This window comes from Lissotriton vulgaris, chromosome 1_1 (genome assembly GCF_964263255.1).
Source record: "Lissotriton vulgaris chromosome 1_1, aLisVul1.2, whole genome shotgun sequence".
Classification (NCBI taxonomy): Eukaryota; Metazoa; Chordata; class Amphibia; order Caudata; family Salamandridae; genus Lissotriton; species Lissotriton vulgaris.
In genome coordinates, this window is record NC_141685.1 from 246,653,643 (window position 1) to 246,725,731 (window position 72,089).

Below are 72,089 nucleotides of genomic sequence, written 5' to 3' on the forward strand. Positions count from 1 at the left end.
GTTTTTTGAGTAGGGCGTTGATCTCTGCGTTTTTCCAGCTCTTTGGGAAGATCGCGGTCTCAAGGGAGAGATTGATGACATTGCGTTGGTGGGGTGCGATGGAGCTGCTTGCTTTGTTGAAGACGTGGTGCGGCAATGGGTCTGAGGGAGAGCCGGAGTGGATTGTGCTCATGGTCTTGATGGTGTCATCGACGCTCACACAGGTCCAGGCTAGCATGGGGACGTGGTCGATGGTTTGCAGAGGGTCTGTTGTGTTGCTGTCTGTTGGGGCGGTCTGGGTGTTGAAGCTGTCGTGGATGTCTGCTATCTTGCGATGGAAGAAGGTGGCGAGGGAGTCGCACAGGGCTTTCGACGGGGGGATGTCGTTGGTGTTGGAGCTGGGGTTGGAGAGTTCCTTCACGATGTTGAAGAGCTCCTTGCTGTCGTGTGCATTGTTGTCGAGGCAGTCTTTGAAGGAGGTCCTCTTGGCAGACCTGATGAGGTGGTGGTGGTTGCGGACGGCGTCCTTGTGTGCTGCGTGGCTTTCCGGAGTTTGTTCACTGTGCCATTTCTTCTCTAGTTTCCGGCAGGCTTGCTTGGAATCTAGGAGTTCTGGGGTGAACCAGCTGGCCCTCTTGCTGGTGTCTCTGTGGGGGAGTTTCTTCAGTGGGATGAGGCTGTTGGCGCAGTTCTCGATCCAGCGTCTGAGGTTGTGGGCAGCGACGTTGGTGTTTGAGGGTTCGGTGGGTGGGCCGAGAGCGAGGTTTGCATGTAGTTGGTCTTCTGTGATTTTGCTCCAGCAGCGGCGGGCATTCTGTTGGGTGCAGTGGTGTGTGGTGGGTTTCTGGAAGGTGAAGTGGATGCAGCGGTGGTTGGTCCAGAGGAGTTTGATGGTGTGGCTGACGGAGACGTGCTGGCTTGAGGAGAAGACGAGGTCGAGCGTGTGGCCAACAGAGTGGGTGGGCGTTGTGACAACTTCTCTCAGTCTGAGGTTGGAGAGGTTATCGATCAGGGTTGTGGAGTTGTTGTTGTTGTTGTTCTCAAGGTGAAAGTTCAGGTCTCCGAGGAGGATGTAGTTGGTGGAGGTCAGGGCGTACGTGCTGATGAAGTTGGCTATAGAGTCGCTGAACTGGGGGCAGGGTCCGGGGGGTCTGTAGACGAGGGTGCCTCTGAGGGTGGAGTTGGGGTCTGTGTGGATCTGGAAATGCTTGTGTTCGGTGGTGCTGAGAGCGTCGTCGGAGCTATTCGAGACCCTGATGCTGTTATTGTGGACGATGGCGATTCCTCCTCCGACTCCGTTAGTGGGGTCTCTGCGGGTGATCTTGTAGCCGTCTGGGATGGCTATGGCGATGTCGGGCGCGGAAGAGTTGTTCAACCAGGTCTCTGTTGAGCAGGTCCAAGAGCTCGACGGCGTGTTTGCGTGTGGAGCGGATGTTCAGTAGTATGCATCGGAGCATGGTTGAGGTCTTTGTTGGCGGTTGGTTTCTCGGCTCTGTGACTGGTGTAGCTGCAGTTCCGGCAAGTGAAGGGACAGTGTGTGCGTTTCGGGCGACCTTGAAGCAGTTGTTTGTCCGTCTGGGGTTAAGAGCATGCAGAGTGCTGGTGTCGTAGTGGCGGAGGTCGTCGTAATGGGTGCGGAGGCCAGGGGTTCTGGCGCTGGGCACGGTCTAGGCGCGGGTGGGTGCAGAGGGGCTTGATGCGCGCCAGCGGTGCGACCGTGCAGCGGCCGGCATGTGTGGGGAGGTGGGAGTGAGGAGCAGCTGGGAGGCGGGGGCAGCGAATGGGCAGTCAGGGGGGTGGAGCCACAGGGGACGCAGCGGCGGGGGCGGTGAGGGGCGACGAAGGAAACAGAAGGCAATAGGGCACAACAATGGAGGGGGAAACGAGTGGCACAGTGGGCAGAAAGGTCACAAAAAGGGCAAAAGGTCACAAGAATACAGGGGGAAACGAGTGGCACAGAAGGCAAAAAGGTCATAAGAAGGGCAAAAAGGTCACAGAAAATGGGGGAAATGAGTGGCACAGAGGGCAAAAGGTCACAAGAAAGGGCAAAAAGGTCACCAAAAATGGAGGGAAACGAGTGGCACAGAAGGCAGAGAGGTCACAGAAATGCAGGGGCAGCTAAGCAACAGAAGGAAAAAACGGGCAGAGAGACACGGGGCCGCGAGGGGAGCAGAAGGGAAACCGGGCATAGAGACACGGGCAGTGAGGGAGAGGATGGGCACAGGCGGTGCTGTGCGGAGGGGGAGCGACCTACCTGGAAGGGTCAAGGGTCGCTCTCCTCACCGCGCAGCGGCCGGCCTATATGGAGAGGTGGGAGGGAGGATCAGCTGGGGGGCAGGAGGTGGGGGCAGCAAATGGGCAGTCATGGGGGTGGTGCTGCAGGGGACGCAGCGGCGAGGGGCGATAAATGAAACAGAAGGCAAAAGGGCACAACAATTGAGGGGGAAACGAGTGGCACAGAGGCAGATAGGTCCCAGGGAAGGGCAGACAAAGTCACCAAAAACCTGGGGAAACGAGTGGCACACAGGCAGAAAGGTCACAAGAAAGGGCAGAAAAGGTCACAAAAAACGGGGGAAGCGAGTGGCACAGAGGCAGATAGGTCGCAGGTAAGGGCAGATAAGGTCACAAAAACTTTGGGGAAACGAGTGGCACAGAGGCAGAAAGGTCCCAATAAAGGGCAGAAAAGGTCACAAAAAATGGGGGGAACAAGTGGCACAGAGGCACAAAGGTCACAAGAAAGGGCAGAAAGGTCACAGAAATGCAGGGGGAAATGAGTGGCACAGAAGGCAGAAAGGTCACAGAAATGCAGGGGCAGCTAAGCAACAGAAGGCAAAGACGTAGTGAGGCAAGTGACAAACAATACTAGTGGGTATCACAATCAAATTGTTGGGCATGCTATTCAATGCTATACATTCCTAACACAGCCCATATCAGATAAATTGCAATCAATTACATAGCCATGTAAAGTAGAAAGTCACAGTGCAACATGCGCTGTTGGTGATACTGGCATCAGTAACGTGTTGACGTTTCGACCCCTGTAACTATGTAGGTTTCTTCGAATCCTTACTGGTGGGGTCTTCCTCAGGATAGATATGAGAGTAAAAGGGGAGGGGCACCTAAGGGTACAATGAAAGGATGGATTGTCAGGTCCAAAATTATTTAAGGCAATGACATGAGCAGGTATGAATCACTATATTTACCGTATCTGATTAAAGGAGAGGCCTTGTAGGCGCAACGTGTCGTCAAGGATGATCGGGCTTCAGGGGCACTGAGAAATGTAGGATAGGGGAGAGAGTGATGAACACCTGTAGAAATAAGACGGCTGTCAGTAAGCCTTAAATGAATCATGGGTCACTATAATTGGGGGCCTATATATGTTGATAGGTAAACTTACTCAAAAAAAGGAAGATGAACTCCATACTCCGAGAGGCCAACAGCCCGCCAGTGCAAACTGAGACAGAGGCAGGGGTGCTGTTTCCAAGCAGGTCCGGTTCCAGCCGGAGAACCACGGAGAAATTTCAACGCGATGCAAGGTGTACAGATGGTAGAATCTAACAACAATCCAGTGTCCAATCATCAAGTGGTGAACATCTCTTCTTACACCTTGAAGGAATAAGAACAGAAAATACTATCTAAAGGCCTGTCCTTCGTACCCACAGCCTATCCCAACACCTTCAACATTAAAACAGAATTACACCGATTTTTTTGAAAAATACGCCTCAGGTACTTCTTTAAACACTCTGAAGCAAGGCCATCAAAATCATAGACAGGACTATGGGTTCCGTCCACTTCGTCCCACCCACCAATGCCATGACCAGTAGGATTTTGGTGTACGAAAGTATGGTATTGAATGACGTGACAAAATTGCTCTCCGCATATGAACATACCACTCCAAATACCAGCAAGTTGGAGAAAGCTGCCCTACTAAACCTGAAGAACAATAGGGAAATCTGCGGACAAGGGCGCAGCGATCGTAATACAGGACACAACAGCGTACAAATCGGAGATCTTGAGACAACTCCAAGATGGTGTTAGCTACTCTCCGCTGAGATTGCACCCTCCAAAGGAGCTGGCTGAAGGAATCCTTAAGATCACATCGGAAGCCCAAGAACAAGGGTTTTTGAGCAAACTTGAATTTGAATACCTCAACCAGAAACACCCACGTCTGCCCACCATCTATACGTTGCCAAAAAATCCATAAGGACATGCTGAACCCACCTGGTCGCCCAATCGTATGTGGTTGTGGATCATTACTTGAACCCATATATAAACACATAGACTTTTTCTTGAAACCAATTGCTGAGAAGACTGAAGCATACTTAAGAGACACTATGCAAACTATCACTCTGATAGACCAACAGCCTTTCAACCCGAACAACCAATTGCTTGTGACATGTGATATTGTATCCTTATATACAAGCATCCCACAAGAACCAGCATTGGAGGTAATGAAAGATGTCTTGAACAAGCGACCAGCACCAATGGCAGTCCCTACGGAATTTATCATCACCTTACTAACCATAGCGATGAAAAAAACATTTTTCTTCTTCCAAGGGTGCCAGTACGTACAAACAAAGGGTGTGGCAATGGGAGCAGCCTTCTCCCCAGATCTAGCTATTATCTATATGGACAATTTTGACAGATTGTATGTATTTAACAACAATCCCTTCCACCACCGGGTGAATTTGTGGAAACGGTATATTGATGATATACTGATTATCTGGAATGGGGGTACAACTGAGGTGGGCCTCTTCCACAAATGGCTGAATCATTGCGACCAGCATATAAAATTCACTATACAATCAGATGCCAACGAGATAGCCTTCCTAGACATTAAAATTTGCTCTAAACCACGCTATACCGGAAATCTGCAGAACGCAACTCCCTCCTAAGATACAATAGCCACAACCCACATGGCTTGAGGGACAACCTTCCGGTGGGGCAGTTTCTAGGGATTCGCAGGAACTGCACAAAGAGGGCAGACATCATGTCCGAGTCTGAAGACTTGAGCATCGGCTTGATGACGAGAGTATATCCAAGAAGATTGAAACCTTACTGACCCTAGGGAGAAGAATGACACATCGACACAAAGAATAAACTGCGTCACAACATTTTCCACCAGAAACAATGCCATAAAAAAGGTAATCAATAAACATTGGAACCTAGTGTTGGATGACAGTTACCAACCAATCTACCCAGGCACTCCTTCAAAAAAGCGATGAGTGTCAAAAATAATGTGGTTCGTTCCTTGCTGGAAAGCGTGACACAACCTACAATCCAATCACTCTGAAACCTACCACCGGTAAAAGGACACTACAAATATGGACACTGCAAAGCGTGCAATACCACAATTCCAACTAAGAACTTTATCTACAAACAACACACGATTACACTGCATTCTTTCACCATTTGTAACTCCACAAATGTAATCTACGGCATAACCTGCCAATGTGGGTTGCTCTATGTAGGTCAGACACAACAGAAGATCAAGGTCAGGATACTGCAACATCAGAGTAGGATTCAGTGCTCCGTCGTAGGGGCACCACTAGTCGAACACTTTGTAAAGATGGCACACAATCCGGACCAATTGCAGTGGCTGGCGATAGAGAAAGCGGAACTGGGACCAAGAGGGGGCAACATTGCCTCGATCTTGAATATCCGAAAATCAAAATGGATGTTACGTCTGGACACTATTGCTAACGGGCTGAATGAACTGGATCCCAGCAATGCTCAACTGGCATTCCTCATTACTTAATCATACCAATAAGAACCATGAGGGCTTTATTACTGCACATAATTCACCCTACTGGTTGAAATGTGGTCTTGTGTTCACTTTCCTTGCAGAGAATGGTCCTTACTTCCAATATGATTTTGAAATATGACTTTGTAGGAGTGTCTATTGAGACGTTGTTTCATGGACAATCATTTCTACAACACGGACCAGTCTCTTTGTAAGAATCGCTATATAATCCATGGGCTTACATATATGCATATTTGCTCGAATCAATTTTACATATTCAATGCTGACCTTGTCATTACATTTACCATGTTTTGTTAGTAATTGTTTATGTACTTAAGGGCGCATGTTCAATTGTTCTATTGTGTGCATTTAGTGCTAAACCTTTTAACGCGATTATTTTGTTGCGTACATCTCATGATCTAGTTTAGTTGTGCAGAAGACTAGAATTGAATTCATCTCTGTACCAGAAAAAGACTTTATATCCCTAGACTAGAGATATCGAGTCTTTCTTCAGTTTCCCGCGAGTTCAGACTCAAAGGCATACCGGCATCTAGCGGCTGCACCACGCTGGACGTCACGCGTCCCCCGGCGTCTCCCGCTTAAATATGGCACACGCACAGGCGGCGCTCTCTCTTCATTCTATGCAGCATGATTGATAAACAAGGGTGAGTGATGTCTTTTCAATCGTGATACTCCCTTTCTGCATGCACACAATATTTTCATGCGTTGAAGCACCGTTTTTCCCAGATGTAGTTTAATCACCAGACGTACCTTCAGCGCTCCTTGTAAGCGCGATTGTTCACTCTGGGGCACCGCGCTTTCTTCGCTATGACACATTACCATTTAGCGGGCTCTGCCGGGTATGCATCTTACCGTGATTGCCATACCTCGCACACCTTGTCCCTAGAAGTACGAGTATATCGTTTTTTAACTTGGTATCTTCACTAGCTTGCTTAATCTCCACAACGGCCCCTACAACGCTGGGATGCCTGGCTTCACCTTGGGGGTGCCCAGGAGGGGCATCTCACAGGGAGAGCCAGGAAGGGTTCCACAGCGCTATACAGTGCCGGGACTCCACGTTGCTGGGGCAGCTGTGAGCTTTACAAGTATACTACATTTACATTTACATTTACAAGTAACACCACGCGCTTGTTTCCCTAGTGTATACATTGTCATCTCACGAGAGCACTTCGCCTCTCCGGTGATGCACTACTGGATGTTGACACTGATGTTGTGTCTTTTAATTTGTCTGCCATAAATAGGCTTCTTTTACCGTGTACCTTGGTAGTGTCACCACGGGCGTCGCGCTTTTTAACTCCACAGTATTGGCTGATGAATACTCAACCAGAGTCCCTGCACTGATTGTGTTTCTCCTCCCCCTCTTTCTTTTTAGAATATTTGAATCTAATCTTTGAAGTAATCCGTGATTGTATTCACCTCTTGATCGATGGTTTGTTGGCCACGGTTTACCTAGCAGTATTCACACTGTTTTGGAAGAGTAGTATGGAGTTCATCTTCCTTATTTGAGTAATTGCCTATTGACATTTATAGGCCACCAAATATAGTGACCCTTGATTCATTTAAAGCTTACTGACAGATGCCTTATTTCTACAGGTGTTCATCACTCTCTCCCCCATCCTACATTTCTCGGAGCTCCTGAAGCTCGATCGTCCTTGACGACAAGTTGCGCCTACAAGGCCTCTCCTTTAATCAGATACAGTAAATATAGTGATAGCCCCTCCCCTTTCACTCTCACATCTGTCCTGAGGAAGACCCCGCCAGTAAGGATTCAAAGAAACCTACATAGTTTCAGGGGTCGACACGTTACTGATGCCAGTATCACCAACAGCGCATGTTGCACTGTGACTTTCTACTTTACATGGCTATGTAATTGATTGCAATTTATCTGATATGGACTGTGTTAGGAATTTGTGGCACTGAATAGCATGCCCAACCATTTGATTGTGATACCCACTAGTATTGTTTGTCACTTGCCTCACTACGTCACTTATGTCACTTTCCTCCCTTCCCTTCCACCCAGTCAGGAACACCAATGATGGTTTTCAATGTTTTCTGTAAATTGTTTCCTTGAAGAATTTGCATCATGTGTTCAGTGTGAATAAATAACACTTGAGCACCTTTTTTTAGTTTATTGATTTTGATTAAACTTTATTGTTTTCATTTACACTGTTTTGATGTAATAGTACTGGGGCCACTACGTTCTATACAGTGACCTAAAGTAAGCAAAGAAAATGGGCCCCTACTCCCTGGCTTGGTAGTAATAAGGATATTGATAGGGGGTTTACCCAGCTAAAGTCACCGGGACCTGGGCTATCTAAATAGTTATAGGGAGGGGTCCCAGTTGCATAGGAACAATAAGCAAGAAAGGTAAAAATATAAGTCAACCAAACAACAAATTAGTCCACACTGTTTTAATCACAATGGGAGCGTATATTAAATATACAGTATATTCGAACAATAAATTAGTGGTTTGACAGTGCCCCAAATTTGGGAGAGGAGGTAAAAAAGGGGGGTGGTGGGTGATCGTGTGAGGATGAAGTGAAGGGAAGAAGGAAAATTCTTAAGTGACAGTATAATCAACAAATATAGATCATTTGTCAATGTTACATAATATGTACAGAGACCAGGACCATCAGGTTAAAACAATCATTTCAAAGGAAAGCATACTCCACATAGTTCAATGAATGAAAACAATAGGGCGTGGAGTTGATATTCAAAGGCAGGTAGTTGTCGACGTTTCGACCCTCATATATGCAGGTACTAGTGCTATCCTTGCTGCGGGGTCTTCATCAGGACTGGAAAGTGGGACACATAACCTATTTCATATATAAATATATAATTTAGGCACGGGAAAGAGTATCCCTCGATATATCATAACATGGTGGCACATCGATCCCATGACAGATTGGTAGGGGTTGCAGGTTACAATGGTGCTCGAAATAATTTCAGGATCAATATCAATTAAATGCTATAATAGTATGAACAGAGTACAGTTACTTGGATTGCGCAAAATAGTCACAACGACTTGTTATACATTGAGGAATAAATGGATAAATGAGGACAGGAGCCGATGGAGATAAACCAGCCCGACGTGGGTGGATACGGCCAAAAATCCCTAGATCTTAGAGATAACTGCTCAGTGGGACGTGGTAATACACCTGGAGCCCGATGGGTCAGGACCATAGTGCAATCACCGATTCTAGTGATAATCGTACCAGAACATGTCTGGTATAAATGTGGGCTGTTGATTCAGGTCATAATGTCATAGGCTTATAAACTTACCACAGGGTGGTATGTACAGAACCCGAAGTTGACAGTGTTTTGGTGTTGTTCACGGTCAACCGGACCGAGATTGAGGTAGAATCTATCAGGTGAGAATAATACGGACATTAAGAAGGCAAGTTTACAAAGGAAGGGCGTCATAAAACTAAATTCCAGGAAAGTGTTGTAGACTCACCACTACGTAATTTAGATCGTTCGTTGATTTTGATGGCTCTGAAGCCGGTCGTAGTCCAATGTACCGACGATATTTTGAAATCTATCAGATATAATTAAAGCAGACATTTTTAGGAATAGAGTTAACATATAGAAAACTCGCGGCATCAAACACTGTGATGCAGTAAATGGGGAGGACACTCACCAATAGGCTGTGTAGGATACACGTTCAAACGGGAATCATGAAAATGTGTAATCCAATCGGGAACTTTCTCGAAGCATCTAAAAGAAAGGGCGAGGTGGAATTATAAACGGAGCCACCAATGGAGGATAGCCAGCAATGGCTAACTGATTGGCGCCGTGAGAGTGTTGGGATAGTACTTACCAGGCACGGAATGAATCTCGTCCTGAACAACGCTCGAATTCGCAATGGCGAAGTGAGGTTCCGGGTTTGATAATATCACCATGGAGATGTTATCACGTGGTGCGTTTCACCCGTATAGACATGGTGGAAAGACTAGTTATGTTGCCAGGTTACAGTAAACATAGAAGTTCAATCGTAGACTCGGGCTGAACTTCGTGTTGCACAGATAAGATATAGGTTGCGTGAAATATTAAGTGCGATTTCCAACTATAAAAACAGGTAAGTTTGGAACCACTTGTATCAAGGAGGTGGCCTAATTAGATAACAATAAGGACGTATCCCTTAAAAACGATAAATTGTTGAATACCATAACATGATTGGCATGAGAGTGACAGACAGCCATGACATTCAATGCAAAAACTTCCTAATAGATAACATCGCTTGAACAGGGAGTGGCGTACCTCTCACAAGAGGGTAAAGGCCACACATCATTGCCGTCAATTGAGTATCATACATGAGGTATTGACATCTAATTACCCAATGATTCGTGTATTTGGTAAGATCATACAAAATGTGGTGTACCCCTCATGGAGACGGAGAAAGTCATGTAGCATCATTAGAAATATGGCGTACCTCTCACATGAGGGTAAAGGCCACGTCGAGTATGACTCAGATTGTAATCAAGATAAAGTAGCTAATTGAGAAAAAGAGCTATCGTGCTCATTCAGACCCGTCTCAATAGAATCGAACACGAACGTCCATTTTAACTCACGAGTATTCAAAATATTGGCGATATTACCACCCCGGTGTCCTAATGTGGCTTTTTCAATAATTACCCATTTAAGACTTTCAGGTGGATGACCAGCCACAGAGAAATGCTCAACCATTGGTGCGCCCTGTGCCTGACATCTGATTCTACTCATGTGTTGAAGAATCCTCACTTTGGCTTTTTGCTGTGTTTGACCTATGTATATCATTTGACACGGACATAGGATGGCATATATGATGTTTTAGGAATTGCAGTTAGTATGTGTCTTGAGGGAAATTTTGTGGTGGCGATGTACAAATTCTTTGGTCTGAATTGCACTATCACATGCTTTACAATTGCCGCATCTGAAGTGGACCACCACCGGAGGCAAGTTCCAGAGAGTGGTGACGGTGGGGTCCTCAGGAGTCATTAAGAAGGAACGAACCACATGATCTTTGACACTTCTTGCTTTTTTGAAAGCATGTAAAGGCGGAGCAGGTTGCTTGATATCATCTGATATTAATTCCCAATGATGGTTAATTATGCGTTTTATTTTATTACTTTTGGTGTTAAAAGTGGTAACGCATACAATTCTGCTTTCTTGTGGATCCTTGTCAAGCTTTGGGGTGAGTAATTCATCACGGGGATAAAACCAAGCCCTCTTCCTAGCTCGCTTTATCAGTTTTCTAGGATATCCTCTGGTTAGAAGTCGATTTTTCAGTTCTTCCGACTCCGTGAAATAATGGTCCTTATTGGAACAGTTCATGCGGACTCGCAGGAACTGCCCAAATGGCAAATTGTCTCGCAGAGCTCTCGGATGGTGGCTATTGTAATGTAATAGCGAATTCCTCTCAGCAGGTTTGCGGTACAGCGTGGTGAGTAAGTGTCCCGAGTTCTCATAGATGGTAAGGTCCAAGAAGTTTATTGTGTGGTTGTCAGATTGAATGGTAAATTTGAGAAATTCAGATTGGTCATTAAGCCAACTGAAAAACAACATTAGTTCTTCCAAATCGCCGTTCCAAATCAGTAGAATGTCGTCTATGTATCTCATCAAGAGACCAAGGTGGTTTCTGAATGGATTAACTTGATTAAGCACAGTGTCCTGCTCGAAGGCTGCCATGTACAGGATGGCTACATCAGGAGCAAAGGGAACCCCCATGGCTACTCCTGATGTTTGGATGTAGAATTTGTCTTTGAATATAAAAAAATTTTTGGTCATGGCTATACGGAGTAAGGCCACAATTTTTTAATTCGGAACTTGGACTGGTGCCGGTCGCTGATGCAGGCAGCGTGTGATAACCGTTAATGCTTCTTGTTAGGGAATACATGTATACAATGATACTACGTCGCAGGTGGCCAATCGTTGGTGATGTGAGTCAAAGGCTGAATTCTCGATGATATTGATAGTGTGCATGGTGTCACGCAAATAAGCAGGAGTGGCCTCAGCCAACGGTTTTAGAAAGAAATCAATATATTTTCCGAGGGGCTCGAGAATGGAGCCACATCCCGAAACGATCGGATGACCAGGAGGGTCTGCCATGGATTTATGGATCTTTGGTATAGTGTAAATTGTTGCAAGTCGTGGATGCTTTTTATTCAAAAAATGAAACTCCAATTCCGATAGAAAACCTTGATCACAACCAGCTTGGGTTATCTCCAAGATTTCAAGAGCAATTGCTTTGGAGGGGTCCGATCGTAGTTGTTGGTAACTGGTTCCATCGTTTAGTTGACGGAGGATTTTGGCTCATAGGTCGTTACGTCCTGCACCACTATAGCACAGCCTTTGTCTGCGGGTTTGATAAGAGGTTGATCATTGCGGGCAAGCGATTGTAGAGCCATTTTTTCTTTTTTACTGGTGTTGTATTTGATAAATGACTTTGTTCCCAAGAGCTGTAGTACATCTCTCCAAACTACTGATTCATAGGCCAGAATTTTATGTGACATTGTACTGTTAAACGGGACAAAGGTGGAGGGGGGTCTCAACCCAGTAACAGATGATTGGATTGTGGGTTCAGAGTTACGAAAGAAGTATTTCAACCTTATTTTTCGAAAAAATTTAAACAATTCAGTGCGGATAATGAAAGTATCCGGGTTGTTTGTGGGGACGTATGATAGTCCTTTCCCTAATACTCTGATTTCGTCATCATTCAAAGTTTGTTTCGATATGTTGACAACAGGGCTGTCAGCCACAGGGGGAGCTCCTCCAAGTAGTCTTAGTCGGGGGTGATATTCCAGGTTGTCTACCATCTGTAGGTTTTGTTGCGAGTCACTCGTTCCCCGTGTTGTGGTTCCGTCTGGAAATGCACCTGTTTCTGCGGTTGTCCACGGCCTCCATTCCATGTGCTTGTACCTTGTTGAGATCCACGTTGTTGGCCGCGTTGCCAGTTGTTGCTTCTGCCGCGCGGAGGACGCCATGACCCTTGGCGTTGCCCTAAAAAAGGGTTGTATTGATATTGTTGATGATAACCGGAGTCCGGGTAGTTCTGCTGAAAACTGGGACCCGGTTGTTCCTGTTCACCCTCCGAGCTGTAAGAGGAATCAGAGAAAGTTTGGTAGTTCCGTCTGCCTCTGGAGGTTCCTCGCCCTCGATTTGTAAATCTTCCTTGATTATCTTGTCGGAAATAATCTTCTTGTAGATAAGGATAAGTTTTTTTGTTATCATATAACCTTATATCACGTGCCAATTTTTCAAGTTTACGATTTTGAGTTGTTAAATCGAAATCTTTGAGCGTGGCTTCAAGGTTTGTTAAAGTTTCCATTTGCACTGGCAAAGTTGGCATCTGCCGCTATTTCCGCTTTCAAAGTCTTGATTTCAGCCGTGATCAGTTGGATTTGTTCAGCAGCAGTTTCCACGCCAAGGACCATCCAATGACGGGAGCAGTTGTTCGCAGCGTGGCTGAACGCTTCTCTGAATTTGGGCACCTCCACAAAGATGGCCGGTTCGATCTTGATTTGTAGCCCGATTGGAATGATGTTTTCCTTGAGGTACCTCATTAAGAGATGGCCATGCCACCTGGTACAGACCAGTTTTTTCTCCAACCGCTCTAGACGGGAGATTTTGTCCTTCAATATGAAGTCAATAGTTGGAATATCAGACGAAATGAAAATATTATTTGGATTTTCCAGTAATTTATCTATGTAATCCTCAGAGAAAGATAGAAGTTCCCTTTCTACCATGATGTGCACAGATCAATTTAATTGAACATGAAATAGAACCTCGCAGACATGCGTCTGCTCGAAGTAGGATATTGATAGGGGGTTTACTCAGCTAAAGTCACCGGGACCTGGGCTATCTAAATAGTTATAGGGAGGGGTCCCAGTTGCATAGGAACAATAAGCAAGAAAGGTAAAAATATAAGTCAACCAAACAACAAATTAGTCCACACTGTTTTAATCACAATGGGAGCGTATATTAAATATACAGTATATTCGAACAATAAATTAGTGGTTTGACAGTGCCCCAAATTGGGAGAGGAGGTAAAAAAGGGGGGGTGGTGGGTGATCGTGTGAGGATGAAGTGAAGGAAAGAAGGAAAATTCTTAAGTGACAGTATAATCAACAAATATAGATCATTTGTCAATGTTACATAATATGTACAGAGACCAGGACCATCAGGTCAAAACAATCATTTCAAAGGAAAGCATACTCCACATAGTTCAATGAATGAAAACAATAGGGCGTGGAGTTGATATTCAAAGGCAGGTAGTTGTCGACGTTTCGACCCTCATATATGCAGGTACTAGTGCTATCCTTGCTGCGGGGTCTTCATCAGGACTGGAAAGTGGGACACATAACCTATTTGATATATAAATATATAATTTAGGCACGGGAAAGAGTATCCCTCGATATATCATAACATGGTGGCACATCGATCCCATGACAGGATTGGTAGGGGTTGAAGGTTACAATGGTGCTCGAAATAATTTCAGGATCAATATCAATTAAATGCTATAATAGTATGAACAGAGTACAGTTACTTGGATTGCGCTAAATAGTCACAACGACTTGTTATACATTGAAGAATAAATGGATAAATGAGGACAGGAGCCGTTGGAGATAAACCAGCCCGACGTGGGTGGATACGGCCAAAAATCCCTAGATCTTAGAGATAACTGCTCAGTGGGACGTGGTAATACACCTGGAGCCCGATGGGTCAGGACCATAGTGCAATCACCGAGTCTAGTGATAATCGTACCAGAACATGTCTGGTATAAATGTGGGCTGTTGATTCAGGTCATAATGTCATAGGCTTATAAACTTACCACAGGGTGGTATGTACAGAACCCGAAGTTGACAGTGTTTTGGTGTTGTTCACGGTCAACCGGACCGAGATTGAGGTAGAATCTATCAGATGAGAATAATACGGACATTAAGAAGGCAAGCTTACAAAGGAAGGGCGTCATAAAACTGAATTCCAGGAAAGTGTTGTAGACTCACCACTACGTATAGCCATGACCAAAAATTTCTTTATATTCAAAGACAAATTCTACATCCAAACATCAGGAGTAGCCATGGGGGCTCCCTTTGCTCCTGATGTAGCCATCCTGTACATGGCAGCCTTCGAGCAGGACACTGTGCTTAATCAAGTTAATCCATTCAGAAACCACCTTGGTCTCTGGATGAGACACATAGACGACATTCTACTGATTTGGAACGGCGATTTGGAAGAACTAATGTTGTTTTTCAGTTGGCTTAATGACCAATCTGAATTTCTCAAATTTACCATTCAATCTGACAACCACACAATAAACTTCTTGGACCTTACCATCTATGAGAACTCGGGACACTTACTTACCACGCTGTACCGCAAACCTGCTGAGAGGAATTCGCTATTACATTACAATAGCCACCATCCGAGAGCTCTGCGAGACAATTTGCCATTTGGGCAGTTCCTGCGAATCCGCAGGAACTGTTCCAATAAGGACCATTATTTCACGGAGTCGGAAGAACTGGAAAATCGACTTCTAACCAGAGGATATCCTAGAAAACTGATAAAGCGAGCTAGGAAGAGGGCTTGGTTTTATCCCGTGATGAATTACTCACCCCAAAGCTTGACAAGGATCCACAAGAAAGCAGAATTGTATGCGTTACCACTTTTAACACCAAAAGTAATAAAATAAAACGCATAATTAATCATCATTGGGAATTAATATCAGATGATATCAAGCAACCTACTCCGCCTTTCCATGCTTTCAAAAAAGCAAGAAGTGTCAAAGACCATGTGGTTCGTTCCTTCTTAATGACTCCTGAGGACCCCACCGTCACCACTCTCTGAAACTTGCCTCCGGTGGTGGGCCACTTCAGATGCAGCAATTGTAAAGCATGTGATAGTGCAATTCAGACCAAAGAATTTGTACATCGCCACCACAAAATTTCCCTCAAGACACATACCAACTGCAATTCCTCAAACATCATATATGCCATCCTATGTCCGTGTCAAATGATATAAGTAGGTCAAACACAGCAAAAAGCCAAAGTGAGGATTCTTCAACGCATGAGTAGAATCAGATGTCAGGCACAGGGCGCACCAATGGTTGAGCATTTCTCTGTGGCTGGTCAACCACCTGAAAGTCTTAAATGGGTAATTATTGAAAAAGCCACATTAGGACCCCGGGGTGGTAATATCGCCAATATTTTGAATACTCGTGAGTTAAAATGGATGTTCGTGTTCGATTCTATTGAGACGGGTCTGAATGAGCATGATAGCTCTTTTTCTCAATTAGCTACTTTATCTTGATTACAATCTGAGTCATACTCGACGTGGCCTTTACCCTCATGTGAGAGGTACGCCATATTTCTAATGATGCTACATGACTTTCTCCGTCTCCATGAGGGGTACACCACATTTTGTATGATCTTACCAAATACACGAATCATTGGGTAATTAGATGTCAATACCTCATGTATGATACTCAATTGACGGCAATGATGTGTGGCCTTTACCCTCTTGTGAGAGGTACGCCACTCCCTGTTCAAGCGATGTTATCTATTAGGAAGTTTTTGCATTGAATGTCATGGCTGTCTGTCACTCTCATGCCAATCATGTTATGGTATTCAACAATTTATCGTTTTTAAGGGATACGTCCTTATTGTTATCTAATTAGGCCACCTCCTTGATACAAGTGGTTCCAAACTTACCTGTTTTTATAATTGGAAATCGCACTTAATATTTCACGCAACCTATATCTTATCTGTGCAACACGAAGTTCAGCCCGAGTCTACGATTGAACTTCTATGTTTACTGTAACCTGGCAACCTAACTAGTCTTTCCACCATGTCTATACGGGTGAAACGCACCACGTGATAACATCTCCATGGTGATATTATCAAACCCGGAACCTCACTTCGCCATTGCGAATTCGAGCGTTGTTCAGGACGAGATTCATTCCGTGCCTGGTAAGTACTATCCCAACACTCTCACGGTGCCAATCAGTTAGCCATTGCTGGCTATCCTCCATTGGTGGCTCCGTTTATAATTCCACCTCGCCCTTTCTTTTAGATGTTTCGAGAAAGTTCCCGATTGGATTACACATTTTCATGATTCCCGTTTGAACGTGTATCCTACACAGCCTATTGGTGAGTGTCCTCCCCATTTACTGCATCACGGTGTTTGATGCCGTGAGTTTTCTATATGTTAACTCTATTCCTAAAAATGTCTGCTTTAATTATATCTTATAGATTTCAAAATATCGTCGGTACATTGGACTACGACCGGCTTCAGAGCCATCAAAATCAACGAACGATCTAAATTACGTAGTGGTGAGTCTACAGCACTTTCCTGGAATTTAGTTTTATGACGCCCTTCCTTTGTAAACTTGCCTTCTTAATGTCCGTATTATTCTCACCTGATAGATTCTACCTCAATCTCGGTCCGGTTGACCGTGAACAACACCAAAACACTGTCAACTTCGGGTTCTGTACATACCACCCTGTGGTAAGTTTATAAGCCTATGACATTATGACCTGAATCAACAGCCCACATTTATACCAGACATGTTCTGGTACGATTATCACTAGACTCGGTGATTGCACTATGGTCCTGACCCATTGGGCTCCAGGTGTATTACCACGTCCCACTGAGCAGTTATCTCTAAGATCTGGGGATTTTTGGCCGTATCCACACACGTCGGGCTGGTTTATCTCCAACGGCTCCTGTCCTCATTTATCCATTTATTCCTCAATGTATAACAAGTCATTGTGACTATTTAGCGCAATCCAAGTAACTGTACTCTGTTCATACTATTATAGCATTTAATTGATATTGATCCTGAAATTATTTCGAGCACCATTGTAACCTGCAACCCCTACCAATCCTGTCATGGGATCGATGTGCCACCATGTTATGATATATCGAGGGATACTCTTTCCCGTGCCTAAATTATATATTTATATATCAAATAGGTTATGTGTCCCACTTTCCAGTCTTGATGAAGACCCCGCAGCAAGGATAGCACTAGTACCTGCATATATGAGGGTCGAAACGTCGACAACTACCTGCCTTTGAATATCAACTCCACGCCCTATTGTTTTCATTCATTGAACTATATGGAGTATGCTTTCCTTTGAAATGATTGTTTTGACCTGATGGTCCTGGTCTCTGTACATATTATGTAACATTGACAAATGATCTATATTTGTTGATTATACTGTCACTTAAGAATTTTCCTTCTTTCCTTCACTTCATCCTCACACGATCACCCACCACCCCCCCTTTTTTACCTCCTCTCCCAATTTCGGGCACTGTCAAACCACTAATTTATTGTTCAAATATACTGTATATTTAATATACGCTCCCATTGTGATTAAAACAGTGTGGACTAATTTGTTGTTTGGTTGACTTATATTTTTACCTTTCTTGCTTATTGTTCCTATGCAACTGGGACCCCTCCCTATAACTATTTAGATAGCCCAGGTCCCTGTGACTTTAGCTGGGTAAACCCCCTATCAATATCCTACTTCGAGCAGACGCATGTCTGCGAGGTTCTATTTCATGTTCAATTAAATTGATCTGTGCACATCATGGTAGAAAGGGAACTTCTATCTTTCTCTGAGGATTACATAGATAAATTACTGGAAAATCCAAATAATATTTTCATTTCGTCTGATATTTCAACTATTGACTTCACATTGAAGGACAAAATCTCCCTTCTAGAGCGGTTGGAGAAAAAACTGGTCCGTACCAGGTGGCATGGCCATCTCTTAACGAGGTACCTCAAGGAAAACATCATTCCGATCGGGCTACAAATCAAGATCGAACCGGCTATCTTTGTGGAGGTGCCCAAATTCAGAGAAGGGTTCAGCCACGTCGCGAACAACTGCTCCCGTCATTGGATGGTCCTTGGCGTGGAAACTGTTGCTGAACAAATCCAACTGATCACGGCTGAAATCAAAACTTTGAAAGCGGAAATAGCGGCAGATGCCAACTTTGCCACTGCCAAGGAAACTTTAACAAACCTTGAAGCCACGCTCAAAGATTTCGATTTAACAACTCAAAATCGTAAACTTGAAAAATTGGCACGTGATATAAGGTTATATGATAAGAAAAAAACGTATCCTTATCTACAAGAAGATTATTTCCGACAAGATAATCAAGGAAGATTTACAAATCGAGGGCGAGGAACCTCCAGAGGCAGACGGAACTACCAAACTTTCTCTGATTCCTCTTACAGCTCGGAGGGTGAACAGGAACAACCGGGTCCCAGTTTTCAGCAGAACTACCCAGACTACGGTTATCATCAACAATATCAATACAACCCTTTTTTAGGGCAACGCCAAGGGTCATGGCGTCCTCCGCGCGGCAGAAGCAACAACTGGCAACGCGGCCAACAACGTGGATCTCAACAAGGTACAAGCACATGGAATGGAGGCCGTGGACAACCGCAGGAACAGGTGCATTTCCAGACGGAACCACAACACGGGGAACGAGTGACTCGCAACAAAACCTACAGATGGTAGACAACCTGGAAAATCACCCCCGACTAAGACTACTTGGAGGAGCTCCCCCTGTGGCTGACAGCCCTGTTGTCAACATATCGAAACAAACTTTGAATGATGACGAAATCAGAGTATTAGGGAAAGGACTATCATACGTCCCCACCAACAACCCGGATACTTTCATTATCCGCACTGAATTGTTTCAATTTTTTCGAAAAATAAGGTTGAAATACTTCTTTCGTAACTCTGAACCCACAATCCAATCATCTGTTACTGGGTTGAGACCCCCCTCCACCTTTGTCCCGTTCAACAGTACAATGTCACATAAAATTCTGGCCTATGAATCAGTAGTTTGGAGAGATGTACTACAGCTCTTGGGAACAAAGTCATTTATCAAATACAACACCAGTAAAAAAGAAAAAATGGCTCTACAATCGCTTGCCCGCAATGATCAACTTGTTATCAAACCCACAGACAAAGGCGGTGCTATAGTGGTGCAGGACATAACCACCTATGAGTCCGAAATCCTCCGTCAACTGAACGATGGAACCAGTTACCAACAACTACGATCGGACCCCTCCAAAGCAATTGCTCTCGAAATCTTGGAGATAACACAAGCTGGTCGTGATCAAGGTTTTCTATCGAAATTGGAGTTTTATTTTTTGAATGAAAAGCATCCACGACTTGCAACAATTTACACTATACCAAAGATCCATAAATCCATGGCAGACCCTCCTGGTCATCCGATCGTTTCGGGATGTGGCTCCATTCTCGAGCCCCTCGGAAAATATATTGATTTCTTTCTAAAACCGTTGGCTGAGGCCACTCCTGCTTATTTGCGTGACACCATGCACACTATCAATATCATCGAGAATTCAGCCTTTGACTCACATCACCAACGATTGGCCACCTGCGACGTAGTATCATTGTATACATGTATTCCCTAACAAGAAGCATTAACGGTTATCACACGCTGCCTGCATCAGCGACCGGCACCAGTCCAAGTTCCGAATTAAAAAATTGTGGCCTTACTCCGTATAGCCATGACCAAAATTTTTTTTATATTCAAAGACAAATTCTACATCCAAACATCAGGAGTAGCCATGGGGGTTCCCTTTGCTCCTGATGTAGCCATCCTGTACATGGCAGCCTTCGAGCAGGACACTGTGCTTAATCAAGTTAATCCATTCAGAAACCACCTTGGTCTCTTGATGAGATACATAGACGACATTCTACTGATTTGGAACGGCGATTTGGAAGAACTAATGTTGTTTTTCAGTTGGCTTAATGACCAATCTGAATTTCTCAAATTTACCATTCAATCTGACAACCACACAATAAACTTCTTGGACCTTACCATCTATGAGAACTCGGGACACTTACTCACCACGCTGTACCGCAAACCTGCTGAGAGGAATTCGCTATTACATTACAATAGCCACCATCCGAGAGCTCTGCGAGACAATTTGCCATTTGGGCAGTTCCTGCGAGTCCGCATGAACTGTTCCAATAAGGACCATTATTTCACGGAGTCGGAAGAACTGAAAAATCGACTTCTAACCAGAGGATATCCTAGAAAACTGATAAAGCGAGCTAGGAAGAGGGCTTGGTTTTATCCCCGTGATGAATTACTCACCCCAAAGCTTGACAAGGATCCACAAGAAAGCAGAATTGTATGCGTTACCACTTTTAACACCAAAAGTAATAAAATAAAACGCATAATTAACCATCATTGGGAATTAATATCAGATGATATCAAGCAACCTGCTCCGCCTTTACATGCTTTCAAAAAAGCAAGAAGTGTCAAAGATCATGTGGTTCGTTCCTTCTTAATGACTCCTGAGGACCCCACCGTCACCACTCTCTGGAACTTGCCTCCGGTGGTGGTCCACTTCAGATGCGGCAATTGTAAAGCATGTGATAGTGCAATTCAGACCAAAGAATTTGTACATCGCCACCACAAAATTTCCCTCAAGACACATACTAACTGCAATTCCTCAAACATCATATATGCCATCCTATGTCCGTGTCAAATGATATACATAGGTCAAACACAGCAAAAAGCCAAAGTGAGGATTCTTCAACACATGAGTAGAATCAGATGTCAGGCACAGGGCGCACCAATGGTTGAGCATTTCTCTGTGGCTGGTCATCCACCTGAAAGTCTTAAATGGGTAATTATTGAAAAAGCCACATTAGGACACCGGGGTGGTAATATCGCCAATATTTTGAATACTCGTGAGTTAAAATGGACGTTCGTGTTCGATTCTATTGAGACGGGTCTGAATGAGCACGATAGCTCTTTTTCTCAATTAGCTACTTTATCTTGATTACAATCTGAGTCATACTCGACGTGGCCTTTACCCTCATGTGAGAGGTACGCCATATTTCTAATGATGCTACATGACTTTCTCCGTCTCCATGAGGGGTACACCACATTTTGTATGATGTTACCAAATACACGAATCATTGGGTAATAAGATGTCAATACCTCATGTATAATACTCAATTGACGGCAATGATGTGTGGCCTTTACCCTCTTGTGAGAGGTACGCCACTCCCTGTTCAAGCGATGTTATCTATTAGAACGTTTTTGCATTGAATGTCATGGCTGTCTGTCACTCTCATGCCAATCATATTATGGTATTCAACAATTTATCGTTTTTAAGGGATACGTCCTTATTGTTATCTAATGAGGCCACCTCCTTGATACAAGTGGTTCCAAACTTACCTGTTTTTATAATTGGAAATCGCACTTAATATTTCACGCAACCTATATCTTATCTGTGCAACACGAAGTTCAGCCCGAGTCTACGATTGAACTTCTATGTTTACTGTAACCTAACTAGTCTTTCCACCATGTCTATGCGGGTGAAACGCACCACGTGATAACATCTCCATGGTGATATTATCAAACCCGGAACCTCACTTCGCCATTGCGAATTCGAGCGCTGTTCAGGACGAGATTCATTCCGTGCCTGGTAAGTACTATCCCAACACTCTCACAGCGCTAATCAGTTAGCCATTGCTGGTTATCCTCCATTGGTGGCTCCGTTTATAATTCCACCTCGCCCTTTCGTTTAGATGCTTCGAGAAAGTTCCCGATTGGATTACACATTTTCATGATTCCCGTTTGAACGTGTATCCTACACAGCCTATTGGTGAGTGTCCTCCCCATTTACTGCATCACAGTGTTTGATGCCGCGAGTTTTCTATATGTTAACTCTATTCCTAAATACGTTTGCTTTAATTATATCTGATAGATTTCAAAATATCGTCGGTACATTGGACTATGACCGGCTTCAGAGCCATCAAAATCAACGAACGATCTAAATTACGTAGTGGTGAGTCTACAACACTTTCCTGGAATTTAGTTTTATGACGCCCTTCCTTTGTAAACTTGCCTTCTTAATGTCCGTATCATTCTCACCTGATAGACTCTACCTCAATCTCGGTCCGGTTGACCGTGAACAACACCAAAACACTGTCAACTTCGGGTTCTGTACATACCACCCTGTGGTAAGTTGATAAGCCTATGACATTATGACCTGAATCAACAGCCCACATTTATACCAGACATGTTCTGGTACGATTATCACTAGACTCGGTGATTGCACTATGGTCCTGACCCATCGGGCTCCAGGTGTATTACCACGTCCCACTGAGATCTAGGGATTTTTGCCCGTATCCACCCCGTCGGGCTGGTTTATCTCCAACGGCTCCTGTCCTCATTTATCCATTTATTCCTCAATGTATAACAAGTCGTTGTGACTATTTAGCGCAATCCAAGTAACTGTACTCTGTTCATACTATCATAGCATTTAATTGATATTGATCCTGAAATTATTTCGAGCACCATTGTAACCTGCAACCCCTACCAATCCTGTCATGAGATTGATGTGCCACCATGTTATGATATATCGAGGGATACTCTTTCCCGTGCCTAAATTATATATTTATATATCAAATAGGTTATGTGTCCCACTTTCCAGTCCTGATGAAGACCCCGCAGCAAGGATAGCACTAGTACCTGCATATATGAGGGTCGAAACGTCGACAACTACCTGCCTTTGAATATCAACTCCACGCCGTATTGTTTTCATTCATTGAACTATGTGGAGTATGCTTTCCTTTGAAATGATTGTTTTGACCTGATGGTCCTGGTCTCTGTACATATTATGTAACATTGACAAATGATCTATATTTGTTGATTATACTGTCACTTAAGAATTTTCCTTCTTTCCTTCACTTCATCCTCACACGATCACCCACCACCCCCCCTTTTTTACCTCCTCTCCCAATTTGGGGCACTGTCAAACCACTAATTTATTGTTCGAATATACTGTATATTTAATATACACTCCCATTGTGATTAAAACAGTGTGGACTAATTTGTTGTTTGGTTGACTTATATTTTTACCTTTCTTGCTTATTGTTCCTATGCAACTGGGACCCCTCCCTATAACTATTTGGTAGTAATAAAGCAGCCATGTTTGAGATCTAAAAGGCCCTTCCGGCCCAAGGGCCCTGCTACCACTGCACCTGCTGCACCATTGAAAGCTGTGCCCCTGTCACGGCTTGGGAATTTTAAAGATGATATAGAAAGAGGAAGAAGAAGAAGAAGTGCCTGCTAGACATAACAGACCACCACAGCACATCACACATCAACCCAGACCTCCCCAACCACATAACACCTGGCTTCAATGAACACCCCACCTCCTACAACAATCACTTCATTCTTCCGCGAACACTACATCCAAGTCCATAAGCAACGCATACTCCATGCTGAAGGTAATACTGAGCAACACATCAAAGCAACAAAGTATAAGATAGGACACAACAACTAAAGAAGCGCACTGCAGTCCACCCCCAACAGCACTTACCTCTGCTACACAATATGTGTCCTTGTCTCAGGCAGTTGCCAAAATTCAGTCTGAGCTCCAGTGCAGCACTGCACCAAACCACTACAACACAGCGCACACTCCAGGCTGCACATAATACTGAACGACACCAAGCAACACATAAGAAACAAACAATAGGACAAGATACAACAACTAAAAGAGCGCACTAAAAAACTCCACCACATCTATACTACTTACCTCTGCTACACAGTGTGTGCCCTCGCCTCAGGGAGTTGCCAAATTCCAGGGCGAGCTAAAACGTAGCACTGCATCAAAATACTACAGAACACCTACTTGACCACCCAGAGCACCATCTACAACATGCAACTCACCACAGGACACCTACTATACCACACAAAGCACCATGTACAGCCCCTAACCCACCACTACACCACAGGACACCTACTATCCCACACAGAGCACCATCTACAACCCATAACCCACCACTACACCACAGGACACGACTATACCACATAGAGCACCATGTACAACTTGCAACCCACCACTACATCAAAGGACACCTACTATACCACAAAGAGCACCATGTACAACTCGCAACCCACCACTACATCACAGGACACCTGCTACACCACACAGAGCACCATGTATAACCCGCAACCCACCACTACACCACAGGACACCTACTATACCACACAGAGCACCATGTATAACCCGCAACCCACCACTACATCACAGGACACCTACTATACCACAAAGAGCACCATGTACATCTCGCAACCCACCACTACACCACAGGACACCTACTATCCCACACATAGCACCATCTACAACTCGCAACCCACCACTACACCTCAGAACACCGACTATACCACACAGACCACCATCTACAACTTGCAACTCACCACTACACCACAGGACACCTACTATACCACACAGAGCACCATGTACATCTCGCAACCCACCACTACACCACAGGACACCTACTACCCCACACAGAGCATGATCTACAATCAATAGCCAAAGTCCAGGGCTGGCTTGGCGCTCCCCCATGACCTCCTACCCCACGGATTCCCTCACTACTTCCCTCCATCCGGGCCCCTCATCCCTCCAATAGGATTACAAGTTGAAGGAGTCACATAACAACCATAGGCACATACCAACAATAGGCAGTATATTTTAAGAATGTTTGGTCTGGGGAAGCACAAATTCAGGATTTAAAACACTCCACAGTGGTTGACTTTATTATTAACAATGTATTTCTAGGAGGAGCTACAACATCAACCAAGATGGCTGCTTAGGTTCCCGTCTCCGCCGATCTCCGTATTCCGCCGCAAGATCCTGTACGATATCCTGATCTTACACCCAGCCTCTACCTGGATGAAGTGTTCCTCACTCCTGTGGTGAAATCCCCAAGCTTTTATCGTTTGATTTCACGAACTTACATCGAGTTAAAGATCGTGGCCTGTTCCGGGGGGGAAGCCGGGGCCTCGAGTAACTGTAAGGCTGCGTTGCAGTTCAACAACATCGGCTGAGAGACCCTGGCAGGGTCCGGTCTACCGACATGGAGACTTTGTCTAAGCCCGAATTTGATGGCTATTGTTTTCCGTGCCCAGCGTTGTGAGAGAAGTGACCTGCTGCTACTGATTGTGTGGGGGGATCCCTGTACCGCGGACCCGGTATAGATTCCTGCCGGGGTTCGGCAGGTCGGGACCCTGGACTGCGGTGCTGCGCCGGGCTCTCCCGGCTGTGGGTAACAGCGGGTCGCTGTCTACGCTTGCCCCCTCAGTCTCCTGCTCGTCACCCCCGAAAATGCCTGATTCACTCGGGGATTTGATTGTGACTGCCACTGATCGTGGCATAGTGGATCGAACGGTGTCTGGGCCAACGCTGGAAACAATAATGGCAGAACTTTGGGCGTTTCACTCGCAAGCGACAGTGCTCATGGCTAAAATGGATGTCAGTCTGACTGGGATCCTGTTCGACATGCCGGACCCTGCCCTACGGTCGTACCAGCAAACAACAACCCCTCAAGCTGCGGCCATTTTGACTTCGTGTGAGGACCCCGTGTGGGATCGTGAGTGGATGTCACTATCGGACTCAACGGATGGCGCCCAGGAAGACGATGTCCTCGGGACCACGAGTGTATCACAGTGCTTTTCATCATCATCGACTTCTGTGGTCCCGAAAGGTGTCCCCACCCCGGGAAACTGTGTTGTGAACTCTCCCCCCACCTTGTGGTTGTATCCCCCTTTTCTGGACATTCTACGATTACGGGGCAAGAACTATCGGGACATTCCAATTTGGAGAGGGGAATTTTCTTTGCGTGCAGACCTCTTGGAGTCACTAGCCACATGGGGTAATGGACTGCCTTTCGATACTTTCACTCTCGTCTATGACTTATTTGTGTCCTCTGGGGTTTCACTGGGGAGGGTTTGTGTGATGATTCGAAAGGGTCAAGGTTGAATCAACTGAACTGGGATGGCTTGGAACACTGGTTATGAAAGTTCAAATTGGTACTGTCTAATACCGGAAGCTGGGCGGTGGATCACGGTGCCCCCTCTTGATTTATGTACAAGTTGCTTCAACATCCATCTTTGGCTGTAGGGGGTGTCTGTGTTTTGGCGGGGGAGCCAAGGGGCCAGGAACACCGTATGATCAGGCCCTCCTCCATTCTTCTTCTTTCCCTTCTTTTAGGGGTTTAGGTTAGTAGGGTGACAGGCACGCTGCTAGTGGGGGGGAGTTATTTGACACTAGCAGCCCGTCCCGATGTTGTCCGGGTATGAATTGCTGCCGGCCAGTAGTATATTGTTTTGTAGGAATTCGTTTTGATAGCATTTCTTATCTGTGACAGGCCTGTGAAACGCTCCGGTTCACAGTGCACTGCTGATGCACTTAAGAGTGCGCGTTCAGTAGTGTGTAAACTCGAGTTTCCCTACTTTATTTTTCCTTGCAAAATTATATAGCGCAAACTCGACAACATGGCATGAGCACAATTTACATTACAGAAGAACACATTCATTTGTGGTAGGCACGGGGAGACAAAGCGATTTGGCTGGAATCACAGGATGTTGAGCTGATGCCGAGATTCGAACGTAGCTCCCCAGCTCTAAAGTTCGCAATTCTAGAACTTGTGGCGGGAGGTGTATCTAAAAGTTTATGTCGGTGCTGGCCATCAATGAAAGAGACCTGTGCATTTTTCAAATGGGTGGTGAAAAGTATGTTGCTGGAGATGTGGGCCGCTGTGCCATCAATGTACTTAACGGGGGAGGATAAACACCCATTATTCCGCAACTTTCTTTCTGCATACCATCACTCCGCATACTTTCATTACGAAAGTACCATGACTCCGCAATGCCATTATAACGCATGGCATTACATTTTATATGCTTTTACCACGCATACATTTACAACGAAATTCGTTGTAAATGCATGAATGGTAAAAGTATGTTTTTTTTTAAATGTTTGGATAAGGTAAGTATAGGTATAGGGGTATATGTTTTGGGGTACTGAGGTATATGTTTTGAGGTGTTTGGGTAGTTTAAGGGTTCAGATATAGTTTTGGGTTATGGGGTACAGGGGTAGTTTTAGGGTTTATGGATAGGTATGGGTTTTAGTGTACAGGGGTATTTTTAGCGTTCAGGGCTAGGTTTGGGTTTTGGGGCATAGGGGTATTTTTAGGGTTCAGGGGTAGGTTTGGGTTTTGGGGTACAGGGGTATTTTAAGGGTTCAGGGCTAGGTTTGGGTTTTGGGGTACAGGGGTATTTTTAGGGTTCGGGGCTAGGTTTGGGTTGTAGGGTACAGGGGTATTTTAGGGTTCAGGGATAGGTTTGGGTTTTGGGGTACAGAGTTATTTTTAGGGTTCAGGGCTAGGTTTGGGTTTTGGGGTACAGGGGTATTTTTAGGTTACAGGGGTAGGTTTGGGTTTTGGGGTACAGGGGTATTTTAAAGGTTCAGGGCTAGGTTTTGGTTTTGGGGTACAGGGGTATTTTAGGGTTCAGGGGTAGGTTTGGGCTTTGGGGGACAGTGGTATTTTTAGGATTCAGGGCTAGGTTTGGGTTTTGGGGGACAGGGGTATTTTTAGGGTTCAAGGATAGGTTTGGGTTTTGAGGTACAGGGGTATTTATAGGGTTCAGGGCTAGGTTTGGGTTTTAGGGTACAAGGGTATTTTTAGGGTTTAGGGATAGGTTTGGGTTTTGGGGTACAGGGTATATTTATAGGGTTAAGATGGGTTAGTGTTTAAGGGTATTGGGGTATTTTAAGGAGTAAGGGTGGGTTATGATTATGGGGTGCGGAGGTATTTAAGGGTAGCAGGGTGGGATTAGCAAACGATATGAGACATGGCATGAAGGGCGGAACGTACCACACGCCCCCAGCGTTTGTCACGCCCACAGCACGCTCCCACAGCACAACGCAGACAGGCCCACAAGGGACTACTTTGCTGGCACGGTTCTTTTACCTTTTAAATGTATATGGTGGGCGTCTGCGTAGCCTATGTCCTTCTGCTGCAACTTCCCTTTCCAACGCTGTATTGGGTGTTGTGATTGGTGCTGTGGTTCCTGAGATTACCCGCCTCAAAGGTTTGGGCTCTCTCTTTGTTATATTAGTATGGATTTTCATTGTTGCATGAAAACTGCTGCACTCACATCAGGGCCGGGTTTAACTCTGGCGGCACTCAGTGCAACAATCTTTTTTGGCCCCCTCCCCACATAACCTCCTCCTCAGATTCCCTCACTTCCAGCCCGCAAAAGTGTCCCTCTTCTCTCCATAGCTCCTTGTGGTATCTATGGTTTAGAGTTTTAGAGTCTTAAGTTTATCTATATTCCTTTCCTGTCTCTATTGTTTAGAATGCCCTTTGGTGTTCTATCCTAGATGTTCTCTCTAGTGTCAGTTACTGCCTGACTGCTGTTTCTAGCTGACGTGCTCCTTGCATGCTGTGAAGGAATCAACATTAAAGAACCTTCATTCTTTACCAGTCTTCTCTCCGCCTATCATTGAAGACAGGATTTAACATTTGGCGACGTTTGGGATTTCTCCTTCACATCTCCAGCATTCATCGAAGCACTGGGAGGCCTCTTTCAACTCTTTAACTCGGCGCCTGAACAATTACCCACGGAAGCGCGCTTCTATTCAAAAGGTCGTATGATACTTTCATTTTTGACTCTTCTTACCCTGTCAACGCGCTCCCAGCGCCACCAAATCCTTGTGGCGCATTTCAATTTCTCGAGCGATTTTCTCCTTGAGCGCCTCAGAGTCTCCACGTTCCCTTGCTCGAGCCAGTCAATGCTTGAGCGTTCCATCGAACGCACACCTCTGAGCCTTCTCACTGTGCCATCTTTGTCTCCTCCTCCCAGTAGCTTCCTTCGTCATACGCTCCATTCATGACGCAGTGACGCTTCTGACGTTGACTTCCCCGACGTGCCTCCATTTTGGTAGTTCACGCAAGTCAACCTAATTTGCATGCGCAATCAGTTCCTTGCGCTCTATTCTTCAGAAACATTGATTTCACATCGTCTTTTATTCCTCTTCGTTATTTTTCAGCGGATTCATCATTTTTACCTGTATTTTCACCGCGCTGTGCCGGATTTCATTCAAACAAGCTAATTTCTTTCCAGGTTTGACTCCGTTTATTTTAACTCTATGATTCTGCATTTTCCACGGCACATCTCTTTGCTTTCTACTCGATGATGTGCACATCTGACAGAGCACGTTAAAGTTATTCAAGAAAGTTATTTGTGAGAGACAATTTTTATTGTTATTGTTTTATTTCATTTTTTTTTTTTTTTTTTACACTTATTTCCTCTCTTGCATACATTTAATTTATTTTAAAGTGCTGGTAAAGGCTGGCTTTCCTAATCCACTCAGCTATCCATGTGAATACAGGTCTGTTCTTTGCGGCAGGCATATTAACCCTTTGCGTTACATTATGGCGAGTCAAAACTCTGATCTCTCTCTCTCTACCAGGAACATTATTTACAAGAGCTATCTTGACATTTTTATTGCTGCCTGAAAGTTGGACGCACAGGGAACTCTGCAGCAGGTGCGTTTAAATTGTAGGTTATTGCTAAACAAAGGTCACTGCTGCACCCCTCGCACAGCCCTAAAGCCGGCCCTGACCTGAAGGAATTACTCTGAGCAGGTAAAACACTTTAGTTATTTTTTTTAAAAGACGCCCGCCCTCTCCTCTCAGTGCCTGTCTCTATCGACGACACCGCACTGAATCCTGCCCTGCCCTAGGGTGACCAACCGTCCGTAAATTTCACGGACAGTCCGTAATTTCGGCCGTCTGTCCGTTGTCCATGAAGGAATCTTTAACGGACGCCATTTGTCCGTCATTTTAACAGGGCACCGGTTGCTCCACCCTAAAGCCGGCACAGCTTGCACCCACCTCTTTTCTTCACTCCAATGCTGCACCAAAGCTCCTCTGATGCCCCGCAGCATTGGAGAGGCACAGCGGGATGGCTACCCTCACACCTCCAGCCCTTGATGACCTGTTAAGAGGTGCTTCGAAGGTGACTGAGAGGGAGGGGCTGCAGGTTCAGGAGCAGCGACATCTATTCACATGCAAACAGCCCTGAATGTGTCATGTCTCTGCTATTTAGAGGGGGGCTCACACATTCCATTTCTACCCAGGGCCCCAAACATCCGAGACTCGGCCAGATTACACCCCTGATTACACGGAGGCAGCACGTGGTTCTCTTCACAGAGCTTAATTACTGTCACTAAATTGTAAGCTAACCTCGGTTCTTCAAACATGCACTCTATAATGTAAGAAAATAAAGAAATGGCACAATCGCACCCACACTGATTAACAAAGTATGGAGGACAATCAGTTAAATCAGTTCTCTTAGAGTATCTCCTGTAAGTACTGTACATCACAGTGGGGGATGGCATTTTGGACAGAGAGCCTGTCTTCTCGTTGTCTTGTGCAGAAGAGGAGCCCAAGATGATACTAGAATACTGCATGCCCACCCCTGTGTTCCCTCTCCTGTGATGGCTCCTGCCCTCCCCTCAGTAATGGCACCTGTCCCCCAATGTGGTGGCTCCAGTCCACCCCACGCCTGGGATGGCTCCTGTCCCCCCATGTTGTGGCTCCAGTCCACCTCCCCCCCCCTGTGGTGGATCCTGTCTCCTCTCTGGGTGGCTTCTGTCCCAGTCCTGGAACGGCCCCTGCAGCGAGGGTGAAGTTCTTGATGGGCCTCTTCTCAAAAGGGCTCAGCTCAAAATTAATATGGAAAGGTCGGCGAGTAAGTAAGTGAAGGGATGGGTGAATGGCTGGATGAATTAATGAAAGGGTGAATGGATGAATGAAATATTGAATAAATGGCTAATGAGAGAGGGTGGATGGATTGATGCGTGAGGGAAAGGATGGAGAGAAAATGTAAATAGCTGGATGTATGGGTGGAAGGGTAGCTGGATGATGGGAAAGATGGATGAGGGGAAGGATGATGGATGAGGAGAAGGATGGATGGAGGGGATGGATGGATGGATGGATGGATGGAGGGGAAGGATGGATGGATGTAGGGGAAGGATGATGGATGAGAAGGATGGATGGATGGAGGGGATGGATGGATGGATGGATGAGGGGAAGGATGGATGGATGGATGGAGTGGATGGATGGAGGGGAAAGATGGATGGATCGGGAGATGGATGGATGGATCAGGGGAAGGATAAATGGATGGGATGGATGGATGGATGGGTTAGGGGAAGGATGGATGGGTGAGGGGAAGGATGGATGGATGAGGGGATGGATGGGTGAGGGGATGGATGGGTGAGGGGATGGATGGATGGGTGGGGGGATGGATGGATGGATGAGGGGATGGATGGATGGATGGATGGATGGATGAGGGGATGGATGGATGGATGAGGGGATGGATAGAGGGGAAGGATGGATGGGTGGGCGATGAGGGGAAGGATGGATGATGAGGGGAAGGATGGATGGATGGATGGATGAGGGGATGGATGGATGATGAGGGGGTGGGTGAAAGGATGGATGATGAGGGGAAGGGTGGATGGATGGATGATGAGGGGAAGGGTGGATGGATGGATGATGAGGGGGTGCGTGAATGGATGGATGGATGATTAGGGAATGGATGGATGATGACGGGGTGGGTAAAAGGATGGATGGATGGATGATGAGGGGAAGGATGGATGGATGAAGAGGGGAAGGATGGATGGATGATGAGTGGGTGGGTAGAAGGATGGATGGATGGATGATGAGGGAAAAGGATGGATGGATGATGAGGGGAAGGATGGATGATGAGGGGAAGGACGGATGGATAGATAGATGGATGGATGATGGGTGGGTGAAAGGATGGATGGAGAGTCGGTGGGTGAAAGGATGGATGGATGATGAGTGGGTGGGTGAAAGGATGGATGTATGATGAGTGGGTGGGTGAAAGGATGGATGTATGATGAGTGGGTGGGTGAAAGGATGGATGGATGGATGAGTGGGTGGGTGAAACGATGGATGGATGGATGAGTGGGTGGGTGGATAGTGGGTGAGTGAAAGGATGGATCAGTGGATTGGATGGTGGGTGGGTGAAAGGATGGATGGATGAGTGGGTGGGTGGATGGTGGGTGGGTGGATGGTTGGGTGGATGATGGGTGGGTAGGTGGATGAGTGAAATGATGGATGGATTGATAAGTGCAAGGGTGAATGAATGGACGTATGAGTGAAAGGGTGGATGTAAGGATGGATGAGTGAGTGAAAGGGAGGGTAGATGGACAAAAGGATGAATAGATGTGTGAAGGAGTGAAATGATAGATGGATGAGTGATAGGATCAATGGATGGATTCATGAGTGGATGAGTAGATGGATGGGTGGGTGGATGGATGGAATGGCTAAGTGAAAGGGTCGATTGAGAGAGAAAGGGAGGATGGATGGATGACTAAAATAGTGGATGGGTGGAAGGATTAGTAAGTGAAAGGATGGCTGGATTGGTGAAAGGGTAAATGGCTGAATGGATGAGTGAATGGATGGATGGGATAAAGAGTGGATGGATAAGTGTACAGATGGATAGGGTGAAATGGTGAATGGATAATGGAGATGAGTGAAAGGATGGATGAGGGGATGGATGAAGGGATGGATGAGTGAAATGATAGATGGAAGAATACATGATGGATAGGTTTGCAAACGGTTGAATATGTTTGGAAATGGCTGGGCTTACTTATATACTATTGCGCGACCTCTGATGTGTCTGTAAAACGTACCTATTGTCCTGAAGTTTTGTCCTGAATTTTGACCTCCTGTCCTGAATTTGTGTCCTGAATTTTGACCCTTTGTCCTGAATTTTTACACTCACCGTCCTGAATTTGCACCAATGCCAGTTGGTCACCCTACCCTGCCCACGCCATTATTATGTGTGATCAACCCCCTGCACAGAGTAAATAAACTCACTCAGTTACACTGGTCAGTCCTCCCCGTACATTATGTTGTCCACCAGGGGATGTAGCTCAGTGGTAGAGCGCATGCTTTGCATGTATGAGGCCCCGGGTTCAATCCCCGGCATCTCCACTTCTTTTATGTCCATGTGGATATTTTATTACTTTGCAGCTAATCAGGTTTCCCGTTTACCCGAGTGGGTTCCTCCTCCGTGCCAGGTTCTTCCCTTTGCATTCTGGTACATGTAGTCTTGGGACCGCAGGCATCAGAATGAAAAACTGGTGAAACTACTCAGACTTGTGTCCGGGAAAGGTAAGTGCCGCGGAGATACCCCCTTCTCTCATTAGTTAGCTGATGTTGCCACCCCCTCCTTACATGTACCCCTCCCTCAGCATGCTGAAAGACTGCCAGAGACATTTCAGGGGCTTATAGCAAACTCACTCCTGCCCCCAAAACTCTTTCAGCCTCTTTGACTTTCAAGGAATCACCCGCAGCCAGCTCTGACGTCCCCCTCTAAGACTCCACAGAAGAGCAAAGGTCACGAGTTTTGTTCATTCGTTTGTTTGTCACTTTAAACATGGCTCTTTTTCAAGGCACCGCTGTCACTGGCGTTTGCATTGCCTCGGCTCAGCTGACATGTCATCATTAAGGGGGGCGGTGGCATCACCTGTTGTTTATACAGGGGCGTAGGAGACACTACATTTCTGGGGGGGACAGGGACAACCTTGTGGACTTTCCAGCGTCCCTATACAAATCGCCCATTGCATGAGACCGCCCGCCCCATAAACGAATATAATCGGATAGTTTTGAAGAAAAATATTGAGAAAGGCAGGAATATCGTCACATTATGCTTTATTGTTATTTGCATTTATAAAGTACTTAGACCAAATGTGGAAAATCATGTTTATTGTTTATAGTGCTACTCATAGTTCACTCAGTTTTGTGATCTGCATGGTACATGTTCTTTGCAGCAGGCACATTAACCCTCCGCACTACTTTACGATGAGCCAAAACTTTCCCTAGACAAAATTTCGAACTCTCACTAGTAGGAACATTAATCACTAGAGTTATCTTGACATTTTTTATTGTTGCCTGAAAACTGCCTGATGCACAAGGAAGTTCATTTGCTTTAAAAGCTAAAATTATTTTTAAACTCAGTGTCCCTCACCAAAGTCAACGAGGTGCGGCTGCAACAGGTCCCACCGCCCTAAAGCCGGTCAAGCTCCCAGCAATGAGCAGCACACACATTTCCTTAAATGGGGTCAGACCTAACCTTATAGCCATTATATGAGGAAAAACATCCATGTAATTGGTGGGTTGGGATACTTTCCCCAGATTGAAGCAAGCAAAACAATTTACGATATATTTCTTGAGAAAGATTTAAGGTGGAGTTGACTTCTTCCCTGACAATGTTTTGAAATTTGTGGGATCACATTTCTAAAATGTGGCAGACCCTTATGGGGCATTCATGAAATATTCCAGTACTTTCAAGGTGCGCCAAGGAGGCCTGGCTTTTTTAGGAGTAAATCTGATTTTTTTCAAATGTCTTATGTCAGAAATAACTTCCACTATGCCAAGATCCTAATTTTTTCATGGGCGAGCCCCATATGCCAATGAGTACATTCAATATGACAGTGCTAAAAAGTTACCATGGATACTGCAGCAATTGTCTTGGGTACCTCTAAAAAATCCCTCTTTAGGCATAGCATGCATGCACTCACACACACACATTCTCTCACACACTTTCTCACTATATCTCTTGCACTCTTGTACCTTTGTACTCTGTCACACTCACTCACTGCCACTCACACTTCAATTAGTACATTTGCTTTTATTGTGATTGAAAAGCTTGCCCTGCTGCTACTGCTTTACCTGCCTTACCCCTTAGGGAAACTTTATGAAAACAGATTCTCTATACATTATTCAAAATAGTAATATATTGCTTTGTCAATGTTTGTTACAAGTATGATATGAATGAAAAATGCACTTCCATGAAATAGCTCTGCAGGGCTTCAATGTGGTTTGACTTGTGGATCAAGCAGTTACAGTATTACCATGTAATATCACAGCATCCAACTGACCTAATGAAATGCTTGACTTCTTCGAAAACCATGGATTTCATCCAGTAACACTTTACATTTTTGTTTTTTTGAGACCCAACTAGCAATGTAAAAACAAACAGGCATGTGTCGGGATGGAGCGTTGTAGTAAATGGAAAGCCAGGAATGGCTACAGCTGTCATACTTTTTTCAATCCAGCACCATACCCCAAAGCCTCCGCCCTAGTCTCCCTCCTCATGCCATCCCACATTGTCAGTCCACTCTCTGCTCTTGCACCAGCCCCTTTGATGTAGATGGAATTAATTAGGCATGTAGTACCACGGAAAGAGCGGGTATTCTTAAGGGTGCCTTTGTAGAAATATTTGTAGATTCATGAGAGTTGTAAAATGTTGTATATGTGTAGAGTTAGAGGTGTGCTCTTGTCAGTGCTGGTTGATGGTGAATAGTGTGAGTGAATGTAGCATGAGTGGCGAGAGTGTAGGGTGAGTGTCAGGTGAGCTGCATGCATGCAATGTGAGAGGAGGGCCCAAGTGAGTGTCGGGTGGGAGGAGTGAGTGCAGTGATAGGAGCAAATGCAAGGTAGTGTGAGTACAGGATGAGTGGTGTGCCTATGTGTGGTATAGGGTGAGCGGCAAGGGTGAAGGGTGATTTGTGAGAGTGTCTGGTGAGTGCATGTGGAGTGTAGTTAGTGCAGAGTAAGTGATGTGTTCCGGCAGACTATTGTCCCTGTGTGCACGAAGGATGAACAGGGGGCCTAGATGAATGCAGGCTGAGAGATTTGTCTGTGTGAGTGCAGGGTGAGAGGAGGAAGTGCAGGGTAAGTGGTGTGACTCCAGGGTGAGTGCTCTGTTTGTTTGTGTAATATGAGTTCAGGGTGAGTGTTGTGCCCATGGGAGCCAAGATGTGAGTCAAGATGTCAGTGAAGATGTGTGTGAAGATGTGAGTGAGGGTGAGCTGCGTAAGTGACACGAATGCCTATGTGAGTGCACAGTGAGCGATGTGACAGTGGAAGAGTAGGGTGAGAGGAGTGACTGCAGTGTAAGGGTTGTGACATATGAGTTTGGGTGCGGGTGAAAGTGCAGAGTGGGAGAAATGAATGCTTAGTGAGAAATGTGCTTGCTTGAGTGAGACTGCAAATTTAGCAGTGAGACTGACAGGTGATTGAAGTGGCACATGATTGCAGGATGAGTGGTGTGCTCATGTAAGTGCAGGGTGAAAAGCGTGAGTGGTGTGAGTGCAGAACGATCACTGTAAGTGCAGGGTGAAAGGTGTGTTCATGTGACCACAGGGTAAGTGGAGGGAGAACAGCGTGAGGGACATGAGTGCAGTGTGGTCGCTATGAGTACAAGGTGAGTGGTGGTGAAAAGCGTGAGTGGTGTGAGTGCAGCGCAATCACTGTAAGTGCAGGGTGAAAGGTGTGTTCATGTGACCACAGGGTAAGTGGAGGGAGAACAATTAATCAAGGCTGGGGCTTTCAATTTCATTACTAATCATGAAAGGTAACATCCGGAACAGCGCAAATCTAGTACCCCCTGGAAATAACAATAACAAAAGAAAATAATAGTCGAATTGTGAAGAGGGACTCACTCGAAGTAGTGGAAAGAGAGAAAGTCTTCTCTACTCAATGAAGGAAGAAGTGGAAAGAGAGAAAGTCTTCTCTGCCCAATGAGGAAAGCAGTGGAAAGAGAGAAAGTCTCCTCTGCTAAATTGAAGAACCAGCTCGTCAGCAGCCATCTTACAATGTCTGTTTACTTTATTGCTCAACCCAGAGACATTACAACTAAGTGATAACGAGAGAACTAAGAAATCTCCAAGTGCTACCACCAGGAATTACAAAGATAATAAGATAATCGAAAGCAAACGGAGGTGAAAGTGGAAATGGCATCCACCACTACACAACAAAATTTCTATCCATACACGCCTAGATTCGGAAAGAGAGCACAAAACTGGAACAAAGCATCACCAGTAGCCACTATACCCGGAGACAAGCTGAGGAAAGAGACACTTGAAGACCTGCTACACAGTGCTAAGATGAGCGGGCGATACCTAGAGACGGTAGGCTCGAAAGCTCAGATTATAAAATACCCACCTAATCTATCCAAAAATGCAGCCAAAAAATTTAAACACGACACCTTGAGGAAAAATCACGACATACTATTTACGGACCTATATTTCAATATAACCAAAGGTACATCAATGAATGACCTCATATTCCACACGAACAAAACAACAACTTGGCGCAATGCCTTCTCAAGGATGCTTACCATAAAAACGACCACAAACATCCCACATGGCACAAAAATGATGACCTCACCATCACACAGATGTAGAGCAGAACTAAGTATCACCATATATAAATCGGGTATTGTGCTGATTCAAGCAGCAAACCGAGAACTGGAGAAATTTGCCAAGATATTCCAAATAATGAAAGATTCTTTAGAAGACCCAAGACACCAACTACTCCAGACCCCACCAGAAGACATCCCTGTCACTAATGATAACATCAGAGGAGACATTAGAATCAGGGAACACCATGCTCAAAGCTCTGAACGAGAAATTAGACCTGAGATGGTAATGTCCAAGCCTGAGAACACGACAGAAAGAACGGAGAGGTTTAGCAAACGCGCGAATAAGGACAAGGACCAGCCCCAAAGAGAAGAACAGCCCCCGCTCAGGAACGAAGAGACCCCCCAGGATGAGCATACATCGGACTCGAGAAGAATGCCCCAAGACGACCAGGAAGCGGACAAGGGAGAAGGAGTCTACCCCGCTACACCCCCCTCGAGTACAATTCCAACGTCATGCAGACTATCACCCTCAAACGCACTCACAACAACACAGGACGGAGCGAACAATGACGACATCTCTAACAGGAACGGAAGGGCCAATCAAACATGGGTTACAAAGGGAAAGGAGGTTGAACTAAGAACAGATCCAAAAAAGAGAAGAACAAAATACAAATCCCGGATAAACAGATCTGTCTACCCTAAGAAATCACATCAGAACAAGAAAGATATTAATATGCTCCAGAAACTAATAAACAAGATGGCACAAATCACTATAAATACCTCACAGGCAATTGAAAAAATCGAGGAGTTGACGACGAGCATTCACGCCAAGGTCACGCACATCCAAAACGTCGTAAATTGTTCACAGAAAAAGAATAATGAAACGGTCTGGCAGCGGAAACATAATGACAACCGACCGAATAGGGCAAAACCATTATCAAAAGAGGAAACTCTGGCCTTAACCCGATCGTATGAAATACTGGACCACGAGAGAGAGGAAAGAAACAAAACAGTTCCACTCGACCCTAACAGAACATCGAGAAAGAATGATAGAACATCTAACCCCCACAATCTACAACAGATACAGTTCACAGCAACAGAGAATAAGATTGGCGACCTTAGCAACAAAGAAAAACCTCTGACATGTCTACTACTCAACTGTCGGTCGGCAACCAAACATTTCTCGGACATAGCCGACCTCATCATTAACAAGGACATTGATATAGCAGTCCTTACTGAAACATGGCTTACGGAATCCTCATCCCCTTCCATGGATCTCCTAGTACCACCCCAATACAACATTTTGAGACTGGATAGACCCATAAAGTTAGGAGGAGGTATAGCCTGCATTCACAGATCTGATATTGAGGTCAAACAAATCCTAACCGACCCTCTAGAATCCAGCGAATACCTAGGTCTTAATATAAGAACAACTAACAACCAAAGATGCAACCTGCACTCTTTTTACCATCCACCAGGAGACAGCGCAAAGTTTACAGAGGAACTAATGGAGATCATAACGACCAACTCCAACGACGGCGCTAACAACATATTTCTTGGTGATTTCAACTTACATTGGGAGGACCACAACGACAAACTGGTCAAATCGCTGAAAGACTTCCTTGATGAACTGAACCTTACTCAACTATGCACACAACCCACTCACTCGAAAGGAGCGACGTTAGACTGGATTATCTCACGAAACAAAGAGACATCAATCCTCTCTATAACACCATGCGACTGGTCGGATCATCATGCCATAACATTCGTGATGCCTATAATGGTAAAAGGCATGACCAGACAACCCCTCAAGACCCAAAAATGGGTTAGAGACACAAGAGATGCAAACTTAAAGCTACTAGTTGTAAGCTGTGAAAGAGACCTAAAACCGCATAACAACCTGCATAATGTGAACGAGCTGACCGACCACTACATAACAACGGTCGAAAAGATTGTCAACAACACCATGCCCCTAAAACTGAAAAATATCTCGGAGAAGACAAAAAATCCATGGTTTAATGAATCACTAAATGAAGAAAGGCGCAAATTGAGAATGGCCGAAAGAAAATGGAGACAACACCCTTCATCCCCAGAGCTGAAAGCACTCAGAAAAATTAGAAGCCAATATAACAAAAAGATCATCAACTCAAAACAAGAATTCATACGGTCAGAACTGGACAGTGCCAAAAACAGACCACGGAAACTCTTTGAAATCCTAAAGCAACAATCAAACAAACTAGCCAAATCAGTCCATGAGAACTCCAAAACACCGCTAAACTGTGAAGAATTTTCTACATTTTTCACAGAGAAGGCGAAATCGCTAGAAGTAGAGCTCAAAAACGCCGTGGCAAACCTTCCCATAGATCCAATGCCTACGAGAGATACTGCTACGACAACGGAGAGTATCATGACAAAAAACGAGGCAAGGTGGGATACGTTCGAACTATATGACCAGCACAGTATCGCCAAAACGCTTTCCGAAATAAAGCCAAACAACCACTACCAAGACCCAGTACCTGCAAAATGTGTAAAAGAAATCAATCACGTTTTGGTTCCAATATGGACTGAAATTATAAATGCTTCACTATCACAAGGGGTCCTCCCAGACTGCCTGAAAACAGGTCAAGTTGCTCCCATAATCAAAAAACCCTCAGCAGATAGATCAGACCCAAACAACTTTCGCCCAGTGACCAACATCCCGCTACTGGCCAAACTAATTGAGAAATGCGTTCAGAACCAACTAAGCCGACACATCACCAAGTTCTCATTGCTCGATGAATGCCAATCAGGATTCAGAGCAGGGCACAGCACTGAAACAGCGATCCTCCATATTGTCGATGATGCTCTACAGGCACTTGACCAAAACAAAGCATGTCTACTGATTCTCCTAGATCTGTCCTCGGCCTTCGACACGGTAAATCACGAAGCTCTATTGACCAGGTTACGGGACAGGATGGGTCTGTCAGGAACTGTGCTGGAATGGTTTATCTCTTTTCTACAGAACAGAACACAGCGTTTCCTGGTCAACCAGTCTATCTCACCTCCATGCCCTATTTCAATTGGAGTCCCTCAAGGATCATCATTATCCCCAGATCTGTTTAACCTTTACGTCGAACCGCTCACAGAAATTCTCCAAAAATCACAGATATCCTATCACATGTATGCAGACGACCCGCAAATATACTTAAAGATCTCCTCCCTAAAAGACATGGAGATAATGAACGAGACTCTAAAAATGGCTCTACAATAGCTAACCACCAACCAGCTGAAGTTGAACGCTCACAAAACAGAGTTTCTACTAATCGCACCAGCTAGGAGCCATACGGAAATAAAGGAATGGACGAAAGTAGTGACTGCGCTAAACTGCACCCCAACACTAATCAAGTCAGCGAAATCGCTAGGAATCACTCTTGACGAGAATCTGGACATGAAAGCCCATATCAACTCAATGGCTAAAAATGCCCGGTTCCACCTGAACTACTTAAGGAAATTGAAACCATTCATCTCAGAAGCGGATCTCAAATTAGCAATCCAATCCTTAGTTATCTCGAGGATTGAATATGGCTGCACCACCTTAGCGGGACTACCAAAATTGTCCACAGCGCCATTGAAAGCATGCCTAAACGCGGCAGCAAGAATTATCACCGGATCAAGAAAATACGATCACATATCGCCACACTTGAAAGCTTTAAGCTGGTTACCCTATGAAGCGAGAATCCAAATGAAGATGGCATGTATCACCCATAAAGCGCTACACCACAACACCCCAAGATACCTAGCGAAGAAAATCCAGCTATCGGGAGGCAATCGACCAGCGAGGAGTACTGAGGAATTCCTACTACGGCCAGCCCTTTTCCACAAGAAAAAAACCTATGACAGAGCGTTCTCAGGATCTGCCCCCAGAATATGGAACTCACTCCCTCCTAACATCAGGAAGATCCAAAATGTGGCATCATTTAAGCGAGAAGTGAAGAGCTTTCTGTTGAAGAAATACACTACCTAGAATAGAACATTCACGATCTGATAATGACCTAACTATCAGACTTGTTTATTCATTTACTTAAGAAAGTAATACACTCACCATTGACTTTCAACGCTAACTGCACACATGATATTGTATATTTATCATCTACCTCATATTTGTTGTCCGTATAATCTGTCGTATATATATGTCTTTCTCATATGCCTTCTATGTTAAGCGCTCTGATACCCACGGGTCTTGTTCGCGCTATACAAAACTTTATAATAAATAAATAAATACAGCGTGAGTCCAGAGTTAAGCACATGAGTGCAGTGTGGTCGCTGTGAGTACAAAGTGAGTGGTGTGCTTGTGTGAGTTCAGGGTAAGAGGAGGACGAATGTGCGAGTAGACAGTAACAGTGTGAGTTAAGTGTGATGGCTGTGAGTGCAGGGTGAGCAGTGAAAGTGACAAGTGAATGGAGTGTCATGTGCATGCAGGGTAAGAAGTATGCTTATGTGGGTGCAGGGTAGGAGGAGGGTGAATGGCGTGAGTGCATGGTGAGCAGTGTGATCGCTGTGAGTGCAGGGTGAGCGTGAAAGTGAAGGGTGAGTGATGAGAATGAGGGGTGAGGTGTCTGAATGCAGGATGTATACCCAGACACCCGTGGTAACTCAGCATTGTATTGACGTGTGGGTTGTATATGCACAGTATAGAGCCTGGCCACAGACTGAAGCCTTTTAGTTACATTTGTGCTAGTAGATGTAGGACCCACAAAATAATCTTTGGTGTGGTAATTAATTTAAATTACAGTTACAAAGGTGCTACATCTGTGACAAAAAAAATGTTCAGTTTGCAATTGCAAATTTTTCAGGAATCCCACGGCAATCAGAGGTTACCAGGCTCCGATTTCATCAATGATAGGCTTTTATCACTGATGTCCTGGGGCTTTACCTTTCTGTTGGAAACAAAGTTAACTACCAAAAGAGAGAAAGAGAAAGAGGGGGTTGGGTGTGTGTGTGGGTGGATGTGTGTGTGTGTTGGTGGGTGTGTGTTTTCAATAATTGTCCATCAAGGGTGTTTACTTAGAGGAAAAATCACTTTATCTCAACACACAATTCCATACTGTACATAAATGTTAGAGGGCATTAATATGGCGTGCAAATAGTAAGACATTTTTTCCATAAGCAGAGGGCAGCCAGTACTGACTTGTGCTATTTAAAAGGCACTGGCATCAATGTACTCTTGCAGGAGGGAAAGGCTGGTGAGTTGTACTCTGTTGACCCCTCGTGGTTCCCTGTAGACCCTCCCCAATGGATAGTGATATAGAGTGATGTGTTCCAAAGTTATTGCTGCAATGCCTCGCTTTTGCACTGTACCTTCTTTCCATCTTCGCAGTCATCTGCAGGCCAAGTCTGCTGTTTGCAAGCGAGGTTGAGAGCCATGCTGCTTTTAGTGGTGTGTCATCCACACAACACCAGGCAGTCCCACTTGGTGATTGTGCACTGACTTGGCCTAGACAGGCTAGGTTTCTGGTGCGCATACTTGTACCTCTGAAGGAAGGCTGCCATTAAACTCTGGAAGATGAAGAGGCTCTGCTTCACTGTATCTTATGATGATCGGGGGTTTTCAGTGTGAGATATTGCTCAATCCCAAGCAGGAACCCAACACTCAAAGTGAAGATCCCACCTTGCCTCACAGAGGTGATCCAAATGGGGGTCAAAGCAACCACTGATTGCTGTAAGAAATCTGGGTTTATGGCCAGTTTTCTCAAGGTGTTTTGGTTTATTCTGTTGAGACTGACAAATGTGTCAGACTTTCTAAACATCAAGCCTCCCTTTTGCATCCTGATACACTTCCACTGTCTGGGAAACAACTTCACCCACGACTTGTGAACAGAAACATGCTTGGGACGTGCACATGGAACACATAGGCCTTCATCTCTGCTTTGCATACATGTATACTGTATGTACTACAATAGTTACACACAACATACACTTGGACGGGATTAGGTGATTAAACAGGGTATAAATATGTTTGCATACTGGAGAGACAATCTCAACCAGTGACAAAAAAATGATTTTTATTGAGTAAGTGAAAAAATCTATTTACAGAAGAGTGAAGAAAGACCTTTACATGAGAACTTCTCTTTTGTCTGTGCCAGCTCCCCTGTGCACTGTACAGACCATGTACCAAGGTTGGGATACTCCAGACTATGCTTAAAAAGGCTGCCCGGGGCATACAGCAGGATTGAACTCTTAATGTTTAAATGATGTCTGCCCTCAGAATCACATGTTTAATCTATCTTCCTCAGATATGGAGCTCTATGTATAATGTTGTTTCTTGCTACAGCCTACATTCTCTGACTAATTTCTAACTCAGAAACCCTTCTCCCACTATGTTCCTCAACCCTGCATGAAATATTGACATTAAATTATTCTTGCTTGATTCCTATCCTTTCTTTCTCCTGAGTGACCCTCTTCTAGCCTTGCTTACTCTGCATACCTTATATTTCTGAGAATAGCCTTCTCTGTCTCATGCCTGACTGTCTCAGTCCTTCTTATTGTAATTCAGCAATTGGCCGATACCTCAGGTTATCAATTACAACCTCTCCTCCTAGGTTCTCCCGGTCTAACGGAAAGCTGTAGACGCCGGCCGAGCCTACCTCCTGCCCCTGAGGCTCCGCTGAGGCGTGCTGCTCGAGAGTTGTGGCTGTGGGGCGGCCGGGCTTTGCTCCGCTGCTGTGCATCATCTTCCAACACTTCCGGCTGGCTGGGCTTGGCTCCGCCGGTCGGAAGAGACGAAACTACAGCCCCCAGCAGCCCTGTGGTCAGGACGCCTCCCCCACCATCACTGCGCAGCGCCAGGAGGCGCATAAAGACACACCCACTGCTGAGGACCGGGTGGCGGTCTAACGGAAAGCTGTACACGCCGGCCGAGCCTACCTCCTCCCCCTGAGGCTCCGCTGAGGTGTGCTGCTCGAGAGTTGTGGCTGTGGAGCAGCCGGGCTTTGCTCCGCTGCTGTGCATCATATTCCAACACTTCCGGCTGGCCGGGCTTGGCTCCGCCGGTCGGAAGAGACGAAACTACAGCCCCCAGCAGCCCTGTGGTCAGGACGCCTCCCCCACCATCACTGCGCAGCGCCAGGAGGCGCATAAAGACACACCCACTCCCTCGTCCCGCGAGGACGCACGCGGGACGCGCCGGGCTAAGCCCGGGCAAAGGGCGGGCCCTCTGAGGCCCTCAGAGACCGCAGGAGACCGGGCCGGGCCACCCCTCTTGACATTGTCATCACCCTAACTAAGGTAATCCCCTACCGCATTTGACTATAAAGAGTAGCAGTTGGTAATAGCCCTGATGGAGGGTAAAAGTAAAAGTAGAGTGGTGGTAAAAAAAACTCCAATGCATACACGCTCGGTTACAAGAAAACAAACATTGGTATCACCCCCTTTATCCACCCTAACTGCTATCGATAGAATGCTACAGCAAACTATTGGGGTTGTGGTTAATGCCATTGAGAACACGGAGAGAAGACTCTCACTGCCAGCTAGCATGTGTTTAATAACTCAATCGCCAAAAGTGGTTAGCACATTAGTTGATATTACAAATGAAACATCATTATCTCATGATTCCCTTTTGTTACAATCTTTTGCAGGCCTACCTAGGAATGACCAAAATCAATCTGTTGTACCTCAACATTTAGAACCATCTATTACATGTATCAGGGATAGTAGACTGTCATTAACACCTGACTTGACAACAAGTGTCATACCGCAGCCTACAATCCAGAATGACGCGTCTCATGACCTGAGGGATCTAGATGGTTGTGATATCGACGGTATCACCCCCACTGTAGAAACAAGTGATATCAGTTTGGCAAGCAGCGAAACTGATTGTGGGTCTGTTCAGCCTAAAAGGAAATCTACTTTTGGTAGGAAAAGGCTGATAATTAGTAAGCAGGGTAAGGCTTTTAGACGCAAAAAGAAGAGAGCGGCACAAACTCATGTAGATCGTGAGAGGGAGGGTGAGAAACATCAAAACATTGGAAACATGTACCCAGAGGAAGCACTAACTCCAACTAGTGTTGAGGGACTGATGCAATATTTGGAGAAAACCATAATAACCCATATTGCACCAGTGACAGAAACCCTAGAAATCCTTATTAAAAAAGTAGAGAACTTAGAAAAATTGGGTATAGCGAACCTGGATGTCTTAGAACAACGGGTACACAGTTTAGGCCCCCCACAACTGATGTACCACCAGGAAAATTGAACAAAAATACACAAAGTATAGTAAACAGAACCCCCACTGTGACTGCCCCGGCGGTGAACTCTGCAGCTACCACAAGTGGCAGCAAGAGGCCAGTTGAGGAAATATAAATTTTATGGTCAAGAAATGTTCCCTAACGTGTACCCCACCGTCTCCATGTACAAGCTTAAAGTGCATGTAACTTCCCTCCTGTGCCAGCTATGAAGACGCAAATACATTTGCGTCCAACGTTAACATGTCCTCTTTCAGATTCACCCCGAACGGGTTGAATACTCCGTTTCTAAGTATGCCATGCCAACGTCTTTTTGCGGTGTACTTTACACGTTTTTCAGCTCTGGCGAAGTAGGCCCTGAATTCTGCCATCGAGCCTTTTCCTGCCTTCTGACTCTGAACGCCTCAGCCTGGGCTGCCTCTGTACCCGTGACCTCTGCCTTACTCCCTGCGCGGCTAACGGCGCCTGGCTCAGCCTGTTGCCTGCCAAGACTGTATTCAACCTTCAAATTATCTGCTCCGCTCCTCAAACATACATTCCTGCCTACTAGTTCAAGTAAACATCCTTCCAGCTGCAGAGCAAAGGGCCCGGCCTCACTGTCTCCGTGCAAGTAATTCATAGCTTCTGTTACCATGGTAGGCCCATGCCCCCTCGCATCTCATGCAGACACGTAGACGCTTATACACGCACTCACAGTCAGTATAGAATAGCCTCTGCCCAAGAGACCTTTTCCTCTAAGATAATATGGTTCCCAAACATCAGATATCAGATATGATATAGGTACGAGTTGATCTGACATGCCAGACTTCTGTCTCTTTCCGCTAGTGTAAATGTCAAGTCCCCTGCACCCTCCAGCTCCACGTCAATCACACGTCATGCAGCTGCGCGCGCATCCAGACCTCAGATTTCTGCTGACACTGCAAGATTCTGCTATGTACCCACCCACTTGTGACACTTTTTGTGACGTTTCTAGCACACACCTCTATGTTCACGCCCAGTTCACGCCTTTTGATTACGTATTGCTAACACGTGTGTGTTTTTATCTTGTTTCTCTCAGCCTACTGTATTGGTATTCATTATATGGTTTAAGTATAAAAGTTATGTCTTGTCAATAAAGTATGCTCTATCCCTTCCTGCACCCCAGTGGTGTCAGGAACCCGATATCCGGTACCAGAACCATTCCTTTTAAAGGAATAAAACCCCTAAGAACTCTAACACCACGGACTCTGTGTCTTTCTTTCCGATTGAGTTATTTTTGATTAAGTACTTACCTGCATAGAAATTAGGACGGTAAATCAAATATTAACCACATTATTTTGGCGCCCGAATAGGGACCCCTCCCCCACCTTACGCGCCGGTTGGTGCGTTGCAACCTTTGCCCCCTGCCATAAGTCAAGACGGACAATTACGCGTACCCGCAGGATTTCCTGTATCTCCCTCTGGCCCACGGAGGTGACGGAGACTGCGATCAGCACCCAGACGAGGCGGTGAGGAGTGCGGAGGATCCCGACCAGAGCCTAGCCGAAAGAAGCAAGGTCCGAGGTGTCAAGAGGCCCACCAGTTTCCGAAGTATCCACGTGTCGAGTCGAGTCGAGCCGAGTCCGGTCTGGTCCAGTCCAGTCGAGTTTTCCGAGGCCTTCTGTTTCCGTGCTTCCCGGTGAGTACCATTGCTGGGACGTATCTAGACGGGTGCATTATTATGTATCCGGTAAAGACGGGTTTGGGTACGCAAACACGGTCTGCACTGTTTTAGACAGTGTATCTGTACTGTTTAGCAGTATATCAGTTATTCAAGTTCTTGCACTGTTCTCGACAGTGTATCTGTGCTGTTTAGCGGCACATCTAGTATCAAGGTAGTCATATATGTTCAAAATGTTTTCATGTGATTAATGTCGTGGTATGAGTGGCTGTTTGATGTACATTACTGTGTTTTTGTGTAACTAGCTGTGTTCAGAGTAAGTAACAAGTATCAAGTATCCAGTACTAAGTAACAAGATGCCGTTTTTCAATAAATTAAGACAGATAGGAACTAGGAAAGGGATACTAGAGGAAGAAATTCCTATCCCCCCTAGGGACACTCCTGGAAATTTTATGTACCATAAGCATGGCTTAGATGCCATACTGTATCTAGATTTATGGGCCGACTATACCAAGCACCTAGACGAGAGACACAGATGGCCCGTTACAGGAACATGGGATGCCGAGTGCATCATGAAGGTAGAAGAAGCGCTATGGAAAAAGAAAGCCAGACAATCTCAGAAAGACGCCATAGAATTTTGGCGTAAAGAATCACATAAACGTGCCGAAAAGGCACTCCGAAGAGAAGACAGACATAGAGAAGAGTCGGATAGAGTCCGAGAGAACGAATTAGTTACTGAAGGGATCCGAGTAAAAGGAGAACAAGTAGACCGTATGCGAAACAATCTTGTAAATGGCATGTACCTTGTGGCCGAGGGTTCGCCTGAAGCCACTTCGGAAATACCAAAGAATCTGCCGTCGCCATTGGTTCCGACTAAAGTAAATCACAGGACCACCAAAGACATATTCCTTGCTTCCTATCTAGACGATGTAGCACCCGCTTACACCAATCCACGTGCCCGCGTCCCGCCTACTGACGGTGACGGAGATGGCAACCCGCCTCAAGACCATATCCCGCCATTGCCGCAACAAGGTTCACCCGTTCGACAGCCCGTTCCGCCCCCTCCTCCACCTCCACCACTTCCCACACCTAAGATTGATATACCAAATCCGATTGCGCCTGATCCTAATAAGAGACAAGTTCAGGTACAGATACTGACTCCACAGACATACAATTTTCAAGCACCCGCTACAGGAGGTGCGACAGGAGGTCTCCAGACCCCGCCAGCAACACACAGATTGAACTTTAGGGACATAATGAAGCAACGTACACCCCAATCACCCCGTCTCGACATGCTTAAAGAACCCCTTCAATTTTGCAGATATGATCCAGTACCCGGTAAAGACGATAGAATGCTGTTAGCATCACTACGCTTACGAAAAGTCGCAGATTACCTAGTATTAATTCCAGGAATGACCGAACACCTAGATAGAATATATCATTTTGTCCAGACTGGGGAAGATCCTGAAAGTATTAAAGAAGCCCTGGCTGACACTCAAGGTTGTATACTACGTTTCTTCATAAATTGCTTAATAAGAGAACGAGACAGGCCTGGAGTAGACCAGGAAGAGATGGAAGCACTAAACAAGTGGGGTCAGAATATAGCCGACGGAAACCATGATAGACAGAATTGTATAGCAAGTATGTACAAGAAAATTAGAAAAGCGGTAATAGAAATACACGAAAAAGAAAAAGGAAGTGACAGGAATGACTCCTCCGAGGAGGAAGGACCTGAAGAACCAGACACGACCAAAGAAATGATAGCGTATGTAGGTAAGGGAAATTACCTTAGGAAAGGCATTCGTCCAGAAAGCAAGAGAGTTTTTCTCTCTGGCATATCAAAACAAAGTTCTCCCGAATATCTGTTTCAAGATACTGATAAAATGCTTCAAGAACGAATGGGGTACCATGTACTAAATTCTATGGATGAACAAGAACTAGCCCGGTCAGCAGTGTTATGGGCTGACAATCCTAACACGTACAATGATGATACAGTAGCACAGACATTTCTGAACCTTTTCCCAGACGAGCAGAAATTAGCTGGTGTATACATGATTCAACATCTCCTCACGTTATACAGGAATCAACATTCTGATCCAGGTCCCTTACCTGATACACTGGAAGCACTACTTATGAATAGATGGATAGGCCTAAGTACCAGATTAATTCAAATAATTCTAGAACAACGACGCAAATATAACGCTTTCTTAGGCCCACACTATGTTTCAGCTCCGCCTCCAGAAAGAAAAATGTTTCATTTGGAGCATTTTGACAGGCAGAATCCTTTACGAGAAGTACACCCAGTTATGGGTGCCGATAATACCCTGAAACGTGTGTATGTGTACACACCTTTGACAAAGTTAGAATTGTTAGAGATGAAGAAACTAGTACCCTGTCACGACAAAGACCCTGCAGGTTTCCACCGAGAACTTAAAGACATGTTACTCATGGGAGATTACACGTATACAGATATTATGAAATTGTTAAAAGTACTGTTACCGACCGACATCTACGAGAAACTCAAGGAAAAAGAATGGGAGGTGGGAGATAAAAAGATTATATGGACTGAAATAGAAGACGAGGAAAAGATTCGTACTCCAGGGCTAGGCCTTGGGGAGAAAGCTAAAGCATTACCAGGCTTGATAGTACAGGTTTTGCCAAGATTATTGACAACTAAAAAGGAAGACTGGGACGCAATCTCAGCCTGTAAACAGAAACATGATGAAGATACTAGTGACTTCTATTCAAGATTCGAAAAAATTTTCATTATAAATAGTGGCCTGAAACCAGGTATCGAGTCATACCCACATCTTTTTGTAACAAAATTAGTCGAGAATTCCCTGACATCAGTCAAGAACCGTGTATATAAAGTTGAAAGTACATGGCAAGCAAATACGCCATCCCAGATGTTACAAATGTTACAATACCACCAGAACAGAATTAGAGAAGAACAGGATCACGAACAGAGACGTATGAAAGACACGAAAATGAAAATGTTAGTGGCCCAGTCGGTTCCAGCCGACGGTCAGAGGAAGGGTACGACCCAGACAGGTAATGCAGCAGCTCCCGTTAAAGGGACATGCAACTATTGCAAACAGCCAGGTCACTACGTACATGAATGTCCAGTCCTAAAACACAATATAGCAACAGGTAAAACTAAAGAAAGACCGCATCCGCCTAGACAAGACCAGGTCCAGCAACAGACTTCACAGAATTCACAACCTACGCATGCTTCACTACATACAGCACAGACCGCAGCAGTATCTCAGCCACAGCCACAGCCCATTGCCGCGACGCAGCAAGTTTCACGGCAGATGAACCAGTATGCCCAATCTGATTATCCCGATTATCAGCGATACACATGAAACAGCCTAGAGAGGGAGGTTGGCTTGCCTCTTATTGAGATTCCTGTAGATCAAGAGGGTCCTTATGTACACAGTCAAGTATTGGGAAAAGACAGAAAGTTTTTAATTGACACAGGGGCAAGCCGCACAACAATCAGCCATAATGAAGTCCCAGGGGCACCCCTCTCAGGCTCACAGAATGTTTCCCTTGGTTTTTCAGGACAGCCTATTGTAAATGAAGTATCGAAACCAATCCCCCTAGCTGTAGATCCATTATCACGTGTTACAGACTTGTAACTGACTAAATCATGTCCAGAAAACTTGTTAGGTATCAAAACATTAAAGGCTCTAGGAGCTGTGATATGTTGTTCTCCGGAAGGAGTTAGACTTTTTCTGCGTGACTTCAAGGGTCACTATGTATTACGAGAGTTTGATGTCAGATTGAAAAATGTACCGAAACACCTGTGGGCAGAAGGCCCAACCGATGTAGGTTGCATGCACATTACACCATACCGTGTTACACTCAAACCAGGAGTTGTTTTACCACGAATCAGACAATACAAGTTACCACCCGATGCTGTAGTGGCTTTACTGGAAATCATTGAAGAACTCATTGCCCAAGGAGTGGTCGTAGAAACCGACTCAAATATCTGTAATTCCCCTATCATTCCGATTCTTAAACGTACTGATCCCAATGCACCGCCAGTATATCGGCTGGTGATTGATTTACGAGAACTCAATAAATGCATTATCCCACAGTATCCTGTGGTTCCCGACATCTCATCCTTATTGACTGCTATTGATTCAGAAGCGACGTTCTTTACTGTAATTGACCTCAAGAACGCCTTCTTCAGTGTGCCCATTGATCCAGAGAGCCAATACCTCTTCGGATTCAGTTTAAATGGACGAAGTTTCAAATTTTCATGCGCACCTCAAGGATTCACAGAAAGCCCCAGCATCTATAGTCAAGCACTGAAAAGACAACTTGATTGTATCCAAATGCCAGTTAACACCGCCTTACTACAGTACGTCGATGATCTGCTGATCACCGCACGAAGTGAACCCGAATGTGAACAAGCATCACTGACAGTTTTACATTTTCTGGCCGACAAGGGACACAAGGTGTCTCCTTCGAAGCTACAATTCTGTGTTCAGCAAGTTGTGTACTTGGGTCACTTGCTGTCCAAAGTGGGGAGACAGCTCACTCCTGATCGCATCCAGTTAATTGTAAACATGTCACAACCCCAGACACAAAAGGAAGTGCGGGCCTTTATAGGCCTCACCTCGTATTGCAGACAATGGATTCCTCAATATGCATTTCTAGCTAAACCACTCATTCAGTTGACAACACAGGAGGCAGCGACTTCGACTGCCCTTCCTTGGACTCAGGAACATACACAGGCCTTTGAGGAATTAAAGAAAGCTTTATGTCAAGCACCAGTTTTAGCGACACCATGTTACAGCAAACCTTTTACACTTTTTGTTACTGAACGTGATGGTACGGCGTTGTCTGTCCTCACACAAGATCAAGCAGGTTCAAATAAGCCCTGTGCTTATTTTTCAAGTACATTGGATTCAGTAGCCCAGGCACTCTCTGCGTGCTTAAAGTCAGTTGCAGCGACAGCCCTAGCAATTAGACAGAGCGACTCAATTGTATTAGGACATCCATTGACAGTACAAGTTCCACATTCTGTAGAGGTCCTTCTAAACCGAACCCAGACTCAACACTTGACTATAGCACGACTGACAGGTTATGAATTGACGCTATTCCAGCCACACATAGAAATCAGACGCTGTAACATTCTAAACCCTGCAACATTGTTACCCTCGATTATGACAGATTCAGCACCGCATGATTGTATAGAAATCATTAATGCAGTAACAAAGCCCCGACGAGACTTAACAGATGTTCCACTGACAAATCCAGACCTGACACTTTACGTGGATGGTTCATGTAAGAGAACAAGCACAGGAGAATTAGTGGCCGCGTATGCAGTGACCACTGAAACTGAAGTTAAAGAAACACATCGTATTGATACACTGTCCGCTCAAGCAGCTGAGCTCATCGCTCTGACCCGAGCCTGTATACTAGCCAAGAACAGAAATGTTAACATATACACAGATTCACGTTATGCTTTCGGAGTCGTACACGACTTCGGAGTGTTATGGCAAGAACGAGGTTTCTTGACCTCTCACGGTACCAAGATCCAACACGGTCCCCTCATTCAAGCACTATTAGAAGCAATACATCTGCCTTCAGGCATATCCATCATGAAGTGTAAAGCACATACTAAAGTTACAGACTCCATTTCCCAGGGTAACGACCTGGCAGACCAAACAGCAAAACATACAGCATTGACTCACACCCAGACAACTGATGTGACAAAGACAATAGTGCCGACACATTGTATGACAGTTAGGGATCCCACACTAGATGTAATCGATATCCAGACACATGCTACTTCAGATGAAATCAAGAAATGGACTGAACTAGGAGGGATCCAGACAGATCAGGGATGGATGACGAAGGGAAAATCTACATGGTTTCTCCCCGACTCTATGGTTCAAGTAATAATAAATACAGCACATAGTCCAGCACACCTAGGAGAAAAAGCTATGTTAGACAGTTTACAGAATCTCTGGTACAACAAACATTTACGAGCAGCCGCAAAACAGAAAGTGCGTACTTGCATGATCTGTTGTCAGTTCAATCCAGGTAAAAACGTCCCTGTAGAGCAAGGTGGATTTCATCCTCCCGATCACCCTTTTGAAGTCCTCCAGATGGATTATATCCAGATGGACCGTTGTCGAGGATTCAAGTATGTCCTCGTAGTTGTTTGTGCACTTTCCCGTTGGACCGAAGCATATCCAGTCCCAGATTACACTGCCCCGACCACTGCCAAGCAGCTGGTTCGTGAATTCTTCCCACGGTACGGCTTGCCTCATATCGTGTACTCAGATAACGGACAGCCATTCTCATCCGAGCTCATGAAGCAGGTTTCACTCCTGCTAGGATACCAGTGGAGATTCCATTGCGTCCGACATCCCGAAGCAGCTGGCCTTGTAGAAAGACATAACCAGACACTGAAAACACGCCTCGCCAAAATATGTAAAGAGAAAGGGGTCGACTGGATAGTCGCCCTGCCAGTTGCACTGTTCTATATGAGAATGGTCCCCCATTCGAGATCAGGACTATCCCCGTATGAGGTGGTCTTTGGCCGACCACCAAATATGTGGGGGACGCCCATGCCTAAGAAAATAACCGATGTTGATTGTAACATGCTGACAGATTACCTTGCCTCCTTGATGTCTGCACTCAATCATGTCGTTCACAGGTTGCCGCAGCCTTTCCCGACAACACTGATGTGAAGCCACACGATGTCCGTCCTGGCGATACTGTACTGATCCGCAACTTCGATAGGAGGAGCCCGCTGGAGCCCCGCTGGAAGGAGCCGAAGCTCGTCCTTCTGACCACGAGGACGGCGATTAAAAGTTGAGGGACGAAAGAGGTGGATCCATACGAGTCATATTAAAAAATGTAATGAACTGTTGCCAGAAACTGACTCTTCCACCCCCTCAAAGGACTGCCTCGAATCTAGTGACTTTAAAGTTCCCAAGAGAGAGAAAACTCCGCAAGAGGAGTATAGAACGAACTTACGATCTAGCAAGTCAGACAGTTTAATTGTTTAAGTCCTCCCCTAGGTGAATCGGTTAAATTAGTTTCTGACATGTATCCCCTAGATCGAGATAGAGAGAGAGAGAGACAATTCAAGAAACGTGCATATTGTAAATCACTTCGTAGTCGCTGCATAGTGACATTATTGGTTATGTTTTTTCTAAGTCTTTTGATTATTGCTGCCAGTATATTACTGCCTGTATATTACCCTATCTTCAAGCGTGAACAATCTGCTTACAATGTCACTGCCGAACATTCTTTTAGTGAATTACCCCCTCATGAGTTATCTTACAGACTTGCGCTGCGCAACAACACATTCATTAGTATGTTACATCACTCCCATCAGACTAATAATGCTACAAACTGTTGGATATGTGGCCGACTCCCTCCCTATCAGAAATACAAGGGAGTTCTGCCTCTCTTTCCATACCCGTTCACTCACAATGGCTCATGTGGAGCATGGTTTAGAATAATTAATTCCTTAGATCCTGATATTGCTGTTTTCGAAGGGAATTGGGTTTGGGGAAACCTGAACTTAGTTCTGCTTAACGCCTGTTATCCTGACAAGAAGGGACTTCCCACTAGGATAGGAACTGATCTAGAAAATGAAGTATATGGATTAGGTAATTACACAATTAACCTCATGATTCTTACTGTTGAATCCGAAGCTGCACCAGTGCTCCCTGCTATGTCAGTTTTACCAGTCACTGGTGACTTATGTGTCAGAAAGAAGGGTTCAGTACACTTAGGTCATAGTAAATGTACTACTGTGGTCGAATTCAGTGATCAAGGCAAGTCCTCATTTAGAGCTACTCGCCATTCCTACTTTGTCTGTGGCCATACCGCATACATACGCTTACCTCCAGATTGGGATGGTACCTGTTACATTGCATTCCTTCTGCCACCTGTTTTCCTAGCCCCTCCTGATTACCACAGATATACAAATCTAGTAAAGAATAGACTCCAAAGAGATCTCCCGATTGTCGACTATACTGAAACGGCATGGGAGCAATACACAGACTTCAATAAAGGTTTCTTCCCCTACTTAGGTACTGTCTTTAATAGTAAACTGATACGAAAATTAACTAGAACACTCGAAGCAGTAGTGAATGAAACTACTTCCGCTCTAGGCAACTTAACAGAGGAGCAATCTGCCATGCGGGTTGTTGTTCTTCAAAATCGTCTTGTTATTGACGTCATCCTAGTGGATAGGGGCGGAGCCTGTAAGGTCATCGGGTCAAGTTGCTGTGTTTTCATTCCAGAAAACGCGCCAACAGTATATAAAGCTATCACACGTCTTCATAAAATTGCAAGTTTGATACATCAGAATCCAGGCACCTGGACTTGGTCCGGTTGGTTCTGGACACGTTAACCGCTTGGGGATGGAAGATCCTATCCTTCCTAGGCATTGCCCTTGTCATAGTATTCAGTTGCTGCCTGTGCCTACAATGTGGGCCAGCGATTTGTGGTCTGTGCGCCACATCATGTATTCCGCATTCAAGTTTCCATTCAAAACGCGAAAAGAAGAAAGAAGAGCAAATGATGTTACAAGAACAGACTGATCGATTCATGAGGATCGATATATCATGAAGGGTCCGTAGGGAACAAGGAGGGAATGAGGAAATATAAATTTTATGGTCAAGAAATGTTCCCTAACGTGTACCCCACCGTCTCCATGTACAAGCTTAAAGTGCATGTAACTTCCCTCCTGTGCCAGCTATGAAGACGCAAATACATTTGCGTCCAACGTTAACATGTCCTCTTTCAGATTCACCCCGAACGCCAACGTCTTTTTGCGGTGTACTTTACACGTTTTTCAGCTCTGGCGAAGTAGGCCCTGAATTCTGCCATCGAGCCTTTTCCTGCCTTCTGACTCTGAACGCCTCAGCCTGGGCTGCCTCTGTACCCGTGACCTCTGCCTTACTCCCTGCGCGGCTAACGGCGCCTGGCTCAGCCTGTTGCCTGCCAAGACTGTATTCAACCTTCGAATTATCTGCTCCGCTCCTCAAACATACATTCCTGCCTACTAGTTCAAGTAAACATCCTTCCAGCTGCAGAGCAAAGGGCCCAGCCTCACTGTCTCCGTGCAAGTAATTCATAGCTTCTGTTACCATGGTAGGCCCATGCCCCCTCGCATCTCATGCAGACACGTAGACGCTTATACACGCACTCACAGTCAGTATAGAATAGCCTCTGCCCAAGAGACCTTTTCCTCTAAGATAATATGGTTCCCAAACATCAGATATCAGATATGATATAGGTACGAGTTGATCTGACATGCCAGACTTCTGTCTCTTTCCGCTAGTGTAAATGTCAAGTCCCCTGCACCCTCCAGCTCCACGTCAATCACACGTCATGCAGCTGCGCGCGCATCCAGACCTCAGATTTCTGCTGACACTGCAAGATTCTGCTATGTACCCACCCACTTGTGACACTTTTTGTGACATTTCTAGCACACACCTCTATGTTCACGCCCAGTTCACGCCTTTTGATTACGTATTGCTAACACGTGTGTGTTTTTATCTTGTTTCTCTCAGCTGTTACGCCTACTGTATTGGTATTCATTATATGGTTTAAGTATAAAAGTTATGTCTTGTCAATAAAGTATGCTCTATCCCTTCCTGCACCCCAGTGGTGTCAGGAACCCGATATCCGGTACCAGAACCATTCCTTTTAAAGGAATAAAACCCCTAAGAACTCTAACACCACGGACTCTGCGTCTTTCTTTCCGATTGAGTTATTTTTGATTAAGTACTTACCTGCATAGAAATTAGGACGGTAAATCAAATATTTACCACACAGCGACCATTTTTCCAAACACAACAAATGGGCTAAGAGCCGCAGGTGGTCAGAAGAATACAGGCGATCATGTTTATAATAATAAGAACCCGCCAGCACCCAGGCGACATAATAATAATATCATTCCGGCCACAATTAATTTACCACCTACCCAATTTGAAAATCAGGAAACCTTAAAAAATAAAACCCTGCACTGGTTGGCGAAAAACTGTGGTTTCCCAATACGTGGTGCCAGTGAGATCATTTCTACACAGAGGGTAGGATGGGTGGGACCAAATAAAAAGGAGATAAATGGGGATTGCATAGTTATAAACTACAGGACTACTGAATGGGCGAGAGACTCGATATTACACGCACCCATGCCATCTCATCAGGAATATAATACCACCTTGTTCCCACTAGATTATTTTTATAGGCATCAGTCAGGAAGGCAAATTACCCCGCACCCATTTCAGCACCCAAGAGCTGTACATATTAACCATCCAAATGTTCCCCCCATTCCAGCTCCACTGTTCAATATATACGATAATTCTGCAGTCCAACTTACAATAGATTCCAGGTGTTCAACTCATTAGAGGAGAATGATTGATTGAATGCATCACCTATGGTCACACAACCTGAGATCATTGTATTTGGTGATATAGTAACTTTGACAAAAGAGTTGGGGGGTCAATGCTGTGTAAGAGCTGAAACTGAGCAAAATTTTAATGTGACCAACAAAGAATTAAGCAAAGATAATGATGTAATTATGACAACAGTCGATGCTTTACAAATCACCAATATGATACCAAGTATAGAAACATCATTATTATCTAATCACTCTGAGGACACAAGAGACAATCATGTTGATTCCCTTACAATTACCACCTGGAATATAGCGGGAATTGCTGCGAAACTAAATACACCGTTCTGGGACAACTTCATTAAACAAGGTTATGATATAATCTGTTTACAAGAGACGTGGCACAGAGAACAAATACAAGTTGATGGTTACACCTCTTACAGTGTGACAGCAGTAGCCTCTAAGGTCGGTAGAGCAAAGGGTGGCCTACTGACTTTAGTTTCTACAAAACTAACGGAATTCAATGATGGAGGATATGTGGTGGTGGGTGAGCACGCCTCAGTCTTGCGCCTAATACACAGCAATGGCAGGGATTTAATTATTGTGAATTTTTACAACAATATTGTGGGTCCTAATCGGGATAAGATCGTCCCTGATGTTGAGTGTGCAATAGAAGCAGCAATTGCGCGCTCAAATAACAGAACTGTGATACTATGGGCAGGAGATTTTAACATCAAAGCATGTAGTCAAGCCCGAAAGGGGATCTGTGGACATTGTGAAGAGTATCCGGGTGGTGATAATATCTTCTTTAACCATTTCCCACACAGTAATTATGGTAGTGCACTGAACAATCTGGTAGCTAAATTAAATCTGGAGCTACTAGAATGTACAAAGAATAAAAAAAACGAAAAGTGCCCCACGTTTAGAGGGAGGGACGCCCACTCTAATATTGATCATATTCTGGTGACTAATGGCTCTGTATACTCCAACGTCTGGGTAATAGAGCAGCCCGTGATTGACCATAATAGTATCTCAATGGAATTAATGGGCTGGGGCCCGAAAACAATAGTATATGGTAGGCCCGTCCAAGGGATCACGGCCGAGAGACCAAACGGCATGAGGGTCAAATGGACCAAGATAGACCCCAATAAACTGACGAAGGATATCATTTGTAAATGTAATACAGAGATTGAATACTGCTTAGCACCAATTGTGACCGCGCCCACCTTACTCTCTAACTGTTTAAAAATAACAAGTACCATTGAGAACTCTTTGGCCATAAGAAAGAGAAAGCCTAAAAAAATCAAAACTGTGTGGTTTCATAAACAGTGTGCCCAGGCTTTAAAAAATTTAAAAATAGCGCTGGATGATAAACCAAGAGACAAAGAAAGAGTTAGAGAAGGACGAATTATTTATAAATCTGCTTTGGTATCTAGGAAAAAAGAGTTGCAAAATGATGCTTGGTATAAACTAGATAGGGCTGCTGAAACTAAAGATCACAAACTATTTTGGGAAATTATTAATGGTCCCCTTTTAAAGAATGATAATATTCCCGAAGTTAGTTCTCATGTTAGCTGCCACGCTTGAATTGTTCATTTCACACAGATCTTTAACTCTGATGTTAAATCAGATGGGTTCGTTTTTAATGAAGATGCATTATTAGGCCTTAAATGGCAAAAAATGCATATATTCTTAACTTTGGATGAAGTTACAGAGGCAATCAAAAATAGTAAGGGTGGTAAAGCACCTGAGCCTGATGGGGTACCCATGGATTTTTACAAACACGAAATAATCCTATGGGCCCCAATTTTAACACGTTATTTTAATGCTGCATTGGAAGATATTTTGCCACTGACATGGGGTCAGTCAATTATTGTTCCCCTCCATAAAAAAGGATCTAGGTCCGAGGCCCGAAACTATCGACCCATCTCACTCTTGGACTCGACAGTTAAAATCCTTAGTCGAGTCCTATTAGTGAGATTGGAAGCCTGGGCTGAGGAAAAAAACATCCTATCCCCAGTCCAGTATGGGTTTCGTAGGGGTATGGGTACAATGGAGCAGTGCGTGAACCTGGAACTCATAGTCGGCAAGTACACTAAAGCCAAAGCTGGTAACCTTACCTATGCTTTGCCGACTTGAGTTCAGCATTTGACCTGGTGGAACACGTACTGCTCTGGCCTACTTTACTGGAGATGGGTGCCCCCACTGAAATTATCCATCTGCTTGCCCGGCTGTATAACAATCTGACCAGCAAAGTGAGATTCGGAAGAGATGGTGAATGTACCCCGTTTTTTAAGATTAGGAGAGGTATTCGGCAAGGATGCGTACTTGCCCCCCTACTGTTTTCACTTTTTATTAATCAGGTCGACCAAATTTTAAGACAGACTAATGGAGATGCACCCACCATTAATGGTAACCCAATCCCAATCCTTTTATATGCGGATGACGCGGTCCTCCTTTCTAGGACACATAATGGACTGAATGAATGAATGAATGAACCGAGTCTTCTCATGCGCAAACTTAGCCCAATGGGCGTCAAGGCGCCTAAATCAAATATGACAGCAAGATCCCCCATTCTACAGCCTTCTCTCATTGGTATGCCCTCTTACAAAGGCAGGTTTTAAGAGCCTTTTTAAATGTCTCAATTGAGGGAAGAGTTTTTATTTGGATAGGGGTAGAATTCCAGAGCTTCGGGGCAACCACGGAAAAAGCTCTGGATCCCCATCTGGCTAATTTAACACGAGGAACAGCCAGTTGACAAAGTCCTGAAGAGCGAAGATCTCGTGTAGGGACATAGCGTGTGAGAAGGGAGCCAATGGCGCTCGAGGGGCCTTCTGCCAGAGCTCTGTAGACCAAGCACAGAATTTTGAAAGAAATTCTGTGATGGACAGGGAGCCAATGAAGTTCCTTCCTGGCTGCAGTGGCGGAGGAGGATTTAGGGAGAGCCAGGACAAACCGAGCTGCAGCATTTTGCACTATCTGCAGCCGGTGAACAAGACTTTTATTGGCTTCTGTATACAGAGAATTGCAATAATCTAACCTTGATCCTACCAAGGCAACTGCAACCTGTTTACGAGCCTGGGGGGAGAGATACCCACGGATTTTATTGAGTATCCTAATCACACCCCAGCAAGTGGCCACGGTTCTGTTGGCTTGAAGGGTCATAGAGAGCGAGGTGTCGAATATTACACCCAGATTCCTGGCAGATTGGGAGGGAGTGGGGCAGATTCCAAGAGTAGATGGCCACCACTCATCAGACCAAGCTTCTTGGTCCTTCCCAAAAATCAACACCTCCGTCTTTTCGCCGTTCAGTTTCAGGGAATTTATAGTCATCCAGTCTGCCACATACTGCATGCATACCCTGAAACTGGCAGCCGATGACCTGACGGAGGAGTGAGCCAGTGACACCATTATCTGGGTGTCGTCTGCGTAGGACACCACCTCCATCCCCTGCGATCTTACTAGTCTTGCCAGGGGAGCCACATAGATGTTAAACAGGGTCGGAATTAAAGCCGACCCTTGTGGCACCCCACACTGCAAAGACTTAGCAGGGGAGAGGTGGTTACCAAGCATCACTCTCTGTTCTCTTTCCAACAGGAAGGAGTTGAGCAGACTCAGGGCCGACCCCGTGACACCAGCTTCCCGAAGCCGAGATGTAAGAATGGCCGGGGATAGGGTGTCAAACGCGGCCGTGAGGTCCAACAAAACCAAGACCGTGGTAAGACCAGAGTCCACTTTGCGTCGGATATTATCGACTACATAGGTAAGGGCGGACTCGGTGCTGTGGTGTTTTCTAAAACCGTGTTGCGTGTTGTCAAGGTATCCGGATGACTCAAGGAAAGAGGACAGATGAAAATTAAGATGCGCCTCAAGCATCTTGGCGGGGGCAGGCAGAAGGGAGATCGGCCTAAAGGTTTTCAAAAGGGCCGGATCGAGGGACGGCTTCTTGAGGAGAGGCTTCACAATAGCCTTCTTCCATACCGATGGAAAAGAGCCCTGGATAATAGCCTTATTCATTATCTCAAGCATGGGAGGAAGAAGGCAGTTTCTACACTCTAAGTTTTTTCAGAGGTATAGGATCCAGAGGGGAAGCAGATTTAGTCTTATCCAGCAACAGGTTCAGTCCCTCCAGAGATAAAGAAGGAAATTGAACAAGGGAACGGGAAGAATCTTTACCTAGGGAGTCAAGGCTGGAAATGACAGGTGTAACAATTTGATCCAACGCTTGGCACTGAGCTTCCAAAGAGGTATGTATATCAAGAATTTTATTGTGAAAGAAGTCGGAGATGTTATTACAGAGTTCTTGCGAGCTAACTACGGGATCTGGTAGTTGAAGGGAGGATAAGGTGTCTGCGATTTTAAAGAGCTCCCTAGAAGAGGAGAGGGAGCTTGTGAGGTTGGAAAAGTACTCCTGCTTCTCTGTCACCACTCTCCGTTTATATTCCCGCAGTGCAGACTTGTGGGCCTCACGGTCGTTAGGGTCCCAAGATTTCCTCCAGTTTCTCTCACTGCTCCTACATCCTCGCCTCAAGAGTCGCAGCTGGTCAGAGAACCAAGGTGCCGTAGGTTTCCGGCGAGCAACGTAGCGCAGAGATGAGGGGGCAAGCTGTTCCACTGCATTAGCAATAGAGTCCATTAGGTCTTGGGCTGCAACAGCTGCGTCTTTTAAAGATAATGATTCGGAAGTAGGGACAAAAGGAGCAAGGACCTCATCCGAGATTTTCCTAAAGTTTCGCCTAAGAATAAAAGAAGGGGTTTCCATGTTGATAGAGCAAGTAGCGGGAAGAGAAAGTTCCAATGGTACGGCAAAATGGTCAGTCCATACCAAAGGTAATGGGGGGCCAGTAGAAAGCCTGGGATCGTTAGAAAATACCCCATCAAGTATATGGCCAGCCTTGTGGGTGGAACTATTAACAAGCTGGGCAAGATCACATGCTCCTAGCGAATCGACTGCAACATCTAATTAATCAATTCCATCTTTTTATCGAAAATAGGAAGTTGAAAGTCAATAAAGGGAAGATGGTTACAATGGTATGTGGTAAGAAACCGAGAAAATGTAAGTCCTTCTTTTTAGAAGGGGAGAGACTAGAATCTGTCAGTAGTTTCTGTTATTTGGGTATCACCTTCGCAGGAGATGGGAGATGGGTTAATGAACAAAAAAGTGTCCTTTTTAACATGGTTAGGAATACAAGTTGTATTTTTAGATTTGCTGCAAAATTAGGGGGTTGTAGAATTCATGAAATGATATCTATATTTAATGCAAGATGTATATCGTCAGCCATATATGGAGCCGGAGTATGGGGATATGATGCCCAGAGTGCTAAACTGATTCAACGTGAGGAAAATGTGTTTTTAAAACGTTTAATTAGTGCACCGGCTACGGCTTCAACTGAATTAACACACAGGGAACTTAATATGAATCATGTTATTGATTTAATTGTTTTACGTCCTCTGTCCCTTTGGCGCTCAATTTGGGCAAAGGAGGAGACAAAGTTCACCCAGGATGTAATTAATGACTGTATTAAACTTGATCGCCGATCAACTATTCCCTGGTTAAGTCATATACAACATTGGTACAAGTCACTTTATGGCCTAAACATCTTCAAAGACCCTGTAACTAATTTTGTACCATGGAAGCGGGAGCTTAAAATCTTATTCCTTAAACATACAGCCGGGATTAGAGCGGAAAAATATGCAAAACAAAGTACGTTCAATCTCTACTTGGAATATAATATTAATGAAGGATTCCAAACGTATCTTAGTATTGTTAGTACTAACTCTCACCGTTTTGTATTGACCCGTCTCCGTTTGGGAATAGTGCACCACCTAGTGGCCTTTCCCGTGGTCAAGAAACCCGCCACCTGTCTGTGTCCTTGTGACAGCAAATCCAAACAGAACACTTGTCACTTTATGTTATCCTGTAACTTTTATACTTTTTATAGAAAATTTTATTTGAAACCCATCTTTTTAAAATATAATATGCGTGGTATACAAGAAGCGATGCAACTGATGTTCAATCTAGAGACCCCAGATGTATGTTTCCATGTGGCTACTTATATTTTAAAATGTATTTCCTTAAGAAAGTCAATTATTATATGAATTTATTTCATTAATGCTTTATCATTTTTGAGTACTTGAAATCTGTGCTGCTAAATGCATTGTGATTGACACCTTGCACTTTATCTTGCTAATTTGCACATATATGAATATTGTATAATCGCTGCTATCGTTTCTTTTGAGTACTGAAAGAAGGTTATAGCACTTACACTTTAGTATGACGTAGCTTAGATCATTTAAGCATTTGGTTTTGTGCTGCTAAATGCACATTGCACTTTAGGAACGACGGAATTAACATCTGCACTTTATCATGCTACGTTGCACATATACTAATATCAGATGAATGCCGCTATATTGTAGTGTACGTAGAAATAATTCTATAATTATTTGTGCTTTACTTTTGATAAAATTTTGTACATATTTTAGCGGAAACGTGCTCCTAAAAACCTGATATATATGTATGTTGTTTTATTATTATGTCTGTTGCTATATGGTTGTATTTTTACATACCGAATAAAGCATCTTTTGACTTGACTTGACTTGACTTGAACCTCTCCTCCTTAAGACCCTATCCCTGTAATGCAAAATTAACTAATCTCTACCAGCCTATCTACCTCACCAACCATTCACCAAAAAGCGCAGAGCCTCCTCCAATGAGCACACCACCTGGTATTAATACATCACAAAATAACTGGTGTAAATGCATGCACTTTTCCTTGAGAGCACAGTACTAATCACAATAACTAACAATAACCACTGAACTAACCACTAACCTTGTGTTCCAGAGTGGCATTCTACTTGTCGTAAAGCACTCCACGCCTTGCCAGGGGGAGTAAACGCTACATAAATCCAATTACAGCTACTGGTATGTTGGCTTTTATTCGAGGGGGTAAGGGGCGGAATCACAGGATGAAATTATTTTGTGAGTACTTAGCCGCCACAAACACCTCTGCTTCTGGGCACGTTGCAGGTTGCAGAACTTTCCAGTCTCTGTTCCCAGCACCGAGCAAAGTGGAGTTGTCAGTCAGTGACTCCATACCATGGAGCACAGAAGAGTTTCTCGTTCTCCACTGGTAAGGGACCTCAGATTCTGGTTCCAGGGAAAGCCTGGCACATTGGCTAGTGGTTTCTGCCCCATACTTTTAGCAAGTCAGAAGAAAAACTCAGCTCTGTGAGCTGTTTTGGCTAGTCTCCGTCTTTGGTGTATTTCTTACAGCCATAGCCTTTGCTTCAGTGCCAGCAGGAAGGCAGGGTTATGTTGGGTGTTTCATATCAGGGAGGTTTCTTATCTGGGAGGTTTCCTGTCAGAGGGGACCCAAAACTAAGGCTCAAAAGATGGGAAGGCTTCTCCTTTCAATTTCCCTCAACTTGCTGTTGGTAACACTGTTAGGGAAGAATGGAGATGGAGGGGGAAAGGGTTTCTCAACACTACAAAAGGTCCTTTGTCTCCTTCATTCCAATCCATAGAGTCTGGTCCACCTCAGAGGACTACAGTAATGCATTGGAGAAACCCTTAATTCATAATGATGTTGAGGCTCTCTACAACCACTACCTTATCCACTTCGCCAGTACAGGAAATCAAAATGGATCCTTGAGAGAGCACAGTCTCCTCTAGCATTTAAACTCCACACACATCCTGCTTGACATACATGAGCTACACACTCATAAGTCATCCATGTCCAGAGTCCCCGCATCCCGAGACAATTTTGAGGATTACCTTCACAGGGGGGAACACGCACCTCTAAAAGAGAGACCCCCCCACAGAATTCCATCACTTGATTTCCATCTCCATCTCAGCACATCATCAGCAAAACGGCATCAGATCCAAATAACCCTCCACTCTGATGTTGTCACGCTGAGTGCCTCACTGCCTTTATTTTTTAATGTCTTCAAGCATCCTCTAGCCTACCTGTTGCACCATTGGTTGTCTGGAGGTGCTTCTGAACACAATTCCTGAGTTTCTATTGGAGAGCACAGTATGACTCGTCCTAGTAGGTGCTCCTTGCTTACTTCTAAAAATCTTCATTTGCTATGGATTTGTAATCGCTCTGCAGAGTTTGGGGTGCCTGTACATCATCTTCATGGACAATGTGATTTGTAACAGTCATCAACGACAGCACAACGAAAAAAAGCTCTTCACTCTAGAGACACCAGAATGATGGGTCTTATTTTATTTATTGTTAGAAGGCTTAAAACAGAGTAACAATCACATTTGACTGCAAACCTAATGTGAGCAGTGCTTTACGTGCCAGTAGATAGGAATGTGGAGCACTGCCTTATTGCCCCAAGGAAATTACTAAACTTGTATATCTTATGAAAGCAGCTTCAGGTGTGACCTAAAATCCATTTGTCAGGAGTTCTCTCAACACTGCAGTGGATGCCAAACGGGGAAATCAAAGGGTTCATTTACAAAACAAATTCTACTGTCCAGTCCCAACAGAGTCCTCCTTTTGCCTGTTTCCTCTGCTCTCTCTGAGGACCGTACCCTGCTCACCGATGTTCAGTTTGGGGTGCCATCCTTTCCTCTCTCTGCTGTATCAGGTGGAGGATGGGACCTTCTCTCCGTTCTGTGCCACAGTATAGAAGCCTCCATACAACTTCATACATACTTACTTGCACCCTTTCACCAGCAACCCCCTCCATTCTTTGCCTGCATTGAATCAGCAAAATCCTTTACTCTGTTATGCTGAGTGCCATAGAAATAGTCTTCTGTTCTCCCACATGTTACAGGCACTCTTGCCAGCTCCAGACGCTGTAGCTCCTGCACTAGAAAACTACAACGCCGAACAGGAGTTCAAAATGAACAAAGAAATTGCCAATACTGTGCAATAATTTGTACTTTTAACAAGGTGTTGAGCAGTAGTTTACTCAACCCAAAGACCACTAATTCAGTCTGAAAATTTTATGAAAGATAATTTATTCCATTGAGTTTATTCCTTTTGTTTGTTATTTATTTCTTTTTCTTTTAACTTGCTTTTAAGACAACGAATGGTAGTCAATTTGAACAAAGAAATCATTTGGATGAGTGTTAACAATAAACTCATCTAATGTTCAACATGTGAAGCACTTGTTTCAAATAATTATTTCAATCCACAAAAACCAAAAACAATGAGGTATCAATACCAAAAATACAACATGAAAAAAGACGCTTATCGGACAACATTCAGACAATAGACAACATATAAAGAATGATGAGGCTGGTGAAAAGCCTCTATTTTCAATTCGAACTAATTCAACTAAGGCCTATTGCAGAATCTCTGCTCTAGTCATTGGTAGGCCTATACATACAAATGAAAACATGCCTATGTAGATATATCTTTTTACATATACTACCACACACTGAATTTTTGTTTACAGATTTTCAAAGAAAAGGGGGACAGTTGGTCGCAAAACAGAATAAATCAGAATAGCGGAGAAGGGAAGGAGGGGGGTCGACGCGTTTCGAATCCCTGTTTAATTCCAGGGATTCTCTTCAGGACCGACAGACACAATCTGAAAAACATAAGTAAACAGACACTCAGTCAGAACCACACATGAGAAACCCTCAACTCACATACTGATCAGCACGATCTTATGTCATACCTGTGTGTTCAGTGTTCAAGTCATAAAGTCTGAAACAGAAAATGGGCCATCCTCAGTCAATTGCAATACTTATAGGGGTAATTCATGCTTAAAAGGTACAGTGAAATTGAAGTGAGAAGCAACTTACATTACTGCTTGTGTAGATAATCCAAATATCAAAATTGATGGAAGAATAAGGAATTGTGACCCAACTTTTCAGTCAATTTGTAGGTAAATCCTGAAAAAAACAAACAAGTGTGTGATTTGCATGGCGTGTAAACCGCCAAACCATAAATCCCATAACAACCGGGAAAGAATCCAGTATTCTTATTAGAGTGGTGACTCCTATGAGCGAATAGTTGCACATGGTCGGAATATATATCACGAATAACTGCCGGCGGACAACGTGAGTGAAAGGATTGAAAAACAAGTCGCGCTCGTGAAAGGCGCCATGGAATGGGGCGTAAGGCAAAAGCCTCGTCATTTTACCTGCAGTAAATTGCTCAGTCCTCCTTCGTTCGCTCCTCGCTCTCTCAGGCGGAAGACGCCGTATACTCTGGCATAGTCAATTCCGTGTTGACCCGGAAGCGGTTATAGAGTAAACGCAGTGTTCATGGGAGATGTAGTCTCCGCTAGTTATGAAAGTCACTCCAGTGCGGGTATAATTCGCGGTTACATATTTGGGATAGCGATGAGTCAGAGAATGCACCATATACACGTCGGGCGCCCGATTCTTAATTTTTTTAGCAGATATAGGTGTTTATTGACCATGGTTGTTGTCATATAATCATCAATGTCTTCATGGGAGTTGTAGTTCTAGCGCTCAAAAAAGAAGGTGTCTGTATGTCCTTTGGTTGCAGCAGGGACTCTTTTAAAATTGGGAAGTGGCTTTAAAAAGGGGGGGGTACTAAGATACCACTAAAGAGGGGTATTTATATTGGTCAAAAAAATTGGAGGTGCATAGTGTATGCTCAGTTAGTCAGAGACTGGGAGCTGATTGGCGTGTGAACGGGTGTACAGATTGACTCATAGATGATACAGTTCGGACATCTCGTTCAAGCCTGTAATGGTGGTATTAAACTTAAGAATTAGCATAGCTTCTCTCTGTCTTAGCTTGGCCTCTAAATCACCACCTCGTGGATCTGGTTCTATTTTAGATATAATTGTCCATTTGAAATCCTCATCCCCATGGGATTCATCAATCCAGTGTTGGACACTGGATCCTCACTCAGTCCCACCCTCTTCAACGTATACATGAGCCCCCTTGCGGCCATCGCTCGCCAACACAACCTCAACATCATCTCCTACGCGGATGACACTCAACTGATCCTTTCTCTCACCAATGACCCCAGCACCGCCAAAACAAACCTACACGAAGGAATGAAAGAAGTTGCCGAATGGATGAAACAAAGCCGTCTGAAACTGAACTCAGATAAAACAGAAGTCCTCATCCTAGGTACATCCCCCTCTGCATGGGACGACTCTTGGTGGCCGGAAGCCCTTGGAAAAGCACCCATCCCGACAGACCACGCACGGAACCTAGGCTTTATCCTGGACTCTTCACTCTCAATGAACAGACAAGTCAACGCCGTATCCTCATCCTGCTTCAACATTCTTCGCATGCTCAAAAAAACATTTCGCTGGATCCCCACCGAAACCAGAAAAACTGTCACCCATGCTCTGGTCACGAGCCGACTGGACTACGGAAACACCCTCTACGCAGGTACTACCGCTAAACTCCAGAAGAAACTCCAACGAATCCAAAACGCCTCAGCCAGGATCATATTAGACATCCCACGTAACGAACACATCTCTGGCCACCTGAAAGACCTCCACTGGCTACCGGTCAATAAGAGGATCACTTTCCGACTGCTAACCCACGCACACAAATCACTCTACGACATCGGACCAGAATGCCTCAACTCACGACTGTCCTTCTACACCCCCTCCCGCCAACTACGTTCTTCCAGCCAAGCCCTCGCCACTGTTCCCCGCATCAACAAGACCACCATGGGAGGCAGATCCTTCTCATACCTGGCAGCTAAAACATGGAACTCACTCCCCACCTACCTTCGCCTTACCCAGAACCACCTAGCTTTTAGAAAGCAACTTAAAACGTGGATATTTGACAAGTAAGCGTCCTCCCCTCCCTAAGCGCCTTGAGACCCTCCGGGTATGTAGTGCGCTATATAAATTCTCTGACTTGACTTGACTTGACTTGACTGACAAGTGGAGCTGTTAGTACTTTCTTTTTTATACGAGATTTGTGTTGTGACATTCTATGTCTGGCTTCTTGATTGGTTTTTCCAATGTATAGCTTGTTGCACTTACAGGTGATGGCATACACTATGTTCCGCGTTTTGCAATTCGTGAACTGGTCATGTTTCCATGACACGCCCTCATGTTGAAAAAGGTCACCTTCGATGGTTGAACTGCAACATAAACAAGTGCCACATTTGTGATGGCCTGTGATGGGGGGTAGGCTTACATAGTCTCGTAGAGTCATTGTCTTAGGTTTGGGTACGGCCGCTCTCACGATCTGATTGGCTATACTTGTGTCTTTTTTTAAAGCAAAGAGTGGCACTTCTTTTAGCTTTTCGTTGATTTCTTTTACTAAATGCCAATTTTGATGAATTATTTTTTTCAAAAAATTGGATGCAGGACAAAAGGTTGAAACACAAACCGTCCGATTTAGTTGTTTCTTCTCTTTCTTTTGAAGAAGTTCTTCACGCGGGGTCTACCACGCTCGTTTTATTGCGTTTTTCAGCAATTTGGCTGGGTATCCACGATCTAATAGTCTCTCTTTTAGAATATTTGCATGTGACAGATATTCGTCCTTGAAAGTACAATTTCTCTGTATTCGGAGGAACTGCCCTATCGGTAAATTTTGTTTTAGGTTTCTCGGATGATTGCTAGAATAGTCTAAGGCCTTATTGCGGTCAGATTTTTTCCTAAATAAAGTTGTTACTAGTTGGCCATTTGAGCAATAAATTTCAACATCCAAGAAGGAGAGGCGTGTTGTAGATGATTCAAGGCTAAATTTGATGTTTCTTGTTCTTTCATTGAGCCATGTGTGAAATAGTTCAAGCTGTTCATTATTCCCAGTCCATGTGAAAAACACGTCGTCGATGAATCGGACCCAACCACCGATCCACTCACGAAAGGGGTTGTTGTTGTTTATAAATGTGTCCTCATACTGACTCATATATAGTATAGCCAGCTCGGGGGCAAAAGGGCACCCCATAGCTACTCCCTGAATTTGGAAGTAGAAATCGTCTTTGAACTTAAAGTAGTTCTTCGTAAGGGCCATTTTAGCTAACTCCAAAAGAAATTCTGTTGGAATTTTAGATGGCATGTCTCGTTTATTCAGGAATATCTCTAGGACTTCCAAAGCTTGATCCTGGGGGATTTGGGTATATAATGAAACAATGTCCATACTCACTAGAAGGTCATTTTCTGGATTGAATGGAAGTTCGTGTAATCTATTCAAAAAGTCCGTTGTGTCTTGAAGGAAAGACTTGACCTGGGTGCAGAACGGTTTAAGAAAAAAGTCAATAAACTTAGAAACAGGTTCAAAAAGAGAACCACAACCCGAAATGATCGGTCTCCCCGGTGGTCTTTGTTCGTTTTTATGTACCTTGGGGAGTACATAAAACAGAGGGATCCGTGGCTGTTTATTGGAAAGATAGTTATATTCTTGTTTTCCCAAAAAGCCTTGTTCTAGTCCTCTAGTCAAAATATCCGATAATGTGTTTTGGAGTTCCTTTGTTGGGTCGTAATTGATTTTACGGTAACATTGCTCGTCAGCCAACTGTCTTGTGGCCTCCGCCACGTATTCTGTTGTTCCCCAGATGACGATAGCTCCGCCTTTATCGGCTTGTTTTACTATAATGCTTGCATCATTCTTAATTGAAAGCAATGCTTGTTTTTCTTGGCGAGATAAATTAGGTGAAACAAATCCCTTATTCTTTTTCTCATGAGAGACAATGGCAGATAACACGTTTTTTTCAAAATACAAGACCTCCTTGGGTAGTTTGTGAATGGGTGGGGTAAAGTTGGATTTTTTCCTTAATCCAGTAATCTCTGTTTGTGGACCCATTTCTTTATCTGCGAAGAAAATAATTAAACGTATTTTTCGACAAAATTCAATGAACTCTAGTTTAAGCCTCACGAAGTCGGTAGCTTTTGATGGTACAAAAGTGAGTCCTTTTTGCAGTGCACTTGTTTCACTTGAGGTGAGTATTTTATTTGAAAGATTGTAAATGGACGTTTGATTCAGTTCTTGTAATTTTGTCGCCTTGTTGACATTTCCCAAGGTTGTTGGAATCTTGTTTTGCCTCTGGTCTTTTGTTGGTCCTGTTCTAAAAAAGGTTGTTGTTGTTGTTGTAAATTTGCTTGTTGATAATTGGGGCGAAATCG

General features: G+C 44.7%; 1 non-coding gene across 1 annotated transcript; it reads left to right on the plus strand.

Moving 5' to 3' along the window:
- The first annotated feature begins 33,525 nt into the window (after positions 1-33,525).
- TRNAA-UGC (transfer RNA alanine (anticodon UGC)) lies at positions 33,526-33,597 on the plus strand. Its single transcript has one exon. It is a non-coding gene; the product is annotated as a tRNA-Ala (tRNA).
- Positions 33,598-72,089: the final 38,492 nt, after the last annotated feature.